Source organism: Carassius gibelio, chromosome A9 (genome assembly GCF_023724105.1).
Source record: "Carassius gibelio isolate Cgi1373 ecotype wild population from Czech Republic chromosome A9, carGib1.2-hapl.c, whole genome shotgun sequence".
Lineage (NCBI taxonomy): Eukaryota > Metazoa > Chordata > Actinopteri > Cypriniformes > Cyprinidae > Carassius > Carassius gibelio.
In genome coordinates, this window is record NC_068379.1 from 4924740 (window position 1) to 4996828 (window position 72089).

The 72089-nt window shown below is 37.7% G+C and overlaps 1 protein-coding gene across 1 annotated transcript; it reads left to right on the forward strand.

Annotated features, from left to right (window-relative positions):
* The first annotated feature begins 7130 nt into the window (after positions 1-7130).
* Positions 7131-53897, forward strand: LOC128020354 (nectin-3-like). Its single transcript, XM_052607185.1, has 4 exons — positions 7131-7296; positions 43418-43759; positions 44072-44374; positions 53788-53897. The coding sequence occupies exons 1-4, from the start codon at positions 7212-7214 to the stop codon at positions 53895-53897; spliced, it is 840 nt and encodes a 279-aa protein (XP_052463145.1). The 5' UTR covers positions 7131-7211.
* Positions 53898-72089: the final 18192 nt, after the last annotated feature.

A 72089-nucleotide genomic window follows, 5' to 3' on the forward strand; every position in this document is an offset into this window, starting at 1 on the left:
CCGCAGCATCGAAGTAACCTATGAAAGGGAAACGCCAATTGATTACGTTTTAAGGGAGGCAGGGGTTTTAGGCAGGATTTGATACATGATGTCTAGATATTAATGTTAGGGGACAATGTGAGAGTGTACGTTTTATTGACCAAGATGGCGGCGCGAACACATCGCGAGGCTCAGCTTCTCTCCAGTTTTTGCAATTTTGCAGTTTTATTCCTGCTCATCTCGGGTCTGTTCGTATTGAACAGCTTTGCTTTAACATCATACACCCGACAGGAGCTTTTGGATATCGGTGAGGACTTTACCAGCAGTTTTATCACCAATCTTCGAGATCGCTAGAACACCCGAGGCTTCGCACTCTACCCGGCCGGGCGGAAGTGCTCGCAGGCAGCGTCGAGATCGTAAACAAAGGCGGGGGAAGCGCGGAGGTCTAAGAGCTAAGCTAAAGCTAACACCGCTCCGGCTCTCTTTACCCAGCATTTTCCTCGCTAATGTGCGGTCACTGGTGAACAAAATGGATGAGTTACGACTCCGCATCACCCACAGTAAGAGACTTCTGGACTGCAATGTCATGATTTTCACAGAAACATGGCTACACAGCGACGTACCCAACAATGCTATTGAGCTAGCCAGACGCTACACGCTCCTGGCAGATAGAACGGCAGATGACTCTGGCAAGACAAGAGGTGGTGGATTGTGTATTTATGTCAACAAAGCTTGGTGTACGAACACTGTCATTGTTGGGAGACACTGCTCAGCTAACCTAGAGTTTCTCATGGTTAAATGTAGACCTTTTTATCTGCCACGGTAGTTCACTTCCACCATAATAACCGCAGTCTATATTCCACCGGATGATAATGCCAAGCTTGCTTTGAACGAACTTCATGCAGCCATTAGTAAACAACAGACTGCTCACCCGGAGGCTGCTTTTATTGTCGCGGGTGATTTTAATCACTGCAAATTAAAAACAGTACTCCCCAAATTTCACCAGCATGTTTCCTGCCACACCAGAGGAGACAAAACTTTGGATCATGTTTATACAAACATTAATGGAGCTTACATCGCGAGCCCCCTCCCCCACCTCGGACAGTCTGATCACCTTTCTTTGTTTCTCACCCCTAAGTATTCACCCCTCATTAACCGTGTGAAGCCATCAGTGAGGACCATCAAATTGTGGCCAACTGGAGCTGACTCTTTACTTCAAGACAGGTTTCAACACACTGACTGGAGTATGTTTGCTTCACAGGCTGCCTGTGGCTCTCACACGGACATTGATATCTACACCTCCTCTGTACTGGATCACATCAACTCCACCATTGACAGTGTAACAACAGAAAAACAGATAACAACATACCCTAATCAGAAGCCATGGATGAACAAGGAGGTGTGACTTCTGCTGAAAGCCCGCAACACCGCCTTCAGGTCAGACGACGCTCAGGCCTACAGTAAATCCAGGGCTAACCTGAAAAGGGGCATCAAAAATGCCAAGTACTGCCACAAGCTGAATGTAGAGGAACACTTTTCCAACTCTGACCCCCGACGCATGTGGCAGGGCATCCAGATCATCAGTGACTACAAGTCAAACAACTCCACTCCAACGGTCATGGACGTCTCCTTCCTTAACGAGCTAAATTACTTTTATGCTCGCTTCAACAGCGACAGCAGGGAGACGGCCACCAAAATCTCAGCCTCTTCAGACCACCAACCTCTCAAACTCACCTCCACAGATGTCCACACTGCACTGAGCCGGATCAACGCACGCAAGGCTGCTGGCCCTGATGGCATTCCTGGACGTGTGCTTAGGGCATGTGCAGACCAGCTTGCAGGGGTCTTCACAGACATTTTCAACCTGTCTCTCATCCAAGCAACTGTGCCTACATGTTTTAAGTCCACATCCATTGTGCCAGTACCGAAACACTCCTCCCCAATGTGCCTCAATGACTATCGCCCCGTAGCACTCACACCCATCATTATGAAGTGCTTCGAGCGACTGGTCCTAGCACACCTCAAAGACTGCCTCCCACCCACACTGGACCCACACCAATTTGCCTACCGCAGAAATAGGAGCACAGAGGATGCAGTATGCACAGTGCTGCACTCTGCACTCACACACCTTGACCATAACAACACGTATGTTAGGATGTTGTTTGTTGACTTCAGTTCAGCATTTAACACCGTCATTCCCTCCAAGCTGACCACAAATTTGGAGACCTGGACATTAACCTGGACATGGGGAAGTCGTGGCCTAATGGTTAGAGGGCAGGACTCCCAATCGAAGGGTTGTGGGTTCTAGTCTCGGGCCGGACGGAATTGTAGGTGGGGGGAGTGCATGTACAGTTCTCTCTCCACCTTCAATACCACGACTTAGGTGCCCTCGATGCAAGGCATCGAACCCCCCACTGCTCCCCGGGCGCTGCAGCATAAATGGCTGCCCACTGCTCCGGGTGTGTGCTCACAGTGTATGTGTGTGTTCACTGCTCTGTGTGTGTGTGCATTTCGGATGGGTTAAATGCAGAGCACAAATTCTGAGTATGGGTCACCATACTTGGCTGAATGTCACTTCACTTTCACTTTTCACTTTCACTCCCTCTGCAACTGGATTATGGACTTTCTGACCAACAGGCCTCAGCATGTTCGGTCAGGCCACAACCACTCCACCACCATCACACTTAACACTGGCGTACCACAGGGCTGTGTGTTGAGCCCATTCCTCTACTCCCTTTACACCCACGACTGCAAGCCTGTGCATGGATCCAACTCCATCATTAAGTTTGCAGATGACACCACGGTGATTGGCCTCATCAGTGACAACGATGAGACTGCCTACAGGGAAGAGGTACAGCACCTGGCCACATGGTGTGCTGACAATAACCTGCTCCTTAACACCAATAAGACCAAGGAGCTCATTGTGGACTTCAGGAAGAAGAAAGGAAGCACGCATGACCCCATCCACATTAACGGGATGGTTGTTGAACGTGTCTCCAGCTTCAAGTTCCTGGGAACCACCATCTCGGAGGAACTGTCCTGGGCCACAAACACCTCCAGCCTGGTCAAGAAGGCTCACCAGCGCTTTTTCTTCCTCAGGACACTGAAGAAGAACCAGCTGTCTTCATCCATCCTGGTGAACTTTTACCGGTGTGCGATCGAGAGCATCCTGACCAGTTGCATCACAGTCTGGTATGGGAACTGCTCAGTGGCTGACCGCAAGGCACTGCAGAGGGTGGTGAAAACTGCCCAACGAATCACAGGGACACCACTTCCTGCTCTTGAGGACATCCAGAGGAAACGCTGTCTACGTCGAGCTCGCAGCATTCTCAAGGACTCCTCTCACCCTGACCACGAACTGTTTAACCTCCTCCCCTCCTGGAGGAGTTTCAGGAGCCTCCGGACAAGGACCACAAGATTCAGGAACAGCTTTTTCCCTAAAGCTGTCTCCTTGCTGAACTCTGCCCTCTGACACCCCTCAACACCCCCCACACCACACATAGACTCCTCCCCCTCTTCAACACTCTGATTTATTTATTTACTCACAACAAGCAAAAAGTAACTTGTTATTACTTACACTACTGCCTGTTCATCCAGGAACACTGTATAATCCATTTGCACATTGAAATATTTTTTATATGCACTTTACTGTCCATTGCAATACTGTAAATTATGTTCATAGTTCTGCCAATAGTGTACATACACTTTTACATAGCCCATCTGTATAGTATGTTCATAGTACACCTATCTGTATATCGTGCTTATAGTATTTAATATCTGTAAATTATGTCCATAATACTTACCTGTATAGTTATTGTACATATTATAGACCTTTATTCTGTACTTACTGCTTATTGCACTTCTGGTTAGATGCTAACTGCATTTCGTTGCCTTGTACCTACATGTGCAGTGACAATAAAGTTGAATCTAATCTAATCTAATCTAATCTAATCTAATCTATTAGGAAAACGTATTATCTGACCCACACTCCGGAACAGAAGAGGGGACGGTATTGTACCAATAAGCTGGATGCCAACCACCGTTAAACTGGAAAGAAGAAGACTATGAAGGCTTGCTGTGAGAGACAACGGTGAGAATCTTATTTTTTTCCGAAATAATTATTTAAGTCATTTTCATACAGTGGTATTGTTTTTGGAGTTAATAATTTATTAAAACTAAGGCGTAAAGTAAGCAACATATAAGCAAAAGGTCTAAAGACGCTATGCCCAGGTATCACAGGCTCAATCTGTCTGTGACCTACATAATATAGCATATTTGTGATTTTGCTGTAAACATGTTTTATAATGCATAAATAACAGGGGAGCTCCATTAAGTACACGACTCAATAGTGGATTTACATAAACCATATATACTTCTTGAAGACTATTACTAAAATGTCTATTTATCATCTGACTGGATAATGTTTGATAATAATTGTAGATGAGCACATTTAACAGACATGAAACAGGTGTCTGAGTGATGTGTGTGTGATATTGTGTAGAATTCACTTTTGTCAACACTGCTATAGATGAGTGTAAGTATACAAACAAATCTATGTAAAATAACTAAACATAAGTTATCTATTTTATTTGTCCATTTGCAATATTGATAATTTAAGGAACATTTCTGTTGCAAAAAAAGTGAGTTACATCAGTTATTAACTCAACATTTAAATGCAGGATATCACAGATAAATCACAGAGGAGACTGACTCTTGTCTGGATTTTACAGGGGCAGATGAGACACGTGTGTTTATCTGCTGAAGGGACACTGATGAAGGAATGCTGCCATCAAAGGATTTGTGTAAGTACACTACAAAAATAAATGAAACATTTTAAATCTTAAGTGGTATTTTATTTTAATTAATGTAATTTTAAACAACTATTTTTTTCAACTATTTCTTTTTTGGTTCTTTATTTCTGTGCATTTTCTGCAGATCTTTTGTGGTGGAGCAGGACCTGCAAGGAAAGGTGAAAAATAGGGAAAACCTGAAACAAAAGAATAATGTAATGACTTTTTGTATTGTGTATGTGTATTTTTGTAGGGCATGAAAGTGTCTGCAGTCTGGTGTGTGCACTGAGGATGGAAAAGACCACAGGATCATCCTGGAAATGATCGAGAGTCACAGATGAGACGCTCCATCACTCCAGCTCTTACTGTCTCATCAGGACCAGATGCTGCTGTGGTGTCTTCATCCTCAGTGACCCCAGAGCCAGTGAGAGCATCTAGAGAAAGACTACAAGACACTGAGGATGTGATTTTGGTAAAGTTGGTTCAGCTGGTTAATGTTTAAACACAATGAAGGCTGACTTTCAGAAGCTTCAAAAGCATCAACAAAAAATGTGATGGAGCTTTTATCTGAAGTGATTGACAGTGCTCTTATTACAGGGGCCTACAATCCCCTGATCAACCTGGAGAAGAGAGCATTGCTCAAGGACACACTGGTGTTCCTGTGGCTCAAGTGGTAGAGCATTGCGTTAGCAGTGCAAGGTTGTGGGTTCGAATACCAGGAAACAAATGTTAGGTAAAAACATTAGTCTGAATGCACTGTAAGTCACTTTGAATAAATGTATAATTTATTTATAAATTTAGACCACTTCAGTGGTTTAGCCCACTACAAAAGTAATAAATCAATGCATGTACTTGAAAATTCTGTGTAAATGTTTTTCAGGTAGTCGTGCTCATGGGGTGCAGGCACACGAAAGTTTGCAGCAGACCCAGCAGTCAGATTGTCCTGCACGTGTTCCCCTGATCTAGCTTCAAGGTTGTGTGGCTCAGAGAGCCGACATCATGGTCTTCCTCATCCTGTTGCTCAACGACATCCCTGTTGAGAAGAGTGAGATTGTGAAGTGCAGCAGTAGAACTGTATCAGCTGTGTTCAGATCACAGGAGGATGTTGGGTTCACCATCTGTAATTACATGTTTGTTAGAACAATAAGTTTGAATGAAGCTTTGTATCATATGTTGTTGACTTGTATATGTGTACACTTATTGTGATGCTAACTTTTATACATTATTTTAATAATTTAGACATGTTTTTTGTTGTCAGTAAATAACATATAAATATTTTATCCATTCATGTATTAATTGTCTGACTGAAAATGGATGTATTCACATCGACTGCATTTATTTAACTAGTATATATTCATGTATAGCTATGTATGTCACAAATGAAAATAAATTTTTTGCTTCTTTTACTAAAATGTCATTTAAATTTTTTTATATATATAAATATTGTTTGGCATTTATCATTATTATTGCATGGTAAGTGTTGGGGTGGGCAAAAGATGCAATTCATTATGGGGTAATGTTAATTTTCGAGTAGTAATACTTACATTTTCGAGTCTTCTCCAAAGGTGAGATCTTCGAGCAGCTGATCGAAGTACCCTTTGTGCAGATATTGCAGAGTCGCTGTGAGGTGTTTGTGCACCTGACCCTTTTTTTATTATTATTATTGCCAAATTATTTAATAAAAGATCATGGTAAGAGGTTGTATCTATCAATAAACAATCATAATGCCATTAAACAGTAAATAAACAAAAAATCCTGTTTTCATCATAGTATGAGATACTATACAAGAAAAACATTTTTCACGTAAATAAATTGAAAAAATATTCAATAGATAATGATTTTGGGTTTTCAAATTATAAAAAAAAATGCTTTAAGGATAACACTTGACCACATTAGTGGAGTTAAAAATATATATAAATATAAATATATAAATCAACAGTATTGGCTATACTACAATCACAAAATAAAAAGGCAGCCGTTTCTGCAACATGTTCTTCATTATCAAGATAATTACAAATACAATAATTAAACCTGTCACTTATGTCTTTTACGTTTTTGTGCTTGTTTTAACTGTGTAGGTCACATGATAAACATGGATGATGATATACAATTTGCATTCATACTTCATACATACGCATTTACGCTGTAGAGTATATACTCTTTTAGCGCTCGTTAAGTTAGTACTTATTGAAATTAAGTGTATGCGGTTTCGAACATAGACATATAAATTATTTATATGTCTATGGTTTCGAACGCATCCCGACAAAGTCTCGTTTTGACATCTCGCGTGATTCTGTGTGATTTGAACAACTTCAAGTTACGCCCCCCGTCTGGCAGTCTGCCGACAGACGTCTAGGTATTTATATGCTTGTGTAGGTTTCAGAACAACGGATGCTACGAAATAATCTTCATCGTAATTATGGGTATTGTAGCTAAACCATAATGATGCTTTCTTGTTGGAAAATATTTTCAGTGACATGGCTGTTTCTTCTGATGTTGTTTTTCTTAATCTGCCTCACAATATCAGGTCAGTCCCTAAATTTAATCGAGTTGGGGGGTTGGCAGTCAAAACGAGGTCTGGAGGTAGAACACATAACATTAGGGATGTAACCTAGGCAGTGTCGTCATGTACTCATTATATTTGAGGGGGAACAAGTTGTTAATTTTGGGGGGGGAGGGTTTATTTTCATGTGACAGATAGCATCCACTACAGCACGTTATTCATTTTTTCCTTTTTATTCGAAACATTCCCAAACACATTAAGTGAATTATCATGAAATATATTGCTTCTAACCTTATTATGTTGGTCTAGTCTATAGTTGGCGATGGTCAAAGTTACATAACACTATAATCTATTAACTATGCATAAAAAACGGTCTGTTTACTTAATTTGTTTACTTTTACGAGTTTATATTTAATGTGAATTCTAGTCTATAGTTGGCGATGGTTAAAGTTACATAACACTATAATCTATTAACTATGCATAAAAAACGGTCTGTTTACTTAATTTGTTTACTTTTACGAGTTTATATTTAATGTGAATTCTAGTCTATAGTTGGCGATGGTTAAAGTTACATAACACTATAATCTATTAACTATGCATAAAAAAACGGTCTGTTTACTTAATTTGTTTACTTTTACGAGTTTATATTTAATGTGAATTTAACATTGAAAAGTTCGCAGGTTAGGCAAGTAATCAATGATTAGTACTCCGTAAATATAACTCAATAGCCTAAATATAAACCCCCTAAAATTATTTTTATATATGAGATGTGCGTCCAGTGTGGAAGCACGAGTGGTTGCTGTGGTGTTAGTAACCATCTGTGTTAAATGTGCTTCTTGTAGCAATAACAGGGCCCAATGATTTCTGCAATACAGAAAAAAGGGACAAAATTCTGGAATCCATTCATTTAAATGTATTTACTGTGTAAAGATGGCACATGAATGGCACATACTCGTTATGTAGCATTTTGTACAAAAAGGCTTTGTTTTATGTTGCAATTAAAGACAAATTAATACATTAAGTTGTTTTTATAAATTTAATTAATTAGGTTTTTGATTAACCATTAAAGGTCCCATGACATGGATAATTTTCTTTGTTTAAATGCTTTTTTAATGTTTCTTGATGTGTACTTATATTGTTAGTATGATTTTAACTTTTAGAACTCAAAAGATTTTAGAAATAAAAGGCATTTTTATATCCTGATTTTAACCCTCTGGCTTGAATGCTTTGTCTGAAGGGGCGTGTCTGCTGTTTATTTGGCTGACATCTTTGCATAGGGCTGAGTACCAAACTTCGATGCCTTTATGGTATCGAACGAAAAACTTCAATACTATAAGTATAGAAAAATTATTTATCGGTATTTATTCGACGTATTTATTTATTTATTTTTTGCCAAGCGGCTGTGTCTGTGTGAGCTTGTAGCATACATGCATGTAAGGACCTAAATTCGCCGTGAATGGCTGTCGACCACCACGTGACTTGACGGGGAGGATTTTTGAAGATACTGGTAGTCACACAACACAAGTGTAGTTGTTTTTTCTCAAAACGTTTCCATATTACAATGTCAAAAAGGTCTAAAGTGTGGCTACACTTTATAAAAGTGGATGCCAAGTCAACAAACTGCAACATATGCGATAAGATTATTGCAAACAAAGCTGGCTTGCCCTCCCTCCCTGTTTAGTTTGGTCTACTCCATTGCGTATCTTGAAACACGCCCCCTATCACGTTGTCTAAAAAACAGAGATTTGTCCGGTACAGGGAATTTCTCCAAGCAGCAGGCCACTGTATACATTCACTTAAAACATAACCGACTGTGTTTACGAGAATAATTGCAGAGACAATTATTTTGATATAATTGTGTGTATGTGTTCATTCAGAAGCTACGAAACGCGAAAGATGGATTCATTATCTGTACACGCATTGTCTGAAATGCAGTGCATGCTTTGAATGAATGAGTGCAAGCTCCGAACGCGCACTAATTGTTTAAATGCTTGAATCAGCAATATTTAGAAACGAGTGCAAACGATCAGCTACGATCCGTTTCAACCCTTCAAGCGAGTGAACAACGCGAATCAAGTTAGGAATGTTACATCACTATTCACGATAGCCCATCGGACTGGAAAACACAATAGCCCCCGGACGTGGGGCTAGCGATTTTGCAAGCCCTGCAGCTCAGATCTATACAGTTTGTGAAATACTGGTTTCCACACTGGTTTCGTTAAACAAAATAAATGATTATTTTAAAAGATTGACTCAAAAGAATCATCGGTTCACCAATCGGATCATGAACTTGTATTACCGAGCCAAAGATGATCTGTTATTGAACATCTCGAATGAATAAAGACTTGAAGTTCATCTGTAAAGCACATAAAGCTATCGTTTGAGTTCATAAACTTAAATTTCATGCATGATTTGTATGGATCTGCTAACTGAATGCAAAGTGTGAGTTCTAGAATAATGTTTGTGTCTTGATGAGCATGTATTGCTCACTAGGAGTCGCTAAATGAACAGCTGCTGTTCTTTTTTTTTTTTTACGGAGGATCAGTTGCCATATTGGTTAAAATCCCCAAACTGTTTACTTAAATATTAAATTAATACATGACATCAAAACAGGAGCGTTTGCGTTATGATGTGGTGGGCTGCTGTGGGCCAGAAAGTCCAGGGCCACTTTTTGGTCCCAGTACGCCCCTGAATTGCGCACCCCTATCCAAAAAGCAGAACCAGTTGTATTAATAATGTTATCCTGAGTGTGAAGTGTTAACAGAATTTGTTTTAATTAAGGTGAAAAATAAAAGTTTTGTGTTTAATGTATTTGTGTTGATGTTGAAATGGATTTTAAAACATGGTATCGAAAAAAGTATCGTTAGGAACCGGTACAGAAACTGAGGTATCAAAATTGGCAGCGAATCGAAAGATTTTGAAAAATACCCAGCACCATCTTTGCATTTGAAATACTTTTACTTTAATACAGTATTATTATTATTATATTTTTTTTACAGCTGTTGAGATTAACAAATTGTGTAAGTGTTGATTATATAATTATTTTTTTGATCTTTTCCCATCACATGAAAGGCTGCAGTAAATGATTTAGAAAGAAAGTGTGACGAATCGTGTAACAGAGAGACACAGGAGATAGTAGATCCAATCGCAGGTATTTATTAAGGATAAGGGTAATCCAAATCTTGGTCGAACAAGCAGTGGTCAAAGCCAAACAGACAGTCCAAAAATAAACAAACAAATAAACAAGAAGGGAACAGGAAAGGGAACTCGGAAGATGAGAGGTTAGGGTCAATCTTGGGAGACGAGAAGATGAAGGGGACAAGAAGGCTGATAACACGAAGGGTAAGGACTCCATACAAACAACAGGAAAAGACTGGAATATATAGGGAGGCTAATGACAATAGAGTGCCTGCACCTGGTGCAATTAACAGGAGTGCAATTACTGTGAAGACAGGACCAGACTAGAGGAATTCTAGTGCCTACGGTGAAGTGCCTAAGGGGAAGTGAGCCCACTAGTGGAAACCCAGGGAAACAGAGACTAGACAGCGTGACATTACCCCCTCCTCCACGGAGCAGCTGCCAGATGCTCCACCCAAACCCAAGGGAAAACCAAAGACACAAAGAGGGAAGTGGAGCGGCAGTGGATCTTGGGGAGGGACGTAGGGCCAGATAAAATGGTAAAACAGAGACAAGAGGACCAGGTAGAATGGGGAAACAGAGACAAGACGACCAGGTAAAATGGGGAAACAGAGACAAGAGAAGTGCAACACAAAACAAGGAGTCCTGGAGGTTGGTGGACCGGCGGAGGATCAGGGGGAAGGACGGAGGGCCAGATCCTTAGAGGGAAACAGAACAAAAGACACAGACAAGAAACCCAGGAGGGAGGTGGACTGGCGGAGGATCAGGGGAAGGGACGGAGGGCCAGGTCCATAGGAGGAAACTGAAAGAAAGACACAGAGAGCAGAACAACATAAAATCACATGACGCCCACCGGGGTAGAGCAGAAGACCACCATAACCGTGTGGTTGGGACGGACGCCCCCCAGGGTGGAGCAGAAGACCACCACAACCGTGTGGTCAGGGCGGAAGCCCCCCAGGGCGGAACAGAAGACCACCACATCCATGTGGTCGAACCACACGCCCCCCAGGGCGAAGCAGAAGACCACCACATCCTTGTGGTCGAGGCAGAAGGACCCCAGGGCAGAGCAGAAGACCACCACAACAGTGTGGTCAGGACGGACGCCCCCCAGGGCGGAACAAAAGACCACCACAACCGTGTGGTCAGGGCGTAAGCCCCCCACGGCGGAACAGAAGACCACCACATCCGTGTGGTCGAACCAGACGCCCCCCAGGGCGGAGCAGAAGACCACCACATCCGTGTGGTCGAGACCAGAGACCTCCAAGGCGGAGCAGAAGACCACCACAACCCTGTGGTCGGGACGGAAGACCCCCAGGGCGGTGCGGAAGACCACCACATCCGTGCGGCCGGACAAACAGGAGGACAGGTCTGGTTGGGCAAGTCTGAAACATAGAACATGAACATGTTAAGGGTAGCCTCCTCGGCCACAACAGGATCAGTTGGGTGCTCAGAGAGTTCGACTGAGACGTGACGAGCCTCTGGAAGTTCCGCAGAGGCAAGGAGAGACTCTGGTAGTTCAGCAGAGACGTGGAGAGGCTCTGATAGTTCAGAGACGTGCAGAGGCTCTGATAGTTCAGCAGAAACGTGGAACGGCTCTAGCAGTTCAGCAGAGACATGGAGAGGCTCTGGCAGTTCCACAGAGAAGTGACGAGACTCTGGTAATCCCATGGGGTTTATACTGGATTCCAGAAGATCAATGGTGACTGGACTCTGCTCATGAAGATCATTGGTGACTTGTATTTGTTCATGAAGATCACTGGTGACTTTAATTCTCCCGTGAAGAACCCCGGTGACTTGACTCGGTCCTTGAAGATCCCCAGTGACTTGACTTTGTCCTTGAAGATCACCATTGACTTGACTCTGTCCTCGAAGATCACCAGTGACTTGACTCTGTCCTTGAAGATCACCAGTGACTTGACTCTGTCCTTGAAGATCACCAGTGACCTGACTTTACTCTAGAAGGTCAACGGTAGCTAATCCCGACTCTGGAAGGTCAGTGGTGACTAACCCTGACTCTGGAAGGTCAACGGTGACTAACCCGGACTCTAGAGGGTCCATGAGCACCTGACTCAACTCTGGAGGGCCCAAGAGCACCTGACTCGACTCTGGAGGGTCAACCGGAAACTGACTCAACTCTGGAAATTCAACTGGCACCTGACTCGACTCTGGAAGGTCAACAGGAACTACCCCCTGACTCTGGAAGGTCAACGGTGACTAACCCTGACTCTGGAGGGTCCACGAGCACCTGACTCGACTCTGGAAAGTCAACGGGCACTTGACTCAACTCTGGAAGATCAACAGGAATCTGATTTGATTCTGGAGGATCAACTGGAACGTGACTCGACTCTGGATAGTCAACTGGAAACTCACTCAACTCTGGAGGGTCAACGGTTACTAATCCTGACTCTGGAGGGACTACGAGCACCTGACTCGACTCTGGAAGGTCAACAGGAACCTGACTTGACTCTGGAGTAGTGCTGCAACGATGCGTCAACATCATCAATTACGTCGACTACAAAAATTTGTCGAAGTGCATAAAGTGTCGCCGCGTTACACTGTTTGTTTACATCTCGCGTAATGGCATACTGGGAATGGAGAAAGTTGCATTCTATCACAAAATACAGAGACCACTGTTATCAAAAGTGTGGGAATACTTAAAAAAGAGGACAAACGTGATATGTGAACGGCCCATTAAAAGACAACAGTCACAAACCACGAGCTACCCCGAATCAGCTCCAGATCTCTGGAAACCATGCTAAACCATAGCAGAACCCTGACTACATTTTATGGTTTGTGATTCTAAAGAACGTTTCATGACGTCTCAGACAACTGTAAATTTGTGGCTACTGTGGTTTAATTATAAACGCTATCATAAACTCATATTTACCATAGTAAAATAATTTTCTTTGCCTCTTTATTTTTTTATACTGTAAAAACTTGAAATATTATATTAGAAGTTGTAGGCTACTTATATATTTTTTGTAAAGTTATCCAAAGGATTCATTAGCTAATTAAAAAAAGAACATTAGATTCATTATTTATTGTAATAAAAATAATTGTTAGACTAGTCGATTAATCGAAAAAATAATCATTAGATTAGTTGACAGAAAAAATAATCGTTAGTTGCAGCTCTACTCTGGAGGGTCAATTGTGGCTGTCATCCGGTACAGAGGCGATGGATAAGCAGCCATCTTGTGCCATAACGCTGGACTGGCAGCCATCTTGGGTCGTGGCGCTGGACCTGCGGTCATTTTGGTCAGTGGCGCAGGGCTGGCGGCCATCTTGCATCGTGGCGCTGGGCTGGCGGCCACCTTGTGCTGTGATGCTGGGCTGGCGGCCATCTTGGGCAGTGGCGCTGGACTGATGACCACCTTGTGCTGTGACGCTAGACTGGCGGCCATCTTGGGCAGTGGCGCTGGACTGGCGGCCATCCTACCGGAAGAGACCGGACTGGCCGGGGTATCCCACGGAAGCCGATGCTGCAAGTAGCACACAAACTCCCAGAACCCGAATGTGTCCAATTGATCCAGTTCCTTCTGAGGAACCGGGTCATCCAGTCCAGTATTAAAATAGTCCTTAAGGGCAGCATCATTGTACCCCATGCCCTCGGCCAGGGACCAGAACACCAGTGCCATGGCACCCACATCATTGTTCTCTTGGCGAAAGGTGTTTAACTTAAAGTATTTAGCCCTCCGCTCCACCATACTGGCTGGGGAGGAGACATGAAAGGACATACCCTGGATCTGTTGGATGGATTCCATCTGTGACGAATCGTGTACCAGAGAGACAAAGGAGATAGTAGATCCAATCGCAGGTATTTATTAAGTATAAGGGTAATCCAAATCTTGGTCGAACAAGCAGAGGTCAAAGCCAAATAGACAGTTCAAAAATAAACAAACAAATAAACAAGGAGGGAACAGGAAAGGGAATTCGAAAGACGAGAGGTCAGGGTCAAACTCGGGAGACAAGAAGATGAAGGGGAATCTCGTATGACGAGAAGGCTGATAACACGAAGGGTAAGGACTCAATACAAACAACAGGAAAAGACTGGAATATATAGGGAGGCTAATGACAATAGAGGGCCTGCACCTGGTGCAATTGACAGGAGTGCAATTACTGTGAAGACAGGACCAGACTAGAGGAATTCTTGTGCCTACGGTGAAGTGCCTAAGGGGAAGTGAGCCCACTAGTGGACACCCAGGGAAACAGAGACTAGACAGCGTGACAGAAAGTCTGTGTGAACTTGAATAATTAGCTACACATCAGAAATCACTGATCACAGATCAGGCATTAATGAACACTTACTCACTGCTACTCAGTGCTGTCGAATCCATATCGTAAAAGACTTTTGTTTATGATGACATAAGGGGAAGATTACAGATCGGCCTGTCTGAGCTCTCATTTTCTGAAAGTCAGAGCAGGACACCCAGGGCTTGGTTTACACCTATCAAAATTTCTGGTCACTGGGGGACCATAGACAGGCTAGAGAAACTCATATTAATGAATGTGAAGTGAAATGTTCATGCCATGGGACTTTTAAGATGGAATGCATTTAAATAGAAAGAACAGTATATCCCCATATACTGTATATACCCCTAATAATGTAATTTTTATGTTACACTTGTTAAATTTCATGATTTCAATTAATTTGACATGCTTTTTTATTAAGTTAATATAACCATACAAAACTGAATTCAGTAAAATTAAAACTGAAAAAAGGGATTTGGAACTTAACTTGGGAACAATTAAAATGGATTTCATATGGCCCTTCAAATGAAAATTACATGCATCTGAATCTGTATTTTCAATTCAATTTCAATTTAGGTTTGTTTGTATAGCGCTTTTTACGATACAAATCATTACAAAGCAACTTTACAGAAAATTAAGTCTCTACAATATTTAGTAGTAGTTCATAAGTGGTGACTGTCGGTTTATGTGCATATGACAGGATATTTTAGTTTATTTATTTTATTAATACAAGATGTAGTCAGGCAGACGATGAAGATTATTAACAGCAATTATTATATGATGCAATCACACTTGTAGCAATATTTGTTAGTTCTGTTGGTTGATTCAGGGTTAGCATCATCTGGGGTCCTCTGAGGGTCAGCATCATCTCTTCTCAGGTGTTCTGGATCCAGACCGGAGCTTGTGTAAATCCCAGTTACATCCCGTGGCAAAACAGAGAACCAAATAGAGAGATCATTACAGTGTTTGAACCCCAAACATTATCAGGAAGGCTATTCCAGAGTTTGGGAGCCAAATGTGAAAAAGCTCTACCTCCTTTAGTGGCTTTGCTATTGCTATCCTAGGAATTACCAAAAGTCCAGCGTTTTGTGACCTTATGGAGCGTGATGGATTGTAGCGTAGTATAAGGCTAGTTAGGTACGCAGGAGCTAAACCATTTAGGGTGTTATAGGTAAGTAATGATAATTTGTAACTGATACGGAATTTAATAGGTAGCCAATTCAGAGACTGTAAAATTGGGGTAATATGATCATATTTTCTTGACCTGGTAAGGACTCTAGCTGCTGCATTTTGGACTACCTGTAGCTTGTTTATTGAAGAAGCAGGACAACCACCTAGAAGTGCATTACAGTAGTCCAGTCTAGAGGTCATGAATGCATGAACTAGCTTTTCTGCATCAGAAACAGACAACATATTCCGTAGCTTGGCAATGGTTCTAAGATGGAAGAATGCAGTTTTTGTAACGTGGGAAATATGATTTTCAAAAGACAAGTTGCTGTCTAATATAACACCCAGATTTTTGACTGTAGAAGAATCAACAGAACATCCGTCTAGTTGCAGATTGTAATCTACAAGATTCTGTGTAGTGTTTTTTGGTCCAATAATTAATATCTCTGTCTTATCTGAATTTATTTGGAGAAAATTATTGGTCATCCAATCTTTTACATTTTTAACACACTCTGTTAGCTTAGATAATTTAGAGGTTTCATCTGGTCTCGTTGAGATATATAGTAGGAGTGTAACGGTACGCAAAATTCACGGTTTGGTACGTACCTCGATTTTAAAGTCACGGTTCGGTTCATTTTCAGTACAGTAAGGGAAAGAAATAAAAACATTAAACTGCAGTTTGTTTATTATTATAAACTTTTCTTAACAATTTGTTTACACTTTTTTTTAAATACTTTTAAATAAAATATATATAAAATAAAAAAAGAATAAGAAATAAAATACTGCTGCAAAGTTCCCCACTAAATAAAATACTCTCAGTCTCAAACCAATATCATATAATAAAATATAATGAAAAATATAAATAAATAACTATGATTACAGTGCAGCATTACAAATCCCAGCTTGTAGGCCTTCTCATATTTAAAATATATATATATAACTTTTCCAAAGTATAAAGTGCAGCAACAACAGTTTCAGTTTTTAGACTTGCTCAGAATTCGTTATAGCGTTGGACCGATCGGAATTAAGAGCAAAGGTCTGTTTAAATGCCGACGGGAGCTGCGTTTGAATTACAATAATTTTTTTTCCTAGTTGTAGTGATGTTCACACTCGCCTTTTGAAAACCTTAGGCCGGTGACACATTGGCATATTGCATCTGTCAAACATAGTCTATTTTGCCGTCAATACTGTTGACGGTGTCCTTTATCAGTAGGCTTTATATTTATGCTCAACATGAAGTATAGATATTGTGAAGTATCGCCACGTCAGGCACGATTCTGGTGTGTAAAGACACAGAAAACGCGAAGCAACTGTAGCCGCACTGGGTTGTACATAATTATTAACTCAAATGATATATAGGGAATTTGAATAATCAGGAATATGGTTAATTTATATCTCATATGAAAGTAACATTAAAATGTTGAAGATGAAAAATAGCTCAATTGCATATATCAATAACTCATTACAGGGCACTGTAATTTACTCATTAATATGTCAATATTCCATTCTTCATATCAATTATGGTGATATCTCTTACTGTAAATTACTGCAAATCAAACAGTGGTTTGTCCAGCAAACGGCCGTGAGATTAACTTATCAATTTTTTAATAGAGTTATCACTTTTTATAATTCAAGGAAAAATATTCTCTGGCCATGAAAACATTATCCTATCATTATGATGAATTTAGTTGCTCAAAGTAAACAGCGTGTAGCTAAAGATCAGACACTTCATTGACTCGTAATGTGAGCGGTTCAGAGGCAATCGTGAATATATATTGGTTTTTAATAATTGAACTAATAATACATCAAACTACAAATCACACAGAGTAAATACGCGTACGACAATACAGACAGTAAACTTTGTACAAGACATAACGGAATCCAAATGAGGGAGAGAGAGAGCGAGAGAATGAATGAGAGAGAAAGGGCGAGAGGGAGGTGAGAGAGCGCACGTGATCACAGAATGAGCTCAGTTATGCAAACTCACAGACAGTAACCTTTGAAAGACAACAACGATTCAAATCATAGACAAACTTTAAGCAGCATTTAAATCTCTATAGAAAAAGATACTCACTGCGTGAGCGTCGTCTTTTGAGACCAGCATGCGGGTTCTCTCGTGTTTTTCTGGTGCTGCTGCGGAATCGCGCTGTATTTGAAAGGTCCAACAAAGCAGTGTTTCAGAATTCACCTTCATCGTGTGGAGAGGCGAATAGGCGAATAAACTTAGTAATGAAAAGAATCAGAAATCAGCAGTGATATTCCAGCAAGTTCGTAATTCGTAATTCCAGATTAATACATTTTACACACCTTTTATACAGGTGGATAGTTGGGTCACAACATGACAATTACAAAAACACCAAACAATACATATATAACTGATAGAAACACAAAGTTACATTCAAATGCAGAATTACATACATTTAACGTTTGATTAACACACGATAAAACTGCAGATACTCCAATTTATATGGGGAAACATCTACTGCACAAAAAAAAGTAATACTCTATACATTTAGACTACATTTTAGTACATTTTACCATTCTCTTCCCTAAGAGTTAGCTTCCCTGTCCTGTTTGTTAGGTCATAAAGTTTTTCGACCTGGTCAGGAGTAGGGTTACAGAATCATGACTCTATTTGAGAACATTAAAATAAGGAGAAACATTTCCAATTTACAAGTCAGCAAATTATACTTTTCACATAACAAGGATTAACCATTTTATGCAATGCACAAACATATTCAAAATACATATTTATTAATAAAATGACGAAGGTAAAGAACTTTAAGAAAGGTTTGTTTGTGTGTGTGCTTGTGTGTGTGTGTGTGTTGTGGAATGTGTTTCGTTTCTCCTTTGAGGCTGCTCACGGGTATCCCTGGACAGTCTCAATAGGTGTAATAACTGTCACCCACGGCAGGATGTTACCGACTTCACGGCGCCCCAAATGGTGAATTATGTTGTAAAACGAAGGTCCTTGTTTACTCACGGTCTGGTCTTTGAGTGCAGAATGTGTTAGAGTCAGGATTCATTAATATGGAACAGATGGCTGAAATACCATCAGCTCATTAGTGTTACACAACCGTCACGCAACTGACACGCAGCAAAAACGCCAGGCTCATGCCACACAGCCAGGTGTCACTGGCCTTAGAATCAGCTGCAGGGCCGGATTTGCGCTGAACGTGGAGACTTGCGTCACTTAATATGTTCGTTTGGAAACACGAAAATGTTCCAAACACAAAATATTGCATTCGGTCATTCGATACACATGTGCATCGTACCAAAAGTACTGTACCGAAATGGTCCGGTACGAATACACGTACCTTTACACCCCTACTGAGTATCATCAGCATAACAGTGGAAGCTAATTCTGTATTTTCTAATAATATTATCAAGGGGTAACATGTATATTGAAAATAGAAGGGGACCTAGGACGGATCCTTGTGGCACTCCATATTTTACTGATGATAAATGACATGACTCCCCATTTAAGTAAACACAATGGTAGGGATCGGACAGGCAGGATCTAAACCATCTTAGAGCCTGCCCTTTAATACCTGTATAGTTTTGTAATCGATCTATGGGTATGTCATGATCTATGGTGTTGAACGCAGCACTAAGATCAAGTAAAACTAGAAATGAGATGCAGCCTTGAGCTGACGCAAGAAGCAGGTCATTTGTAATTTTATCAAGTGCAGTTTCTGTGCTATGGTGGGGCCTGAAACCTGACTGAAATTCTTCATACAGATCATTTTTGTGCAGGAAGGTGCTCAATTGAGCAGATACAACTTATTTCCAAAATTTCAGACATAAATGGAAGATTTGAAATAGGCCTATAATTTGCCAGTTCACTAGGATCTAGTTTTGGTTTCTTAATAAGAGGCTTAATAACCGCCAGCTTGAATGGTTTTGGGATGTGACCTAAAGATAACGACGAGTTAATTATATTGAGAAGCGGTTCCTTGGCTACAGGTAACAACTCTTTCAGTAATTTAGTGGGTACAGGATCTAATAAACATGTTGTTGGTTTAGATACAGTGATAAGTTTATTTAGCTCGTCCTGTCCTGTATTTGTAAAGCACTGCAGTTTATCTTTGGGTGCGATGGATGAAACTGAAGTGTTAGATGCTGTAGAATCTACACTATTCGCTATTGTATTTCTAATGTTATCTATTTTATCAGTGAAGAAATTCATAAAGTCATTACTATTTAACGTTGGTGGAATATTTAAATCAGGTGGTGTCTGGTAATTTGTTAATTTAGCCGCTGTGCTAAATAAAAACCTTGGATTGTTTTGGTTATTTTCTATGAGTTTGTGGGTATGCTCTGCCCTAGCAGTTTTTAGAGCCTGTCAATAGCTGGACATATTGTGTTTCCATGCAATTCTAAAAACTTCCAAGTTAGTTTTTCTCCATTTGCGTTCAAGACTACGAGTTACTTTCTTGAGAGATTGAGTATTAGTGTTATACCAAGGCACAGTATGTTTTTCTCTAACCTTTTTCAATTTGATGGGGGCAACAGCTTCTAATGTATTAGAGAAAATAGTGCCCATGTTGCCAGTCCTTTCGTCTAGTTCATATGTATTTATGGGTACACATAGCAGTTGAGATAAATCAGAAAGGTTAGTTCTGCCCAGACGGTAACGCTGAGACATATAGTTAATATCAGTGATACGCAGCATGCCGATACAAGGAAATGGTCTGTAACATCATCACTTTGAGGTACGATATCTATATAGGTAAGATCTATTCCATGCAATATAATTAAATCTAGTGTATGATTAAAATAATGAGTGGGCCCAAAAGAGTTTATTAAGTCAGTAAACGTAAGTAATGCATCATTTGAATTATCAACGTTAATATTAAAATCTCCCATTATTAGCGCCTTATCAACTGTAACCAGAAGGTCTGAGAGAAAATCTGCTAATTCTTTTTGGAATTCTGTATACGGTCCTGGTGGTCCTTACACAGTAGCCAGAGCAAGAGACACAATAGATTTATTTTGCATGTCTGACAGTGTAACATTAAGCAGAAGTATTTCAAATGAGTTAAACCTGTATCCTGTTTTCTGAGTAACATTGAAAATATCACTGTATATTGTTGCGACACCTCGGCCACGACCAGTCTAACAGGGCTCATGCTTACAACAGTAGTTTGGTGGAGTAGATTCATTTAGACCGCCAGGGGTTCTCTATAGATAGATAGATAGATAGATAGATAGATAGATAGATAGCGAGGACCCTCTTGGAATTGCTCCGTTTATTATTAGGGCTCAAGCCTGGAGCGAGAGCCCTATTGTTTTCCTTAGGATTATTTGTTATTATTATTATTAGGGCTCAAGCCTGGAGGGCGAGAGCCCTATTGTTTTCCTCAGGATTTTTTTTTTTTCTTTTTCTTTATTCTTCAAATTTTTTTCTAAGGTTTCGGGGGCTTTTGGGGTCCTTAACATGCTCAAAAACTCTTGAAAATTGGCACACACTTTGGAACCTGCGGCCATTAGGGCCGGGCAGAGTCTGATACACGGGCGTAACACAGGGGCTCTACAGCACCCCCTGTAGTACTGAGGGCCATATATCATGCATACTTGCACGTATACATATGAAACTTGGTACATAACTCATCAAACCAAACAACTTTCACACTGCATGTCATAAGCTCCGCCCAACAGGAAGTTGGTTATTTAGGGTTTTATGAAAAACACATGCTCTGGAATTTGACAGTGTTTCAGAATTCACCTTCATCGTGTGGAGAGGCGAATAGGCGAATAAACTTAGTAATGAAAAGAATCAGAAATCAGCAGTGATATTCCAGCAAGTTCGTAATTCGTAATTCCAGATTAATACATTTTACACACCTTTTATACAGGTGGATAGTTGGGTCACAACATGACAATTACAAAAACACCAAACAATACATATATAACTGATAGAAACACAAAGTTACATTCAAATGCAGAATTACACACATTTAACGTTTGATTAACACACGATAAAACTGCAGATACTCCAATTTATATGGGGAAACATCTACTGCACAAAAAAAAGTAATACTCTATACATTTAGACTACATTTTAGTACATTTTACCATTCTCTTCCCTAAGAGTTAGCTTCCCTGTCCTGTTTGTTAGGTCATAAAGTTTTTCGACCTGGTCAGGAGTAGGGTTACAGAATCATGACTCTATTTGAGAACATTAAAATAAGGAGAAACATTTCCAATTTACAAGTCAGCAAATTATACTTTTCACATAACAAGGATTAACCATTTTATGCAATGCACAAACATATTCAAAATACATATTTATTAATAAAATGACGAAGGTAAAGAACTTTAAGAAAGGTTTGTTTGTGTGTGTGCTTGTGTGTGTGTGTGTGTTGTGGAATGTGTTTCGTTTCTCCTTTGAGGCTGCTCACGGGTATCCCTGGACAGTCTCAATAGGTGTAATAACTGTCACCCACGGCAGGATGTTACCGACTTCACGGCGCCCCAAATGGTGAATTATGTTGTAAAACGAAGGTCCTTGTTTACTCACGGTCTGGTCTTTGAGTGCAGAATGTGTTAGAGTCAGGATTCATTAATATGGAACAGATGGCTGAAATACCATCAGCTCATTAGTGTTACACAACCGTCACGCAACTGACACGCAGCAAAAACGCCAGGCTCATGCCACACAGCCAGGTGTCACTGGCCTTAGAATCAGCTGCAGGGCCGGATTTGCGCTGAACGTGGAGACTTGCGTCACTTAATATGTTCGTTTGGAAACACGAAAATGTTCCAAACACAAAATATTGCATTCGGTCATTCGATACACATGTGCATCGTACCAAAAGTACTGTACCGAAATGGTCCGGTACGAATACACGTACCTTTACACCCCTACTGAGTATCATCAGCATAACAGTGGAAGCTAATTCTGTATTTTCTAATAATATTATCAAGGGGTAACATGTATATTGAAAATAGAAGGGGACCTAGGACGGATCCTTGTGGCACTCCATATTTTACTGATGATAAATGACATGACTCCCCATTTAAGTAAACACAATGGTAGGGATCGGACAGGCAGGATCTAAACCATCTTAGAGCCTGCCCTTTAATACCTGTATAGTTTTGTAATCGATCTATGGGTATGTCATGATCTATGGTGTTGAACGCAGCACTAAGATCAAGTAAAACTAGAAATGAGATGCAGCCTTGAGCTGACGCAAGAAGCAGGTCATTTGTAATTTTATCAAGTGCAGTTTCTGTGCTATGGTGGGGCCTGAAACCTGACTGAAATTCTTCATACAGATCATTTTTGTGCAGGAAGGTGCTCAATTGAGCAGATACAACTTATTTCCAAAATTTCAGACATAAATGGAAGATTTGAAATAGGCCTATAATTTGCCAGTTCACTAGGATCTAGTTTTGGTTTCTTAATAAGAGGCTTAATAACCGCCAGCTTGAATGGTTTTGGGATGTGACCTAAAGATAACGACGAGTTAATTATATTGAGAAGCGGTTCCTTGGCTACAGGTAACAACTCTTTCAGTAATTTAGTGGGTACAGGATCTAATAAACATGTTGTTGGTTTAGATACAGTGATAAGTTTATTTAGCTCGTCCTGTCCTGTATTTGTAAAGCACTGCAGTTTATCTTTGGGTGCGATGGATGAAACTGAAGTGTTAGATGCTGTAGAATCTACACTATTCGCTATTGTATTTCTAATGTTATCTATTTTATCAGTGAAGAAATTCATAAAGTCATTACTATTTAACGTTGGTGGAATATTTAAATCAGGTGGTGTCTGGTAATTTGTTAATTTAGCCGCTGTGCTAAATAAAAACCTTGGATTGTTTTGGTTATTTTCTATGAGTTTGTGGGTATGCTCTGCCCTAGCAGTTTTTAGAGCCTGTCAATAGCTGGACATATTGTGTTTCCATGCAATTCTAAAAACTTCCAAGTTAGTTTTTCTCCATTTGCGTTCAAGACTACGAGTTACTTTCTTGAGAGATTGAGTATTAGTGTTATACCAAGGCACAGTATGTTTTTCTCTAACCTTTTTCAATTTGATGGGGGCAACAGCTTCTAATGTATTAGAGAAAATAGTGCCCATGTTGCCAGTCCTTTCGTCTAGTTCATATGTATTTATGGGTACACATAGCAGTTGAGATAAATCAGAAAGGTTAGTTCTGCCCAGACGGTAACGCTGAGACATATAGTTAATATCAGTGATACGCAGCATGCCGATACAAGGAAATGGTCTGTAACATCATCACTTTGAGGTACGATATCTATATAGGTAAGATCTATTCCATGCAATATAATTAAATCTAGTGTATGATTAAAATAATGAGTGGGCCCAAAAGAGTTTATTAAGTCAGTAAACGTAAGTAATGCATCATTTGAATTATCAACGTTAATATTAAAATCTCCCATTATTAGCGCCTTATCAACTGTAACCAGAAGGTCTGAGAGAAAATCTGCTAATTCTTTTTGGAATTCTGTATACGGTCCTGGTGGTCCTTACACAGTAGCCAGAGCAAGAGACACAATAGATTTATTTTGCATGTCTGACAGTGTAACATTAAGCAGAAGTATTTCAAATGAGTTAAACCTGTATCCTGTTTTCTGAGTAACATTGAAAATATCACTGTATATTGTTGCGACACCTCGGCCACGACCAGTCTAACAGGGCTCATGCTTACAACAGTAGTTTGGTGGAGTAGATTCATTTAGACCGCCAGGGGTTCTCTATAGATAGATAGATAGATAGATAGATAGATAGATAGCGAGGACCCTCTTGGAATTGCTCCGTTTATTATTAGGGCTCAAGCCTGGAGCGAGAGCCCTATTGTTTTCCTTAGGATTATTTGTTATTATTATTATTAGGGCTCAAGCCTGGAGGGCGAGAGCCCTATTGTTTTCCTCAGGATTTTTTTTTTTTTCTTTTTCTTTATTCTTCAAATTTTTTTCTAAGGTTTCGGGGGCTTTTGGGGTCCTTAACATGCTCAAAAACTCTTGAAAATTGGCACACACTTTGGAACCTGCGGCCATTAGGGCCGGGCAGAGTCTGATACACGGGCGTAACACAGGGGCTCTACAGCACCCCCTGTAGTACTGAGGGCCATATATCATGCATACTTGCACGTATACATATGAAACTTGGTACATAACTCATCAAACCAAACAACTTTCACACTGCATGTCATAAGCTCCGCCCAACAGGAAGTTGGTTATTTAGGGTTTTATGAAAAACACATGCTCTGGAATTTGATATACTCCTCTGAGGAACTCCACCCGTTCACCACAAAACTCGGTGAACACGATCTCAAGACATTGGGGATGCTAAATTGCGAAGAGATTTTTGATATCTCGAACGGTTTGCCCGTGGCGAGGCGTTGAAATTATGGCGAGAAATGATAAACAGGAAATGTATAATAACATCCACATACATTTGCTGAATTTGATCAAACTTAATTGGTTTGTTCGTTGTATGATACCGATCGTATGGATTTTTGTGAAAATTATTTTTTTAATTAATGCATACTCCTCACAGGGGAAGTACACTATACACACCAAACTTTGTCTACATGAAGAAAAAACATTGAGGAACTTAAATTGCGAATGGATTTTGGATAGCTTGAACGGTTTTGTCGTGGTGATTTTTTGAAATAACAGTAAAAAGTAAAACATTAATCATCTTGTATTTTTAAATTGCAGCTTCCAAACCTTTACAAAACATTTTTCATTTAGAAAACCAGTGATTCTGAGGAAATATGCATAGTTTCATGACTTTGCAGCTCTGTATGATTAAAAGAAAATTAAAAAACTGTCAGACATCTGATCTCACTCTGTCACTCTGTGTGAGGAATGTATGTGTGCTGACTGAGTGTGTGTGTGTAAGTGTGAGTGGGGGAGGGGTGTGAGCTGAGTGGCAGACAGACAGAGAGAGAGAGAGAGAGAGAGAGACTTAAACATCTCTTTAATCACCAGAAAAATCATCTCTTAAATTGTTATTTTTTTTGTTGTTGTTGCTAATTGTGCTGTTTGCATTACAGTTTAAGAAATCTCTTAGTCCTTATCCTTTTCTGACAGTTTCAGGGATTAAAAAAAAATTCTAAAAATACTTGTGCTGCAAATAATAATTTCAAACTCACTTGATACTGACCTCTGACACCCTTTGACATGTCATTTATTTTAATTTACATAATCTCATGGGTGTAACAGTAAAACTGTTCAGCTCACAGATGTAGACTAAGCTGTGATGCAAGCAGTACTATTTCACAAATGCTTATAGGTTAATGAAATCATAACAAAAACTTTTAAATTATTTAAGGATTGGATAACACTTTAAAATAATGTCTCAATTGTTAACATTAGTAAATGCATTGGTAACACTTCATAATAGCTGCACTCCTTAACTAAGCATTAGTAAATAGTCAGTTCATGCTTTATATAGCCTTCTCCCAAAATTAATATTTTAGTAAGCATTTTATAAATACAGCTATAATTAAATTGTTCATGGTTTATATGCACATTTATTTTGAGGAGATTAAAGGCTGTAATCCTCCTAAAAAATATAATAATAATAATAAAAAATAAACAAACACAGAACTCAGAAATATTTATTTCAAGATGCAATGAAAGAAAACTGTACACTTGAATTTTTATATACATATATATATATATATATATATATATATATATATATATATATACATATATATATATATATATATATATATATATATATATATATATATATATACAATTGCATAAGTTTATTTATTTATATTTTTTATCAAGTGTCCAGCTAATAATAATATGCATTTTATTTAGTTTTAGCTACAGACACCAAACTTGGTACATAAATTGTTCTTATCAAGACGGACAACTTTCTAATTCACAGTCATAAGCTACAACCAACAGGTCCGCTATTTTGATTTGAATATAGATTTTTGAGCATATTCTTTTGTGATTTAATGCATACTCAGAGGAAAAGTTCACTATACACACCAAACTTTGTCTACATGTTGCAAAAACATTGAGGAACTTAAATTGCGAACAGATTTTGGTTAGCTTGAACGGTTTTGTTGTGGTGATTTTTTGAAATGACAGTAAAAAGGGAATCATTAATTGGCTTTTATTTTTTAATTGCAGCTTCCAAACATTTCAAAGCATTTTTTCATACAGAGATCAAATCATTCTGAGGAAATATGCATAGTTTCACAACTTTACAACACTGTATGGACAACAGAAAATTAAAAAACTGTCAGACTTCTCAACTGACATGATCTCACTCTGGCCACCCTGTCTGTGTGAGGGAAGGGAGGGGGAGAGGGAGGGGGAGTGTGAGGGGGTTGGTGACTGACTGCATTTTTGGTGACTGACAGTGTGTGTGGATTGTAGGGAGGGGAGGGGCTATCTGGCAGAGAGAGAGAGAGACAGAGAGAGAGAGAGAGAGAGACCTTATCATCTCTTTAATCATCAGGGGGGGAAAAAATCAGTATTTTAAATGTTTATTGTTTTTGTTGTTGCTAATGGTGGTGTTTTTTTCCCTTTCATTACAACTAAAGAAATATCTTAGGCCTTATCCTTTTCTGACAGTTTTAGGGATTTAAAAACATCCTAAGAATCCTTATTTGTGCTGCAAATAATAATTTCAAACTCATTTGATACTGACCTATGACATCCTGTGACATGACATGACATTTATCTGAATTTAAGAGTTATGCATCTACATCCGTCTGCATGGACTCTTGTCTGTAGGTGTTCTAAACTTGCTTACTCCTATTATCAATGGCAATGGCATTGGAAAGCCAGTACATTATATATAATGTATAAATGATAAAAAGATCCTTAAAAAATTGAATAGAACTTTATTGATTGAACTTTATAGATGTGCTCAAAAACAAAACATGTATAGCTTTATTTATTAACTGCTTAATAATGCCTATTAAAGAAGTGCTATTATGTTGTTTCACACTTTCAACTTTAGTTAGTCTGTAATGTTGCTGTTTCAGCATAAAAAAGTTCTGCAAAGATTCAAAGCTCAAAGTCCAAATAGGAGAAATTGTATTTAACAAAAATCACATTTTAAAAACTACAACGAACAACTTGTTTGGACTACAACAAATATTTTCCAGGACTTGTGATATCACATATACGGACGAATGGGATGTAAATTGGTTGAGCTGCACTAGAGAAGGCAATGAGTGTGATATATCAAAGTTGACCATGAAGACTGGAAAAGAAAAAAACTCCTTATATTTAGGTGTGAAGAATTATTAGGCATTTTTCCTTTACTGATAAAATGAGCCAAAAACAAAGGTTTAACTCAGACTGAAAATTTAAAATTATTAAATCCCCATGAGAAATATTCAAAATAAGTACAGTACAGTAATTGCAGAGTTAAGACATGACCACTGGACAGCAAAATGCTTACTGGGTCACAGGGGTCAGAAAAAAACAAGTGGAGAATAACAGAAACTAAGGAAATAATTAAGAATTAAAGTGAAGAATTAGGTGTAAAACTATCAGGGAGCATTTAGTCTACAGTCCCACCATTTTTCAGAGCTGCAACTTTCCTGAAGTCTCCAGAATTACAAGGTGTCAGGTTCTGAGAGACTTAAAAGATCCCAAGAATGACTTAATTAGAATAGCATGAAGTATTGTGAAATACTATATATTAAGACTTTATATATAGGCTTTATGAAGAGATGGGTTCTGAGTGACTCTTGTACGACGCTTTGAGGAATATATCTTCCAGAATCTGGCATTAGATTTAGGAGCTTATTTTTATTCCATCTCCTATCCTGAAAAGTCGGTCTTGCAGAATTGACTAAAAATTAATCTTCACATTAATTCTTAATTCTTTTGCAATTCTTTTTGTCATTTTTTCACCGTTTTTTTTTTTTTCTTCTTCTGCCCCCTTGACCCAGTCACCTTTTTTTGTTCAATGGTCAAGTCTTAACCTAATTATTGATAATTATCTTAAAATAATTATTGTTCATGTTAACATAGTTAATGTTTATGAATTAGATATTATTGTAATGTGTAACTAAAGTTATATAGATTGTTCTGTGAATGTGATTTCAAAGTCTAGATGATTCGGATTAACCCTTTAACTGCCGTATCCCTTAAAACCTGACTGCCAGGGGGCTATTGTAAATGCATGTGCCCGCTGGGCACAATTTACCTGATGCCACAGGGGTGGCGTTGCACTGATGGCTTGAGCCCGCCATCGCTGCTTGCAGCTATATTTATTATTATTATTATTATTTTTCTTCAAGGTTTCGGGGGCTTTTGGGGCCCTTAACATGCTTAAAAAGTCTTGAAAATTGGCACACACATTGGAACCTGCAGCGCCCCCTGGAATACTGAGGGCCATATATCATACATACTTGCACGTAGACGCACGAAACTCGGTACACATGTAGATCTCATCAAACCAAACAACTTTCGTACTGCATGTCATAGGCTCCGCCCAACAGGAAGTTGGATATTTAGGGTTTAGTATTCATATTTTTCATCAAAGTTGCGGGGGCTTTTGGGGTCCTTAACATACTCAAAAACTCTTGAAAATTTGCGCACACTTTGGAATCTGTGGCCTTTAGGAGCCTGCAGAGGCTGGGACCCGGGCGTGGCACAGGGGCTTTACGGTGCCCCCTGGATCACAGTCAGAAATGTTGATGCATAGCTCACACATACTTGCACGTATTAATATGAAACTCAGTACACATATAGATCTCATCGTGCTGAACAACTTTCGTATTGCATGTCATAGGCTCCGCCCAACAGGAAGTCAGCTATTTAGAGTTATGTAAAAAGCGCATGCTCTGAAATTTGAAATACTTGTCATAGGGTTTTTTGCCGATTGACACCAAACTCGGTCAACATGATCTCAAGACATTGGGGATGAAAAATTGCCAGGGGATTTTTGATATCTCGAACGGTTTGCTCGTAGCGAGGCGTTGAATTTATGGCGAGAATTGAGAAACAGGAAGTGTCTAATACCATCCACATACATTTCCTAATTGTAATCAAACTTCATCAGATTATTCATTGTATGATGTCGATCGCATATATGTGACTATTAGGAGTCAAAGTTATAGCGCCACCAACTGGCAGCAGGAAGTGTGTGATTTTCAAAATGCTTTGAATTCAGCATTTATTTTTACTCAATTTGCTTCAAACTTCATCAGAATAATGTTAAAACACAGTCGATATAAATCTGCTGGGGGGATATTGATATCTAAAAATATTGTTGCCGTGGCAACATGTCAAACTGGAATACTTCTCAGGTGATTTTGAGGCATATAGCATACTTCGAATTTCATCAAACTCAGAACACATATCAGTATTAGTGACAGCTAGACACTGGCAAAAGTTCATAAGAGGGCGTGGAAGAGGCACTCTATAGCGCCACCTTTTGTCAAAAGTGGGGGGGTTAGTTTTAGCTACAGACACCAAACTCAGTACAAAAATTGTTCTTATCAAGACGGACAACTTTCTAATTCACAGTCATCAGCTACGACCAACAGGAAGTCGGCTATTTTGATTTGAATGTGGATTGTTTTTTACATTTAGCTGTGAATTAATGCATACTGCTCAGAAGAGAGTAACACTATAAACACCAAACTTTGTCTACATGTTGAAAAAACATTGAGGAACTTAAATTGTGAATGGGTTTTGGATAGCTTGGATGGTTTTGTCGTGGTGATTTTTTTAAATGACAGTCAAAATGGAATTATTAATTTTCCTGCATTTTTAAATTCCAAACACTTCAAAACCTTTTTTCATACAGAAAAAAAAGTTATTCTGAGTAAATATGCATAGTTTCATGGCTTTACAACACTGTATGGATAACAGAAAATTAAAAAAGTGTCAGACATCTCATCTCACTCTGTCCATCTGTTTGAATGTGTGTGCTTAGACTTCCATTGTCTGAGAGAAATAGCGCCCCTAGGTGCAATTCCCGGACTAAAAAAGGGAGGAGACTCTCTTTTGGTTTCACTTTTAAATCGGTTAAAATACAAATAAATACTTGGATTGAATTCACACTGACAAGCTAAACCAACATATATGATTATTACCAGGTCAGGGCTCATTAATAATTGATGTGTGGTCAGTGATACCTGAGAAACACAAGAGATGAATCACCACTCTGAGCAAGAGCGTGTGGAATGATGAGCTCAGAAAAAACGAGTTTATTCTTGTTTTATAGCTATTAAAAATAAATTATTGCAGCGATATCACACAATTCACCAATTAGAACACACCAAGACCTAAATTAAGATGTTTTTGAACTGTTTGTGTGAAAATGAAATATTTGCGGCTGCCTATCTGAAATCACTGCCTCAGATCAGCGCGCACAGTGTCACAAGTTCAAAACATAAATGCACACAAAACACCCATTATAACACAACACGAGCTAAATACAGGTGTTTGTGACCCGTTTATGTTTGCAAGACTATTTGAAAGCGCGACTGGCAGAATAACATATATCTCTTGAGCTGCAGGATTCTGCCTTTCGTCATAGGAACGAACACATCACGGACAAGATTATTTCAAAATACATAATAGCTTGGCAAATATAAACAAAAACAGCCACGTGAAGATAAACTGTTGAGAAATAAATCTGAAGTGGATCTACTGGATTTTAATATTAAGTGACCGCATATACCAGCTGCTTCTGTCTTCAATTTTAATCTATATAAAAAATTTAACTCATTAATCTTGGCTGCTTTTTTAATGTGTGTACGTATTTATTTATTATTTTGCTCTAACAAGACTTAATCTATATTTAATTAAACAATTACATTTTATTTTAAATTTGATTTGTCCATTTCTGCATCTAAACGCCTAAAAACCTAAAACATGCTCTATTATACTATTGTTAGCAATTTCTTTATCTTCCAATTTATCTGGTGTACACACTTTTATTTTCATAATAAACTTGTTTGTTAGATTATACACCGTTACAGTGGTCTATAATAAATATTAACAGGTTTTATTCAAGCTGTTTAGAATGATTGCCGTAGGCTAATTTTTTAAAATGTAAATCCATACAGCTATAAATAGCTTGTTCTTGGTTTATAAGCATATTTATTAAAAAGGAGAGTAAAGGGTCAGTTATCTTTATATTATAAAAATAAAAAAATAAAAATAAACAAACAACAACACAGATTGATACAGAACTCAGAAATGTTATTGTGGATTTATGATAAACTCAGCCTGTAAATGAATTCATACTCCTCCAAGAAGACACAAGTAGTTCACACCAAACTGTTTTAACATGAAGCCATATACTGAAGATGTTCAATTTCGAATGGGTTTAGGATACCTTAAATGGTGTGGCCATAGCGATTTATTAAAGTAACATAAAAAAATACAATAGTTATTTTACTATATCTTTAAAATTTTTAATTCCAACTCTTCATAATTTTTTTATATACGTAGAAGTCATCATTTGAAGGAAGCACAGTAAGTACTTGATTCAAGAAAATGATTCATAGCTTTATCATTTTCAAGAGCCAGCATAAAATTAAAACTATCATAACATATAAATCAAGCTTGCAATTCTTAGTACCAATAATGGCCACCAGATGGAGCTATAGGATTACTTTTACATTTTTTTTGTAGAAACAAGTATGATTTAAATCATTTATAGAAGTCTTTCAAAGAAAAATAACATGTATTTTATGTATTTTACTGATAAAATGACCCTCACTTAATTAGAATAACAAGCTGAAGTATTGTGAACTGTATATTAAGAATAATTCTTTATATGCTTTATGGACAGATACGTTTTGAGTGACTCTTGAAGGATTAGCACCACATCCTCTTTTACCACTGTTTAAAGAATGTATCTTACAGAACAGGTGCGAATTAATTTTGGAAAGCTTGAATGGTTTTGTCGTGGTGATTTTTTGAAATAACAGTAAAAAAGTAACCAGTAAATGTCTTTTATTTTTTTAAGTGCAGCTTCTAAACACTTCAACACTTCAAAAAAATTTACACATAGGAAATATGTGAAATATGCATAGTTTCATGACTATACAACACTATATGGATGATAGAAAATTAAAAAACTATCATACATCTGATGTCACTCTGTCCCTCTGTCACTGTGGGTAATGTGTGTGTGTGTGTGTGTGTGTTTGTGTGTGTGTTAAGTGAATTAGGTGTGAAACTATTAGGGAGCATTTAGTCTCCAGCGCCAACATTTTACAGAACTGCCACTTTCCTGGAGTCTCAGAATTACAATGTGTCAGGTTCTGAGAGATCTAAGATTCCAAAAAATGATTTAATTAGAATACCATGAAGTATTGTGAAATACTATATATTAAGACTTTATATATAGGCTTTATGAACAGATTATAGTGACTCGTGAAGGACCAGCACCACCTCCTCTTGTCCGATGGTTTGAGGAATATATTTTCCTGAATCCGGGATTAAGATTTAGGAGCTCATTTTTATTCCACCTCCTTTCCTGAAAGTCTGTCTTGCAGAATTGACTAAAAATTAATCTTCACATTAATTCCTAATTATTTTGCAATTATTTTTGTCAGTTCTTCTTGACCTGTTTTTTTTTCTTCTTCTTTTCTGACCTCATGACCCAGTCAGCATTTTTGTACAATGGTCAAGTCTTAACTTATCCATTTCTGTATTGCATTTGTGTTTGATATTTCTCATGGGTATTTCATAATTTTCGACTTTGAGTTAAAACAGTTTGAGTTAAAACTCTTTTTAGCGCATTTCATCTGTAAAAGAAAACATGCCTAATAATTCTGCACACATGAATATAAGGAGTTTTTCTCTTCCAGCTTTCCTGGACTATTGTATAGCACTCATAAATTATTAAATAAAAAATAATGGTGGTTATTAAAGGTGTTGTAGGGAAAAAAAATATTTTTTTACATATTTATTAAACCTGTCATTATGTCCTGACAGTAGAATATGAGACAGATAATCTGTGAAAAAAATCAAGCTCCTCTGGCTCCTCCCAGTGCTCCTATTGCCATTTGCAGAAAGTCATGCGCTCCCGGTAAAAAACAACCAATCAGAGCTGCGGTCCGTAACTTCGTTTGTGTTCAAAATGAACATAATAAGCGAGTACACCATGAATCCATTTTCCAAACCGTGTTTTTAGCTTGTCCTGAATCACTAGGGTACACCTATAATAAGTGTTTATATTCTGACTATTTTAGATTGCTTCAGGCGTACCGCGGCAGAGTAACCCAATACCTTTGTGATTCCTCATAGACATAAACAGAGAGAAGTAGCTCCGGCTACAATGTTCTTCCGCAAGACGCGAGCAGTTCTGTTTATTAACCATTAACTGCCATATCCTTTAAAACCTCACTGCCAGAGGGATATTGTGAATGCCTGTGCCCGCTGGGCACAGTTTACCTGAGGCCACCTGGGTGGCGATGGCATTGGTGGCTTGAGCCCGCCATCGCTGCTTGCAGCTATATTTAGGGCCCGAGCACTGCAGTGCGAGGACCCTATTGGAATTGCTCCGTTTATTATTAGGGCCCGAGCACTGCAGTGCCAGGACCCTATTGGAATTGCTCCGTTTATTATTCTTTAGGGCTGAAGCCCAAAGGGGCGAAGAGCCCTATTGTTCTTCTAAGGATTATTCTTCTTCTTATTATTATTTTTTTTATTTTTTATTAAACCTTCCGGGGGTTTTTGGGGGCCTTAACATGCTCAAAAACTCTTGAAAATTGGCACACACATTGGAATCTGCGGCCATCAGGACGCTGCAGAGGCTGGGACCCGGGCGTGGCACAAGGGCTCTACAGCGCCCCCTGGAACACAGTCAGAAATCTTGAACCATAGCTCACACACACTTGCATGTATTTATATGAAACTCGGTACACTTATAGATCTCATTGAGCCGAACAACTTTCACACTTTATGTCATAGGCTCCGCCCAACAGGAAGTCAGCTATTCAGGGCTGTTTAAAAAAAGCATGCTCTGGAATTTGAAATACTCCTCTGAGGTTTTCAACCCGTTCGCCACGAAACTCTGTGAACATGATATCAAGACATTGGTTTGCCCGTGGCGAGGCGTGGAAATTATGGAAATTATGGCTAGAAATGAGAAACAGGAAATGTCTAATAACATCCACATACATTTCCTGAATTTGATCAAACTTCATTGGTTTGTTCGTTGTATGATACCGATCGTATATATGTGACTATTAAGAGTCAACATTATAGCGCCACCAACTGGCAGCAGGAAGTTTGTCATTTTCCAAATGCTTTGAATTCAGCATCTTATTTTTACTCTATTTACTTAAAACTTCATCAGAATAATGACAAAACATGGACCATGTACATCTGTTGTGGGGATATTGATATCTGATATATTGTTGCCATGGCAACGTGTCAAACTTGAATGTTCTGTTATGGTGAGTTTGAGGCAGACAACAAGCTCAGATTTACATGAAACTCAAAACACATATCAGTATTAGTGATAGCTAGACAATGGCAAAAGCTTTTAAAATTGCGTTAAGGAGGCACTCTATAGCGCCACCTTTTGTCAAAAGTGGGGGGGTTAGTTTTAGCTACAGACACCAAACTTGGTACATAAATTGTTCTTTTCAAGACGGACAACTTTCTAATTCACAGTCATCAGCTACGACCAACAGGAAGTTGGCTATTTTGATTTGAATATTTAAATTGAGCTCTGATTTAATGCATACTCCTCACAGGAAATGTTCACTATACTCACCAAACTTTGTCTAAAAACATTGAGGAACTTAAATTGCAAACGGATTTTGGTTAGCTTGAACGGTTTGGTCGTGGTGATTTTTTTAAATGACAGTAAAAAGGGAATCATTAATTGTCTTGTATTTTTAAATTGCAGCTTCCAAACACTTAAAAAAAAAATTCATACAGAGATCAAATCATTCTGAGGACATATGCATAGTTTCAAGACTTTACAACACTGTATGATTAAAAGAAAATTAAAAAACTGTCAGACATCTCAACTCACTCTGTCCCTCTGTTTGAGGAATGTATGTGTGCTGACTGAGTGTGTGTGTGTGTGTGTGTGTCTGTGAGTGGGGGATGGGAATGAGCTGAGTGGCAGACACAATGAGAGAGAGAGAGAGAGAGAGAGAGAGAGACTTAATCATCTCTTTAATCACCAGAAAAAAAAGTATTTTAAATTGTTATTTTTTGTTGCTGTTGCTAACATTGCTGTTTTCATTACAGCTTAAGAAATCTCTTAGGCGTTATCCTTTTCTGACAGTTTCAGGAATTAAAAACAAAATTCTAAAAATACTTATTTGTGTTGCAAATAATAATTTCAAACTCATTTGATACTGACCTATTCCATCCTGTGACATGACATTTATCTTAATTTACATAATCTCATGGATGTAACAGTAAAACTGTTCAGCTCACAGATGAAGACTAAGCTGTGATGCAAGCAGTACTATTTCACAAATGCTTGTAAGTCATTAAAGGATTTTATAACACTGTAAAATAATGTCTTATTTGTTAACATTAGTAAATGCATTGGTAACACTTTATAATAACTGCACTCATTAGTAAATAGTCAGTTCATGCTTTATAAAGTCTTGTCCCAACTTAAATGGTCATTAATAAGGAGCTTATAAATACAGCTATAAATAGCTTGATCTTGGTTTATAAGCACATTTATTAAAAAGGAGAGTAAAGGGTCAGTTATCTTCCTATGAAAAATAAAAAAATGAAAATAAACAAACAACAACACAGATTGATACAGAACTCAGAAATTTTATTGTGGATTTATGATCAAATCAGCCTGTAAATGAATCATACTCCTCCAAGAAGACACAAGTAGTTCACACCAAACTGTTTTAACATGAAGCCATATACTGAAGATGTTAAATTGCGAATGGGTTTAAGATACCTTAAATGGTGTGGCCATACCGATTTATTAAAGTAACATAAAAAAATACAATAGTTATTTTACTATATCTTTAACATTCTTCATTCCAACTCTTCATAATTTGTTATGTACGTAGAAGTCATAATTTGAAAGAAGCACAGTAAGTTTCATAGCTTTATCATGTCCAGGAGCCACCATAAGATTAAAACTATCATAACATATAAATCAAGCTTGCAATTCTTAGTACCAATAATGGCCACCAGATGGAGCTATAGGATTACTTTTAAATAATTATTGTAGAACCAAGTATGATTTAAATCATTTATAGAAATCTTTCAAAGAAAAATATGTATTTTACTGATAAAATGACCCTCACTTAATTAGAATAATATGCTGAAGTATTGTGAAATACTGTGTATTAAGAATAATTCTTTATAGGCTTTATGGACAGATAAGTTTGGAGTGACTCTTGAAGGATCAGCACCACATCCTCTTTTACCACTGTTTAAAGAATTTATCTTCCAGAACAGGTGCGGATGAATTTTGGATGGTGATTTTTTGAAATAACAGTAAAAAAGGAACCAGTAAATGTCTTTTATTTTTTTAAGTGCAGCTTCTAAACACTTCAACAAAATGTACACATAGAAGACAAGTCATTCTGAGGAAATATGCATAGTTTCATGACTATACAACACTATATGGATGATAGAAAATTAAAAAACTACCATACATCTGATGTCACTCTGTCACTCTTTCACTGTGGGTAATGTGTGTGTGTGTGTGTGTGTGTGTTTGTGTGTTAAGTGTGTGTGCTGAGTTTGTGTGAATGTGTGGGAGAGGGGATGGGCTTGGTGTCAGAGAGAGAGAGAGAGAGAGGGAGGGAGACTTAATCATCTCTTTAATCACCAGCAGAAAAAAATAAGCAATTTTGTGTTGTTGTTGTTGTTGTTGTTTCATCATTACAGCTTAAGAAATATCTTAGGCCTCAACATCAACTGTTGCTGCTTTATATAGCCTAAGCATCATTAGTAAGCATTTTATAAATACAGCTATAATTAAATTGTTCATGGTTTATATGCACATTTATTTTGAGGAGATTAAAGGCTGTAATCTTCCTAAAAAAAAAATAATAATAAAAAAATAAATAAATAAACAAACACAGAACTCAGAAACATTTATTTCAAGATGCAATAAAAGAAAACTGTACACTATATGTATATATATATATATATATATATATATATATATATATATATATATATATATATATATATATACAATTGCATAAGTTTATATTAATTTTTTTTATCAAGTGTACAGCTAATAATAATAATAATAATAATAATAATAATGCATTTTATTTAAGGCGCCTTTCAAACCACTCAAGGTCACCGTACAACAAGTAACAACAGTAACAATATTAAAACAAAAAATAACAGCAAATAACAATGTCAATAAAAAAACGCAATAATATTAGAATAGCACAACATATTGTGGAATACTATATTAAGACTTTATATATAGGCTTTATGAACAGATAGGTTTAGAGAGATACTTGAAGTACTAGCATCACCTCCTCTTGTACGACGGTTTGAGGAATATATCTTCCAGATAGTACCGCCGCTCCCTATATGCAGAATACGCAGTCTTCATAGGGCACCAACTCCCAGAGGGGGCACCATCCCAGTAGCTCAAAAAAAATAAAACATGCGCCATTCTCCCATCCGCACTCGCGACCGCTCTGACATTTGAGGATGAATGTTCGTAATTGATGGATGGACATCTATGCCCGGGTAAAAGACATCAGCAATCCGGCACAGAGAAAAGAAAAATAAAGTAAAAAACAAAACAAAAACAGGCATAAATTTGGCTTGACATTGGACATTTGAGAGTCTCAAATTTAGGGACCGTCTCTAAAGTTACATGTGATATTGTTATACACTTTTCTAACATCAGTAGCATTTGAAGAGAATTACTTACAGTCATAAAAACAACTGTAATTGTTCATCTACGTGACAGCTATACAGCACAATTAAATTGAATGTTTGATGTTTATTAAAACAAACTGTAAGTCATATGTAAATTATGCTACTTTTTCACATGGACTCGAAAGCAAATTTGAAGCTCAATAGCATTTGAGAAGAAAGACTTGCAGTCATAAAACAATTTTAATGTGTTAATTTAGGTGTCAGCTACAATGCACACCTTATACATTTATATATATATATTAAAATAAAGTGTTAGTAAAGTTATATATATTGTTCTGTGTATGTGATTTCAAAGTCTAGATGGGTCGGATTAACCCTTTAACTGCCGTATCCCTTAAAACTTGATTGCCAGAGGGTTACTGTAAATGCTTATGCCTGCTGGGCACAGTTTTCCCGATGCCACCGGGGTGGCGTTGCACTGACGGCTTGAGCCCGCCATCGCTGCTTGCAGCTATATTTAGGGCTCAAGCCTGGAGGGCGAGAGCCCTATTGTTTTCCTTAGGATTATTTGTTATTATTATTATTATTATTATTATTATTATTAGGGCCCGAGCACCGATGGTGTGAGGACCCTCTTGGAATTGCTCCGTTTATTATTATTAGGGCTCAAGCCTGGAGGGCGAGAGCCCTATTGTTTTCCTTAGGATTATTATTATTATTATTTTTTTCTTTATTCTTCTAATTTTTTTCCAAGGTTTCGGGGGCTTTTGGGGTCCTTAACATACTCAAAAACTCTTGAAAATTGGCACACACCTTGGAACCTGCGGCCATTAGGGCCGGGCAGAGTCTGATACACGGGCGTGGCACAGGGGCTCTACAGCGCCCCCTGTAGTACTGAGGGCCATATATCATGCATACTTGCACGTATACATATGAAACTTGGTACATATATATAACTCATCAAACCAAACAACTTTCACACTGCATGTCATAAGCTCCGCCCAACAGGAAGTTGGCTATTTAGGGTTTTATGAAAAACACATGCTCTGGAATTTGATATACTCCTCTGAGGAACTCCACCCGTTCACCACAAAACTCGGTGAACACGATCTCAAGACATTGGGGATGCTAAATTGCGAAGAGATTTTTGATATCTCGAACGGTTTGCCCGTGGCGAGGCGTTGAAATTATGGCGAGAAATGAGAAACAGGAAATGTCTAATAACATCCACATACATTTCCTGAATTTGATCAAACTTAATTTGTTTGTTCGTTGTATGATACCGATCGTATATATGTGACTATTAGGAGTCAAAGTTATAGCGCCACCAACTGGCAGCAGGAAGTGAATCATTTTCAAAACGCTTTGAATTCAGCATCTTATTTTTACTTGATTTGCTTCAAACTTCATCAGAATAATGACAAAACACGGCCGAAGAAAATCTGTTGTGGGGATATTGATATCTAATATAGTGTTGCCATGGCAACGTGTCAAACTTGAATGTTCTGTTCTGGTGATTTTTAGGCAGACAACAAGCTCAGATTTACATGAAACTCGAAACAGATATCAGTATTAAAGATAGCTAAACCATGGCAAAAGCTTTGAAAAGGGCGTGGAAGAGGCACTCTATAGCGCCACCTTTTGTCAAAAGTGGGGGGGTTAGTTTTAGCTACAGACACCAAACTTGGTACATAAATTGTTCTTATCAAGACGGACAACTTTCTAATTCATAGTTATAAGCTACGATCAACAGGAAGTCGGCTATTTTGATTTGAATGTGTATTTTTGAGATTTTACAGTTGTAAAATTAATGAATACTCCTCACAGGGGAAGTACACTATACACACAAAACTTTGTCTACATGAAGAAAAAACATCGAGGAACTTAAATTGCGAACAGATTTTGGTTAGCTTGAACGGTTTTGTCGTGGTGATTTTTTGAAATGACAGTAAAAAGTGAAACATTAATCGTCTTCTATTTTTAAATTGCAGCTTCCAAACCTTTAAAAAACATTTTTCATTTAGAAAACCAGTGATTCTGAGGAAATATGCATAGTTTCATGACTTTACAGCACTGTATGATTAAAAGAAAATTAAAAAACTGTCAGACATCTGATCTCACTCTGTCACTCTGTGTGCTGACTCTGTGTGTGTGTGTGAGTGTGAGTGGGGGAGGGGTGTGAGCTGAGTGGCAGACAGACAGAGAGAGAGAGAGAGAGAGAGAGAGAGAGAGAGAGACTTAAACATCTCTTTAATCACCAGAAAAAAAACTGTATTTTAAATAGTTATTTTTTTGTTGTTGTTGCTAATTGTGCTGTTATCATTACATCTTAAGAAATATCTTAGGCCTTATCCTTTTCTGACAGTTTCAGGGATTAAAAAAAATCCTAAAAAACCTTATTTGTGCTGCAAATAATAATTTCAAACTCATTTGATACTGACCTCTGTCACCCTGTGACATGACATTTATTTGAATTTACATAATCTCAAGGATGTAACAGTAAAACTGTTCAGCTCACAGATGAAGACTAAGCTTTAATGCAAGCAGAACTATTTCACAAATGCTTATAGGTTAATGAAATCATAACAAAACACTTTTAAATTATTTAAGGTCAAGTACATATACTTCGGCCGTCTGCATTATGTCATTTTCGTCATCCACTTGCAGGCAATTTTTTGAGACCGCGTGAATGATGCGCATACACGAGGTGAATGATGAGACAGCAGGTACTGCGTGTCGAGCTTGTCCGCCTTTGAAAGTTGTGAAGACGCGGCTGTGCGTGCGGCGAGATAGAACAGAACACAGACTGTGAAGTACACCCGGGGCTTATAAAGCAGCCTTCTTAATGCACACCTGTTGAGTTTTGTTCTCATCATTTATGTTATATTATGTTGCCTACTATAATTTTTTCTTTCATGTTAGATTATGATACTGACTGTTGTATACACAAAAATGTGCAAGAGTTCATTGTGCGCATGTGTGAAAAGACGGGACTCTTATTTTGACTTGAGTCAAGTGGATCTATAGAAAAACTTTTTCCATTGAAGCTGTTGCTGGATTTTCATTTTAAATTTGACGATTATTCGAAAAAAAAAAAAAAAAAGTTCCATCTCTGAGCTCCAAGTTGGTCCAGCATTCCAACTAATGCACATACTTTAAGGGAAAACAGTCTAAAAGATTTAATGTCACCACTCTTGATCTTTGGGCCATCCATCAGTTCTGAAATTCTTTGTAGCGCAAGTTGATGTGGATGACCATAAAGTGCAGTTAGGGGCTTCATAGTATTGGTGTATGGTTACCTGGTTATCAGAGCAGTTCTGGAGATGTTGTTCATGTGTTCACGTCTTATTTAGTGAGACAGCAGACGCTGAAATTACCGCAAGCGTCATGTGCGCTTCAGTGTGTGTTAATAAAGGAAGTCGCGCTTCTGCTCCATTCAGACACACGCAGAACATGCAGGATTCATATTTAAATAGACTGTTCCGGCTTAATATTTACAGATATTAGTCCATCACGTGAGATCACGTGGTTTGCTGGCTGCTGTCAGCGACTACTGAGATGGGCCCCCTTGAGGGGGATCCCGATGCATGTTACTGCATTGACGATCAAAGGGGCGCTCACAAAGTGTCGTTGCATTTTATTCGTCAGTAGGGGAAGTCGTGGCCTAATGGTTAGAGGGTTGGACTCCCAATCGAAGGGTTGTGAGTTCTAGTCTCGGGCCGGATGGAATTGTGGGTGGGGGAGTGCATGTACAGTTCTCTCTCCACCTTCAATACCACGACTTAGGTGCCCTTGAGCAAGGCATCGAACCCCCAACTGCTCCCCGGGCGCCGCAGCATAAATGGCTGCCCACTGCTCCGGGTGTGTGCTCACAGTGTGTGTTCACTGCTCTGTGTGTGTGCATTTCGGATGGGTTAAATGCAAAACACAAATTCTGAGTATGGGTCACCATATTTGGCTGAATGTCACTTCACTTTCACTTCACTTTTCTTAACCAGTCGTTGCCTTGGGGCCCCAAGCAATTGCTTGGTTTGCCTGCCTTGCCGTTCGAGGGGCGAAAAAGTCTTTGCGACTCCAAAAGTCTCCCTTTGGTTAAACAACAGACACTAGAGCCCTGCATTTCAGCCCGAGTCCGATGATCTAAGCACTTTTTTAGGCCACTCGAGCCGGGATTTGGGCCAATTTTCACGTCATAGTTCAGACTCGGACTGGGCCTCCCGCCTGTTTTAGACTTCTCCTTACTTTTATATTTTAGACATCCATTAATTAGTGATGAAACAATATTGGTATGCTGGTGGAAATAACACGAAACCATGCTACCCAACCTTGACCGTCAAGAGTGGCTGAATGGTGTTTAATTTCGCGCATTAATTAATTAATTTGAGAAGGCTATATTGATCAAGCATAGGCTCACTGTCTGCCACTGGGTGCTTGGTCATTACTTTAAAAAAAAAAAAAAACTAAAAACTTATTTAACAAACAAAAAATGCTCCAAATGCTCCCTCTTTTTATAAATTAATTAAACTAAACGAAACATAATCACTTTGCTATTACATAGAAAAATGAACTATTTTAACAGTAGTATAAGCTGTTTAGGGAGTGTTTAGCTGTCCAAATCAGATACTAGAGCATACCTTCATTCAGACACAGTGGAAGATGCATACAAACTAGATGTAAATAAACTGTATTTTGGGATTAATGATGGTGGCCTGAACCATTAAATACAACCCATTTTAAAGACTTTTAAGACAGAATATCTACATGTAAAATTTAAATCCATGCATTGTTTGTATTTTTTCAGGTGTAAAGGTAATTGGTCAGGATACAACAGTCTTATATGGAGAAAACATCACTTTGTCTTGTCAGCTGACTGACACTGATGACCAACTAACTCGAATTATATGGAAGAAAAAGACACAAGAAGACCCTGAGGAGAAGTTTTTCTTTTCCATTCGCCCTGGTGACAAAACTGAACACTCAAATGGATTGGGGGAAAGAGTCCAATACATAGGGAAATTTGCAGAGAAAAATGGATCAATTCAGCTGCTCAGAATGAGGCTTCTGGATGAAGGGATCTACACATGTATCTTCAACTTACTTAATAGTGGGCCATTTGAGACAAACATCAAGGCCACAGTTTTTGGTATGATGGCTTGTTTATGTAATTCTGTTACATAATGCCTACATGTACCTCTGTTTTGAATCCCAACCAGTGATGGAACTTAGTTATTTAAAATATTTCACGCTTTCTTAAAATAATTTCCTCCTAAAAACTGGTTACATAAGTGTAATTTGGAAAAGTGAAATGACAAATGTGTTTAGTAGCTTTGTCACCAAGAGTAGGCTGGGCTACTTTAGTCATAGTTCACACTGAATGATGCATTGAATTTTTATATTTATATATATATATATATATATTTATTTATTTATTTATTTATATCCATTTCAAATGCAGCTCTTCCTGTGGGTAACGTGAAAGGGGAGGCACCTGTTGCAGGAGATTTAGAGGTGATGTTGGCATCATGCTTTGCCTCTAATGCACGGCCTGAAGCAGAAGTGATGTGGAGATTAGGAGATCTGGAAAACACTCTGAGGACTGAAACCAATCAGACAGTGAACTCCAATGGGACCGTTACAGTTGTGTCCTACCTACTGGGTGTCCCACTCAAACATTTAAACAAGAAGAACGCCCAGTGTGTGGTGAAACACAGAACCCTGGGAGAGGAACTTGTGCTGAACTACACAATAAACATCCACTGTAAGTAAACACATTTGGTCGTACTTTATGTGGTCTGTCAACCAAAAACATATATTATCAAAACTTAAAGGGATAGTTCACAATAATTGGAAAATGGAACAGATCTTCAGCAGCAAGGTAAGATTGTCATCCTTCAAAAAAAAGGGGCTCCTGCCAATTCTCTAAGGGGGGGGGGGGATGTCTGCTCGATTACAGTTCTTCTCAAATATTAAAACACATTTCACAAACGTTTCCTCCATGTTTCCCAATGTCTAAACACAACACCCTTTTCTAAACCTACATAAACACAACCACACCTTCTCACTTCAAAACTCAAACTTTCACACCAAAAGAGCAGCTCGAAGCTTTCAAAAATGTAAACACTATACACATCATTACACACTACAGCAAAACAATTGAAAACGCAATGCTCAATTTGTGAGAAGGTTCTTTGTTTCATAACTGCCAATGCATATTTTTAGAAACTTTACAGTAATGGATGTTCTTAGATCTCTGCAGAGGATTAGGCATTTAGATTTGTGAGTTTCATATTAAGAGTATAAATCTATAGTAAATTCTGCATGTACACTACTGTAACACAACTCAATGCAAAAACAGAAGCTATTGAACACAACAGTAGTCTTGAAAACATGATCAGGGTGTGAAGTTTTTTTTAAATTAACTTTATTCACACCACAATCACTGTGCGGCATCATGTCGCTGAGCTGCATCGGGCCACATCACCTCATCCACATCGCAGGCTATATTGTCTCTTGCCAGGCACCTTGGGAAAAATGCCCTGGAATGGCGAATCCATCCTTGTAAGGACTCCACTGGGATGTCAACACAGGCCAGCTCCATTGCCTTTTGGAGGTTCTCTCTAGTGTATGGCTGTCTGTCATAAACCTTCCATCTCCACAATGAGAAGAACTCCTCTATAGAGTTCAGGAAAGGGTAAGTTTGAGTAAGGTGGCAGACAGACGTTTAAAAAGTGGTTACTGTTGGTGGTGAACCACTCTCTGATTTGGTTTGTTTTGTGGAAGCGTACATTGTCCCAAATGATCACATAAATGTGATGTGCAGGCCCAGGATGGTGTTGTTGGCGGTCCAGGAGGATGTCTTTTAGCTCCTCTAGGAAGGTGAGGAGACATTGTGTGTTGTAAGACCCAAGGACAGCATGCCTGTGGACAAGCCCCTCCAAACCCATGGCCGCACAAAGAGTAATATTACCCCCCCGTTGGCCAGGAACCTCAGTGATGGCTGTTTGGCCAATGATGTTACGGCCTCTTTGCCTTCGTTTCTGCAGGTTGAAGCCAGCCTCATCCAGTAAGAGGTACTCATGAGGTCTGGCCATCGCGTCTACTGTAATATCCTCTGTGAAAATGTGAAAGTGCACAGGTGTTCAGAACAACAGTCAATCAGGTAGCACAGTATTGTCCAGAAGCAGAGGTGGAAAGAGTACAAAAATATTCTACTCAAGTAAAAGTACCATTACATGAATGGAATTTTACTTAAGTACAAGTAAAAGTACCAGTCTAAAAATCTACTCAAGTAAAAGTAAAAAGTAGTTTGTTTAAAATATACATTTTAAGAGTGATGGGGAGGCAAAAATGGGACCAAGGGTGTTAGACTCAGTTCCTGGAGGGCCACAGTCCTGCACAGTTTAGATATAACCCTAATTAAACAAACCTGATCCAGCTAATTTAATCATTTAGGCTTATTTGAAAACTACATGATATGTGTGCTGGAGCAGGGTTAGAACTAAACTCTGCAGGGCTATATGGCCCTCCAGTAACTGAGTTTGACACCCCTGGCACAGGCCTATTAATCTCAAACTAGTTGTTTTTAATTAAATAAATCAGTTATTTAGAATAATAAGACATTTGGGCTGTTACCAGGCAAATCAGTATCAACAAACTCATCTTTTCAATGCAGACGAAATGCAGAAGCTTCATTGGAAGTGGCATTTAGATGTATTTACACACTGTTTAGTGCAGGACAAGAATGCATTTAACCTGCAGTTACAAATGCATGAATAATGTTTTGATATACAAGGCATAAAATGTTGAATACTCATTTGAAATGAAAATAAATTAATTAAAAAAAAAAAAATCAGTGTACTTTAAATGTGAAATTAAAATGGGCAGTATGTGTCAGCAAGTCAAGATATATATATAAAATCATGATTTTTGGAGGAAAAGACGGCATTTGTGTGATTTTGAAATGAAATGATAAAAATATGTACATTTTCTGCCCCTATATCTTCAATTTTGTGATCATTCTAAATGCGCTTTACAAGACTGAATCACACAGTGAAAGAACGCACTGTAAATGCGCGCGCACATTGTTAAAACAACAATGACAGCAACAGACGATATATATCGCACACTCCGCACCACTAATAACGCACCTGGTTTGTCCGTCTGCATCTTTCTTGTGATTTTAGCGCCAGTTTGCCCTCCTGCCCAGTATTTACTGACGTAGTTTCCAGGGAGCGATTTTTTTTTTTACTCAGTAATTAATGTGTTTTAAAATATACTTAAGTAAAAGTACAATTACAGATTTTAAAAATTACTTTAAAAAGTAGAAGTACACAAAAAAGCTACTCAATTACAGTAACGCGAGTAAATGTAATTCGTTACTTTCCACCTCTGTCCAGAAGTAATGTAGGCCACTGAGCAACACAGTATGTCCACTAACTGTACTGTGAACATGGATGTATACTTACTTGCACAAACTCGTAACGTGGGTCTTTGTGTCGCGCAGAGTTGCACTCAAAGGGAACCCTATAGACCTGTTTCATCAGCATCTTTTGGCGCCGAAGAACTCTGTCTATTTTGGCCAAGCTGACATTAGTGCTCTCAAAGTTGACATTATCAGCAATGACTTTGTCTCGGATCTCCCGGAGTCTGATGAGGTCGTTCTCACGAACCATATCCACAATGAGGGTTTCTTGTGCTGCTGTAAATATGGCAACCCTCCCACCTCTATGTGGCTTTCTTTCAACTCTAAAGAAAGAAACATGTGTTGTCAATTGACATGTTTTACAATACAGTAACAACTGATTTGAAACCAATAGACTACTTTCACAGGCTTGTAAACTTGTATTGTGACAAAGAAAGCAATAGAGTACAATACCTGTTGTGTTGCCTGAATGCCCTGATAATGGTGGCCACAGTGAACCTACTCGGGTTTGGAAGGACTCATAGTCCTGCTTCAGCCATTGTCATGCCATGGACAATGACATGGTCAATGACTGTTGCTCGCATCTCATCCGTAATGATGGTGCGAGGTTGTCTTGCTCTCCCTCCTGGACCTTCTCCTCTCCCTTGTTGGCCTGCTCCTCTTCCTCCTCTGATTTGAACTCCTCTTTCTCGTTGGCCTGATCCTCTTCTTTCATGGCCAGGTCTTCTCCCTCCTCTGACTCGAATTCCTCTTCCCCTGACTCTGCATTCATCCATTGTGTTTGTTTGGAATCTTCAGCAAACTGTGCACTCTGAACTTGTTTTTATACATGTGGTCACAGCATTAGCAACAAGTGTCTTTAATTTTGAGTCGTTGTGTGTAATTAATGACGCCAGGTGTGTTCATTGTGTTCAAATATTGCTGACTGTGGCAAGCATTTTGCATCACATGATCTTTCATTTGAGAATATGAGCAGAGTTCTTTTGCAACTTGTGTTTAAGCAAAAAAAAAAGTTAAGATTTATGAGAACGGAGGATTGTGTTTTGTGAATTGTGTCTTCATGTGAAATGTGTTTATGATATTGGAAAATGATGGCTAGATTTAGTAAATGTGTTTAGACAACTGGTCATTTGGTTTAGAGGATTGGCTTTTGTGTTTTAGCATTTGAGAAAAACTGTAATAAGGGTAGATCGCCCATTCAATTAATAAATTAATGGCTAGTTAAAGATGTAAAGGGAACTGAACTACTATAGTATTAATTAAAAATAAACTGACATTAGGAATCAAGCTCCTTCTCTCCTTATGTTTCTATATGTGTGTTAACAATTCAGCATTAAATGAAGACTGACCCCAGGATGTGGTTTTCCAAAAAAACGTTTTACTTCGATTTCAGTTTAATAAGAAATAATTGAAGTTGCATTAATCACTGTTTAAAGAACTCACTTATATTACACTGCTCATTTATATCACATTCCTCACTTAGATTACACTGCTCCCTACTATCCATATGCATCTTTGCTCTTTCGTGTTTTTTCACCTTCTCCGAGAGATGATGCATTTCGGTGACACCTGTAGTTGTCCATGCGATGTCCGTCACGCGCTCACAATGGAACAAAATGCAGCTGTAAATTAGCAGAATACCACATTCTCGAAAAACCTCGTTTATACCTAGAGATGTTCCGATACCTCTTCCCGATACCGATTCCGATACCTGGGCTCAGGGTATCGGCCGATACCGAGTACTGATCCGATACCTGGGTGTGTATCTGAAAATACAGCTGTATATACTACTAGCCCTGTGTAAATTGCTAGAATTATTTTATGGTGTGCTTCAGACCTATCCCTTAATAAAACATGAACAAATACATGGTGAACTACTGTATTTATTACAGTATTTTTATTATCTGACATGAATTTGACAGTAATATTATTTATTTTCTTAAGCGAAAAAGAACTTCAAATGCAGCCAAAAATCTAACACCGCAAACTAAAAAAGGTATTTAGTTTTACAATATAACTGTATAAAAAAAACTGCAATATATAAAATAAAAATATAAAGGAATATAAAAAAATTATATATTAATCAGTTAATCTCTTTACAACAAAACAAGTAAAAAACAAGCAACCGTCTAGGCATAATTATTATTATTAATAGAGACATATTATTATTAGAGACATAGCTAAATCTACTGTAGGCTACAACAGTAGCTTAATTTACTCACGATAAACCGAACATTTATTTTGATGGGTTACCATGAAGATCTTTGAGTGTCTGTGTGTATGATATGACCGTTTTCTCAAATAAACGGTAAATTCTCATGAAGTGACGGTTCATGCGTTCATGTCCTCATATAGTGACACATGGCAGAGATTACAAAACAGCGAGCTCCCGCGCATCTGCGCCCGTCACCCACAGAGATGTAGAATCTGCAGGAGTAATATTTAAATAGTATTTTGCAGTTTATTATTCACAGACACTAGTATATATTCGGCTACAGTCTGGAGCCCTGCGCTAAAACGGAAGTGACTGAACGCAGCTGCGGGTAACGAATACTCGGGAGTCGGTATCATCACATTTTTTAATTTTCAGCACCTAATTGGTAGTGAAGGGCCAGTACTTGTGGCATCCCTAGTCATCGTTTTACTGTCTGGTTGGTCCAGTCTGAAATACAGCTAAACAGCGGACATACTGCTAACCACTGATCTATAATATAGAAGCGTCTGTTGGCAGTTTAGAACGCGATGAGCGATCCAGTCATATATAGATCAGTGCTGCTAACGCGTTTTCATTTCTTCTTCGCTGCTCTAAATGGGTTGCTTGTGGCAACACAGCACAACTTCCTGTGTTTGCAATGCATTCTGAGCAGTGAAGAAAAACCGTGCAGTGGTTAGGCAAAGCTGGCGGTCATAATTAGGTCTTGTTTAAGAAAATGCTATTGGATCGGTATATGGGTTCATGTACTTGCCGATGCCAGAATTTTTGTGGTATCGGAGTTATTTCCGATACTAGTATCGGAATTGGAACAACTCTATTTATACAACTTCCCACCCTTTGTAGATACTTGTTTGATGTTTAAATTTGGTTTTGGTGGTCCTAAGTCTTTAATTGGCAATTAATCCTTATTGCTACGACGAATTAATTGTATTTCTTTCAATGACACGATAGAATGGGCTAGTTGCATATCTCCGCCAAAAAAAAAAAAAGTTTTATGAAATATTTACCTCATGAGACGTGGGCTGCGATTTATCTTCAGAAGTATCCATTTCTCAATTGTACACCTACATCAGTCTGTTTCATCGTTATTTTCACAACATATTTTATTATTTTACACAGTAAAAAATACATGACTTATTTTAATATCTGTTTAATCTGATAATTAATGCAAAAAAATATAGCTGGTTATAGCTGCTTATAGACAGATAATGATTTATGCTGCAGATCTTTCACAAAACAAATAAACATAGATACAAACACACATGAATGCAAACAGCAATCTTTTATTTAATGCAAACCTACCATAATTATGTTACGTTTAATTGTACAGTTAGTTGTAAATTATGTTATCAAATAAAGTAAATAAGACATGCTTTATCAGAAATCTCTGTGCGTCTTGTTTGACAGTCAGAAACATTGATCTTACATAACAGTCAGAACAAAACCAGCTCTTCGAAAGTGAAAAGTATTGCATATTTAAGTGGTTTGTGTTTGAAAGAAAAGTCCCTGTTGACCTGACCTGACGCTGATCCGCATAATCAACAGAAGAATAAAGCAATTTCCGCGTTATATCTTGATGGATTACGCAAAAATGTAGGGAGGATGTTTCCCCATGTTTTTGATATACCACTATCCACTGTTAAATTTGAAAATCATTAATTATATACATCTAGCCAAGTTTCGTATGTAAGTTTACCTTACAGTCAATGCGACCGTGGCAAGACCGGAAGTGAGTATGCACACACTCGCATCGCTGAAGCTCACCGGCGCCATCTTTTGCACCTAGCCCGTTAATTTGCGCTGAGGTAACGTTCGCTGTGATGTCACTGTTCCCACCAGTCCTTGCTTAAGTTAAGGTTATGCACGATGACGAAAGCATGTTAGGGCTAGCCCTCTCGGAACTCATTGAGATTGCATTGCAGTGCCTGCAGTAAAAAAAAAAAAAAAAAAAGATCTTTGAATGGAAGTCTGTGAGAGCACTCGGGGCAATTCTCAATTTGACAGAAATCACCCCAAAAAGGGGCGGTACTACACAAAACTGATTGGACTATTTAGAGGCAGCACAAACAGTCTAGAATAGTGAAAGCTAGTGTAACACTGTGGTTGAATGTAAAATAAAAAAATCCCTCCCTTTTTTTTGGTGGTGCGTCGCCCTAATGGAGAAATCACCACTGTTCAATATATCTTAATCCACTGTCTCTGAGACCAGACCATTATACCTGGTAACAAATGTGCTACAAACAACACAACAATACCCAACGGAAAGCCAATGATAGTGTAACCACATGATGACCTGATGGGTTCTCCATGGCAGAGGTCCTATGATACATTACAGTTCCTGTTGATAGCATCTGAGGCACAATGTAAATGCATCTGACTAAAGATAAACATAATCTTTCAGTATGTAACAACTGTAACTGTAACTGAAATATGTGTCGACAATATATTTCATTTATTTATTCAACTTTATGAAAAAGTATACAAAAAAATCTCCATGTATAAATATGTTTTTGTAACACTTTTTTTAAATCCATGTTTAACCTTTATATTTACTATGATATCAACAGATTTTAAGGTGGATATACATGTACATGATATTTATGTCCAAAATTGCATTGCACATAAATAGTTATATATTACAATCCCCCGATTTGATTTCCAAATCTAATGTTTTCAAAAGATCCAGAGTCTTTAAAATTGCATCTATAACAGTTTAGCAGCAAAGTAAAAGTGATAATGTCATGATATAATGTAATGTTTCTTTCTTTGGCCTAAGTTGCACATCCCTACCACACACTCATTCAACACTCTTAGTGGATCTATTAACATCCCCTGCAACCCGCTCTCCCCACTCCTGCACTTTAGGTCTGTGAAAAATATATATGTCAGGTCTTCCAGAAACAGAGAAGGAGGAAATAACCAGGCCAAGATGGTGTCTAAAATCCTGTGCTGACCAGCTGGCCTCTATCTACACAAATAATCAACAGACCACTGGAGCTGTGTAAAGTCCCTTCCTGCTTAAAAATGCTTCACAATCATCCCCATCCAAAATAAACCCAATATTAGTGTAAAGCTCCTGAAGTTTGCAGATGCCACCACACTTAACAGCCTCATCCAGGATGGAGGTGAGCCTGCTTACAGGAAGGCGGTTAAAGAGCTGGCTGTCTGGTGCAGTTTTAACAACCTGGAGCTGGACACACTCAAAACAGTGGAGATGATTGCGTACTTCTAGAGAAACCCCCCTGTACTCCTCCCACTCACCATCATGAACTGCACTGCGGCAACAGTGGAGTTATTCAGAGTCCTGGGCACCACCATGTCTCAGGAACTTAAGTGGGATTTCCACAGACTCCTTTGTTAAAAAGGCCCAGCAGAGGTTTTACTCCCTTCGCCAGCTGAGGAATTTCAAGCTGTCACAGAAGCTGCTGATACAGTTTACTCTGCAGTCATTGAATCTGTTCTGTGCATTTCTGTAAGTGTCTTGTTCAGCACGAATCTGAAAATCTGCAGCAAACAGATCTTAGAAGTGGATAGTTTGGACTGCTGAGCGAATCACTGGCACTACCCTCCACACTCTTCAAGAACCGCCCTCATCCAGAGTGAATAAAAGAGCTGAGCAAAGTAATTCTGGACCCCTCACAACCAGACCACTTCCTCTTTGAACTGTTGCTGTCTGGTCGGCAAGGCTGCAAGTTAAAGCCAAAGGTGGTTAAACTAAAATACTGACACAAAAAGGTGATCCTTTTTTAAACTCAGTGAATCAGTTTTTTTCTGACATTATGGGGTTATATTTTTCACGGGATGTTATAAGTTACAATGGGTATATACAGCTGGATACAACAAAACTGTCTTCATTTCACGCTGCAAATCAAAATTTGATTTTAAAGGGAGTGATTTTTTTCTATACCTGTAACAATGAGTCAGAGATTTTCGGATCCATTTGCAGTATATTTAATAAGAGAATGGTTATACAGGCATAGATCGGAGAACAGCGTCAAGTATGTCAGGGGATATCCAAAATCAGAAACCATAACAAGCAGAGATCGAGGTAGAGAAAGGCGGTATACACAATCCAAAATCAGACACGGGAAGAACAAACAAAGGGAAACCACTCGAGAATGCTAGATGGGGCTAAACAATACTTTGCCATGATTGAGAGTCCAAACAGTTTATATAGGAGAGTGGTAATGGGGAACACCTGGTTGTGATTAGCCCTAAGAACGGGATTATGGAAAATGGAGTTGGGAATGGAAATAGAAGATGCCAGAGTACTGAGTGAGCTGATGATCGTGACAATACCCACTGTACTTGGTAATTAATTTTGAGAATGTATATTTTTCCATATTACTGACACGGCATAAAAGCACAACTATTCTTAAAACTGTGCACTTACTGGCACTCTGTAACCCACAGTTTAAAAATGATGGCTTAGAAGGCCCGTTTTAGAAGATCTGTTTCTTCCTATGAACCATTACTTTAAAGTTTCAGTTTCACATACAGTATATAGTGTTTAATGTTTAATTTATTTTCCTAGATCCTCCAGAGTCAGTGATGATAATTCCTGACAGTCCAACAAATGCTAAAGAATTCATATGTACAGTGGATAGTAACCCAGAACCAAACGACTACATCTGGACTAGGTAATAAAAGCATGTTCTTTTGGAGGGATGAATATAACAGATTGTGACTAATGAAGTTACTTAACGTTACCACTGATGGTTCTGTTATAAAACTGCAAATAACATCAGTTTAAATAAACCTTTGTTTGGAGAAGCCAGCCCAGAATGCTTTCATCAGTTTACTTTGACTTTACAGGAGCTTACCATTTTTAACACCTTCACAAAGCTGACAACATTTCTGATGAATATATACAGAATTTTAAGGGACAAATTGTTTTGTATATTGTGACTAAACTATCAAGTTCAAAGGTTCTAGGATTTTACTACCATATTGGGACATATCTCTGTGTAAAATGGTTTATCAAGTGGGGACAAAAAATTATTTTATTCAAAGTTTGATGATTGAATTTTGAGAAGTGAGCAAAACTGCAACATGGAGATTTATATGACTTAATGTTTACAATAAGACCAGTAATATGTATTTAGAAAATAAATAGAGTAAATTTTGCTTTCATTCTGACTTTGTTCTTGAAGAGGCATCTGTCAAGTGCAAAGACCTTATAGATAGATGTATGAAGGTTTTGTATATCTAGGAGAGAAAGACAGATAGATGGAAGGTTGAGGTGTTTGTTGGTGGTTGTTTACTAGTTGATTTTTCTAGATGTTATCTAACTATTTTTATTGTTTTACAGATATTTTGCCACTGAACATCATATTTGCGGTCATATAGTACAAAAACATTGATATTTAATATGTCTCTATTTTAACAGAAGAAATGGAAGTGCTCCTAATTATAAAGACAACAGGCTTCTTGTCCCAGAACTGTCCCCCGACTTTAATGGCTTGTACATCTGTTTTGCTAAAAACAAATATGGAGGTTCATCAGGTTCTCTGTATGTCAGTGTTCATAATGGTGAGTCTATATTGAGTGTATTGTGTTTTTATACGTAGTTTGCACCAAAGTTAAGGCTGTCATCTGTTGGGGGGAGAGCTTTTAGTATCTTTGCCTCTAAGCTTTGGAACAATCAAACAAGACTTTTAGTTTTGAAAACCGTTATTATAATGTTTCTGATATGTAACTCTGCAATGATTTTCTTTAATATATCTGAATGTCTGCTTCCTTTTTTTCTGACCTGTTGTTATTTGCATTAGTTCTGATATTACAGTGCTTTTCTGTAGTAATTGTTTTGCTCTATAATTTCTTTCTACTCATGTAAAGTAGACCTTGAGGTCTTGAAAGGCACTGAATAAATAAAGTATAATAATAATAATAATAATAATAATTATTATTATTATTAATTCTGGACTGGAAATCAGAGATAAATCAAATAAACCCATGTCTGTATAAAAAGATTTTCAGCCTTTTCAGAATAACAGTAACACTGAAGTGTCTCTCTCTGTCCTTCTTTCCTAGAATCCAGCACCGTCTGTTGGAGTCTGTTTGGTTTTTTGGTCTGCTGTGCTGTTCTTGCTGCTGTTGTTGGTGTGATATTCAAATTCAAGCCGTGAGTTTGATCATTTGATTTGTCTCAGTGTGAGGTGAGGGTTTAGAGCTTCTGTATATTTTAGTTTGTTTTGGGTTTTAGTTTAAACTTAGTACAAAGTGACATTTTCCAGTGATAAGCTGTTTGTTTGACACAATCATAAAACATTGACGTTTAAAGTGCAGATATGATGAGTTGGATTTTAAACCATTCGGAATGGTAAATACAGTCATTTGTATTTGCAGTATTGTTAATGTGCAATATTTTTTTGCTATTTATTGCAAGGTCAATATACTATAACACAAATTATATATATGTAAATTCACAATTTTAGATTTGTGGAAACATGTAATCTCAGTCTGTTAAAATGGTCCATAATTTATAAACACCTATATTGCAGGGTTCCTCAAATATGGACCTGGTGTCCTGCAGATTTTAGCTCAAAACTCACCCTTCTGTAATTTTCTAGTGACAGTAGCTGCATTTACATGGACACTACTAATCCGATCGTAATAGGACTAGAAGCACAATCAGAATAAAAAAGTCACATGTAAACACGTTAGTCGGATTGAATTGGCCTGATCCGACTAAAATTTTTATCGGATTGTAAGGGGTGGAAAATCCCTTTTGTAATCCAAGCGAGAGGACATGTAAACACTTGATCGGATTGAAAACCGAAACTGGGAAGTACTGCGCATGCGCAGTGACGTAGAAACAGCTTAATGACGTATGGCGCGCGGAACGAGCTGTTCTTCCTGGTGACTAAAGTGTCATAAATAAGTGTCCTGTCATAATAAATCTCCCCTTTCACTCATCATATGTGAAGTGGAACACGACCACGTTTCACCAGTCCTTATTTAAGACTCTCATCAACAGACAACTAGTCTTGGGTGTGGGAAGAGACACTTTTACACCTTTTTTTTATTTTAAGAAACATTAAGCAGCACAACAGTTCATGTGCTGGTCGTCACCTAATTAGGACCCGAAGTAAATAAATATCATGTGTGCTTTTTTAAAACAGCATACAGACAGCACCGGGAAACTCTGTATATTCATGCATTGTGCGCATGTCAAAAGAGTAAATCCGATCAGAAGCTTGTGACATGTAAACGCGCATATCAGCCCGATAACTTTATTCAGCGTTAATGTAAACACTACATTCGGATTTGTCAATCAGAATAAATTCAACATGATGGAAGAAAAAAGTGTCCATGTAAACGCACCTAATGAAGACCTTCTCAAAGGGAAAGACATATCCTATTGAGGTTGCATCTTTCCTAGTCCAGTCATTCTGAGGTTTCAAGGATAGAGTCCTACTCAGCATTAAACGCTGGAATGAAATGCTCCAGTAAGTGTGCATAGCTATATGTCATAAATGTTTTTGCCTAGCAGACATGACATGAAAATCATTTGAAAATTACAATTTTAAGAATAATTTTAAGAATTATATACAGGGATGTGTAGTAACGAAATACATGTAACGCCATTGCGTATTTAAAATACAAAATAAGAGTAACTGTATAATTACATTTTAAATAAGGGGTAATCAGATTACGGTTACATCTGAAAAGTATTTTAGATTAACAAAGTGATTACTTTTTTACGTCTAACGTGTAATTTTAATGTAATTTCTTAATTTAAAACCATTACGCCAACTGATTCTCCATTGAAACAAAAAAACTGCGTGCAGCAGCCTTTTCAGCAACTGCTAGTGAGTGTGCATACATGCTCTTCATGACACATACATTCTCCTAGAATTCACACTTTGCATTCAGTTAACAGATCCATGTGAATCATGCATGAAATAAACGTTTATAAAGTCAAACAATAGCTTTATTTTCTTTACAGATGAACTTGAAGTTTCAAGTTCAAAATGTTCAAGAATCTTTGGCTCAGTATTGCAAGTTCATGATCCGATTCGTGAATACACTAACTAGACATCCAAAACGCTGCTTTTACCGCCACTCCTACCGCCGCCGCGGTGGTGTAAAGTGCATTTGCAGCCTTTGACCGCTGAGTGGCGCTTTAACCACAAGTTATCAAACAAGTGCATCAAAGCACATTTTCGCAAATAGACGTCAGTTTTGCCTCGCTGATGTGTTACATTTGACTGCTTCAGTCACGGAAAATGAAAGAAAAACACTAGTTTAAATATTTAATATATTTAATATTTAATACTCACAGAAGAAAGTTTGGTATTTATGAAGTTATATGCATTTCTTAGAACAAGAAAGAGAGAGTCTTTGCTTATATTTTCTAAGCTACATGGTATTAAACCATATTTTAGATTGGACACATTTAAAAGGTGTGCAGTATTATTTATATTATTTTAATTATGCGTTATATTATTCGAAATAAATTGTGGTTTACTTTGCATCCGAGCATTAAAAGTGGTAGCCTATTTTAGGGGGGTAGGCTACATGGATTAATATGCAAAATGTCAATATTTTAATATATTATGCCTATATTTTAATTTATATTTTAAATATAAATATATTTTTCCTTTAATAAAACAACATGCATTTTTGTTATTCGTTACCTGCCCTTTATTTTGACATAACCTATTGGGAAAAAGACATTTGTCTGTAAACTGATTAAGAAATTGTTGCATGTTTAAATGTGAAGCAGTGTATAATTTGGTTCCCATTATTTAGGCCTAATTTGCCTAAAACAAGAAACGAATAAAATTAAAACGGCAAGATTAAATCTTTGAAACTCTAAAGAATTAATAAAACGTCCTCACAATTAAACGCAAGTTCTCTCATTATAATCAACAACATTCACACGATGTAAAAAAAAAAAAAAAGCTTTAATAATTGATAACTAAAGTAATTTTAAAGGGAACCTTCTTTACTTGCTTTTAAAGTAGGGTAATATCATATGGCCTAAAAAAAATCCCAGTTTTTTTTTTTTTTTTTTTTTGAAAAAAAAATATGATTAATGTTTTAAACCGATTTTTAAATCAATATTCAAATGACGAAGAAATTTTACAAAACAAGTTTTAATATAGTTCTTTATCATTCATTTAGCAGTCAAATTTATAACTGCAACAAGATGATTAATTTAATACTAGCCCATCATGCATTTAACCATCCACTGTTCAGATTAAAACTGGCAGCTCAGCAGTGAGTCAGTGTCATGGATGGAGGACCTGTTAATATTTTTTCTAGTTTATATTTCCATCTCGTTATGCCGCTGGTTTAGATTTTTTTTTTTTTTTCTTATAGAACTTATTTGTAAATAGAGCAGTCACTGTCTGTGTCTACACCGGATGCCAGAGTTGTCATCTGTGTCCCACAGTGAAAAGTGTGTCTAAACTCGATGACATCACACTATAGTGTCAAATCATCTGAACGCAGTGTCAGAACATTTCATCATAAACAGAACGAGCATCAGTTCACTGATGGGGATCGTGTCCAGTGTATCCATCACTGTGTTCTGTTTTGTATTTTGTTCGATCGTTCCACTCCAGACCGGTGTAGACCTGGCATGCGTTTTTTTATTGTTTTGTTTTTTTACAGCCCTGCTTGTTTTAACATTTTTATTAAATATCTGTATTGACTGCATGGTCATATTATCGAATTATGTACTGCCATGCGACCTACAAAAGTAAAGCTTTTAAATAAAGCTTGTAATGAACTTGTAAATAAAGATAGCATCAGTTAAGTAAATTTTACAAACAAATACTATTTTGTCTTTTTACTTCAAAATATCATGTTTAATTCAATAAGCTACTTGAGGTTTCATTTTTATTTATTTTACTTAAATACACAAGTAAATTCAAATGGAACTGACTAGGTAGAAATGAAAGTTAAAACTCAAGTATATTTTACTAGGAACCGTTTGTTATGTTTACAAGGATTCTTTAAGTAAATATCAAAGTTATGATGCCATATTTCCCATCAAGCAATGGGGCAAGAATAATTAAAAATGTACACTGTTTTATGGTTGTTTTTGTTGTTAGTTGTTTATTTTAGTTGTTAGTTGTTGTTTGTTTTAGTAACATACTGTTTTGTGACACCTGGAGTTTATTTTCTATTCAAAATGACCCATTGATACTCAAACACTATTCACTGATTGCTACCGTCATTGTGTGTGGTGTACCAAGTATTGAGGTCTCTGTGTTCAGGTGGCTATTCATTTTATTGAGTGGGCATATCATCTTAAAATGATAACAGCCTGTCTACATGCTTACTTGCATGTTTGCAAGTGAACCAAATGCTTTAATAGCACAGTGATTTACCAGTGTTACCTTGTTAAAGTAAATTGCATAAACTCACAGATTTTATTAAATTCAATGTTTAAGTTGTACTTAAAATATATGAGTGCAAAATTTGCAAAAGAAAAATACAGTTGTACGCTTTTTTTCAGTAATAAGCATTAGGCTACACAATGTAAAATTCAGAAACAAAGAGTCACCAAAATTAACTGGGAATTTCCAAGTAAACCTAACTTAAAAATGTCTAATTAAACCTACTAATAATTATGTTTAGGCTTTTACTTAGCAAATGTTTGTAAATTTACTACAATTTTCTGAGTGAAAAAACTTAGCAAGCTTTTTTCAAGTAAATCCTACTCCACATTTTTTACAGTGTGTTATACTTTCTGCATGAGCAATCCGGACGCGTACACGGCAAGCGCGGACGCAGACTTCTTCAATCTATACTTCTGAATGCGCAGGCTGATGGCCAGCTCTGCAATTGCCCAGAATTATTGCACATCTCACTGTCTTTATATTCTTTTACTGACGGATTGCACAGGTTTGAGTAGCAATGAGCTTCTTCACTCTGCCTGGCTGCACATGTGCAATTTTGCTTTTGAAGCCAACTGACCAGGCGCACCTGTCCGCGCGGTCGTCTGCTAGAGTCTCTGACGATTTTTACTTCACGCCTACCTAACGGTCCATAGCGGACTCGCGGACACAGAAAGTTTGACAGAGGGTTTAAGATGCAGGCTTGCATGACCTGACGCGCTACATTTCAGAAAATGTGCGTTCACAAATGTAGCCTATTTTGACCCAAATGTGAAAAGCACTATTGAATTGAATAATATGAGGTTCTCTCTTGAGATATTTGCCACATTTCTTCAATTAAGGACTGTTACATAGTGTATGGTGTTTCCATTTATCTGAACTTCTTCAAGTGAGTTGCAGGGCAAAAAAACATGAAAATCCAGCACTTCTCCTTCAATACTGATACTGCGACTATTGACAGTTTGTTTTTGTTCATTCGCTGGCATTTTTTGAATTTCTTTTTATTCTCCCTTAAAAAACAAATGTGTCCATTCTGATGCGCAATTTTACCTTACAGGCAATTTACCTAATGGCTGCACTGCCGCGGCGGTAAGCCCCAGAAAGGCTGGCCACCTACTGTAGATGATTCTTTTGATTCAATCTTTTAAAATTCCTAGTTAATTATTGTTCCTGTAGCTCAGTTGGTAGAGCATTGCATTACCAGCGCAAGGTTGTGGGTTCAATTCCCAGGGAACACGTTAGGTAAAAAAATTTTAGCCTGAATGCACTGTAAGTCACTCTGGATAAAAGCATCTGCTAATTGCTTTAATTTAAAAAAAATTTATTTGCATAGCACTTTTTACGCTAACTTTAAAGTTGCTTTGCAACGATTTGTAGCGTAAAAAGTGCTATGCAAATAAACTTGAATTGAATTAAATTATTTTAAAAATTAAATTAAAATTAATGTATTTAGCAGACGCTTTTATCCAAAGCGACTTACAGTCATTTGCACTTATTTCTAAAGTCTTGCAGATTCAAGCGTTTTAAACCATTTGCGCACATTCGGAGCTTGGGCACACTCATTCAAAGCACGCAATGAGATCAGCGTTTCATACAATGTGCTTAAACAGAATTGATAAAGCTTTCGCATATCCTTGCTTCTGAATGAATACATACACACATAATTATGCCTGCAAGTATTCTTGTAAACACAGTCACTTATGTCTGAAGTGAATGTGGAGAAAGAAATCTCCTGTGCATTATTATATTGGATCTGTGCACTCGTTCTTAAATTGGCAGCAGCCTTTAATATGTTCCTTTGTGTTACAAAGCTTGAGTATTTCAAAGTATTCTAAAGTATTTAGATTAAGTAACTAAACCTGAGTAATCTAATGAAATAACATTACTGATTACTTTTTAAAGCTTTTATTCTGTAATCTGTAATGAAATACATTTTAAAAGTAACCTTCCCAGCCTTGACAAAGGATTGTGGGTGATTGAAGGTTGAGATACCAGATGAATCCTTCAAACAGACCAAATGAAGGACAAGAAACAAAAATTGTCTTCCAAAGATCCTTAAAATTGAGACATCTTTGATCTTTCGACGCAGCTTTATGATGTGGCAGCCAAGATATGCAGCCTTACAAGGATGTGTGCTTTCTTTTGAGAAGCACCCCTTGATAAGCGTCTTTTTAGGATTTGAGGAGCCCTGCTATATTACTTAACATACACTTTTTGTATAAAAAGTATGAAATGTTTTAGAACCACTGAACTAGATTATAAACATTATATGAAATGTATCTTAATTTAAGGGAATGGATTCCAGTATCGCTGCATTCCAATAACGAAGAAGACCAGGTGAGTGTGTATTTTATGTATATTTATATTTCTAACCATTCCATGTTTTGTGTACTTTTTCTTATATTTAGATTTTTTTTCCCCCTCCATATTTTGAAATTTGATTTTTAATGTGCAGTTATGAAGAGTGGGATTTTAAACCACTGAGATTGGTCATCACAGTCTATGTAGTAAAGTAATAATGAGCTTTTACGTAATTTAATAAATTATATATTAACAAATGATATTGTTTTTTGTTGTTGTTTACTTAAATATAATGAAATATGTAATATTTTTATGGAATTTGTGTTATATTTCTAAAAAATAATTTGATGAATAGAAAGTTAATAACAGCATTTATTTGAAATGGATTTTTTATTTGTTGTCAATTTTGATCAATTTAAAGTATCATAGATGAATAAAAGTATTTATAAAAAATAAAAATAAAACATCTTATTCATGGTTATATGGGCTAAATGTGCCTAAACTTTTCCCTCAGGACACTGGAGGACCGCTGTGATAATCAGGAGGAAAATGGTAATTGAGTCTCTCCTGTGCCATTTTAAACCTGTACAACCCATTTTGATTCATGTAAATGTATAGTGGGTATTGAAAAGAATCCCTTAAAATATTCACAGATGGTTGATTTGAAGCCTGAAATTAGGATACAGTTTTTGTTTTATCCAGCTGTATTTACTCAGTATAATTTAATAACATCAATAACATCCGAGTGAAAGATATAAATCCAACATGTCATATATATATATATATATATATATATATATATATATATACACACTCACCAAAATGATTATTAGGAACACCATACTAATACTGTATTTGACCTCCTTTCGGTTTCAGAACTGCCTTAATTCTACGTGGCATTGATTCAACAAGGTGCTGAAAGCATTCTTTAGAAATGTTGGCCCATATTGATAGGATAGGATGGAGATTTGTGGGATGCACATCCAGGGCACGAAGCTCACGTTCCACCACATCCCAAAGATGCTCTATTGGGTTGAGATCTGGTGACTGTGGGGGCCATTTTAGTACAGTGAACTCATTGTCATGTTCAAGAAACCAATTTGAAATTATTCAAGCTTTGTGACATGGTGCATTATCCTGCTGGAAGTAGCCATCAGAGGATGGGTACATGGTGTTCATAAAGGGATGGACATGGTCAGAAACAATGCTCAGGTAGGCCGTGGCATTTAAACGATGCCCAATTGGCACTAAGGGGCCTAAAGTGTGCCAAGAAAACATCCCCCACACCATTACACCACCACCAGCAGCCTGTACAGTGGTAACAAGGCATGATGGATCCATGTTCTCCTTCTGTTTACGCCAAATTCTGACCATCTGAATGTCTCAACAGAAATCGAGACTCATCAGACCAGGCAACGTGAGCTATTGCAAATGGTAGCCTCTTTTTCCTATTTGTAGTGGAGATGAGTGGTACACAGTGGGGTCTTCTGCAATCATGCCACGCTCAAAATTGCTTAAATCACCTTTCTTTCCCATTCTGACATTCAGTTTAGAGTTCTGGAGATTGTCTTGACCAGGACCACACCCCTAAATGCATTGAAGCAACTGCCATGTGATTGGTTGATTAGATAATTGCATTAATGAGAAATTGAACAGGTGTTCCTAATAATCCTTTAGGTGAGTGTATATATATACAAAAAATAAAAAATAAAAAACAGAATCACTGAGAAGAAGGATCACCCCTATTTTATTGAACTACATTTTTCTTTAATTAAAGCCTTTAGTGGGCTGGTATTTGTCTCTGTATCTATTAACTTTGAACATCTAGATCGGGGTCTCCCTCTATCTTAGACATTTCCACAACACACTGTACTCGTAAAGCCAGCAGCAGTGTGGGGGCAACCCCACACACCCCTTTCATAAACTTTTCACCAAATTTTAAATTACAAGAAAATACAACAGGATTTGTTAACTCTCCTTATAGAAAATGAAAAGAAAAGAATTTGCATCAGGTGTGGTTTGTGTTTTTATTTTATTTTTTATCATTTATGAAGCCACTTTAATATGTATCGCATAAAAAAAAACATATTAATTTTTATATTGCAATCCTGTCTATCAATTTCAACAAAAAAAAATTCTGTCAACAACAGACGTGGTATCCAGCAATCCATTGCTTCTGTCATATTTCTCATTGACACGGCCCCCAACTCGGAAACTCAGAGCCTAAAGTAAATTCTGAGTTTCCCACTCATAATTACGACCTTGTGGCGGCGTTCATGCAGGGGCGGATTTAGACATTTTGGGGCCCAAAGCAAACACAGACATGGGGCCCTCTACATCTCTTGTTTCCCTCCTTTTGTCAATCCTTATTTAAAAAAAAAAAAAAAAAAGCCCTACTTGTTACTTCTCTTCAGCAGTCTTCACACAGCAATGATGTATAGACATCTGGAGTTGTATCTGTAAGAAAAAAAGAAGAAAAATAAAAAGGAAAAATTCTATCCTTGCTCTGAACTGGGCCTCTCTGCACTATTGAGCAGCGCTCTTTGTCAGTGAGATGTTTTGGCCAGAGTACTTGGTCATCTTCAAGTTCAATTGTAACACATTGGTCAGAATAGCCGTGTTTCCACTATCGAGCTAAGACCAGGCGTGCTAGTGCGTGCCAGGGCCAGTCGCGTTTCCACTGTCACTACCGGGGCTTGATCGTGCCTCGCCGGGGCTTCCTCGGGGCCAACGGCCAGGGTTTTTTGGCCCGACGAAAACCTTGGGCCAAAGCGGGCCAGTTGGGGCTAGAGGAGGAGTTATGAACAAAGGCGGAGTTTCTCAGCGTCTGGAGAGCGTCAGCGCGGATCATTTCTGAAAGATAACAGCTTTAACAGCAGCATTAACGACGTTTTAAAATAAGTTGAGCTCAAAACTCAATCTTAGTTTGCAGCAAGTGTTTGAAATAATTTGATCCTATGTGGATTATAATCACTAAACAAGGCAGAAATATTTATAAGCGATGTAAAAGACTATGCACGCTAAACATTAACGTTACACAATAAACATGTTAAAAATGACCGCTTGGATAAATCAGACGTCAGCTTCTTATTCTCTATAATAATTGTGTATTTATTAAGTAACATTTTATCTGTCATCTCGTTTCAAGAGTTTAGCTCCACATTGCATATCATCAAAATATAATAATGATTTTTGTTCGGGAGCTTTTATAAAAATAGCGAGTCTGCGCCGAGGATCATTTCAGAAAGATAACAGCTTTAACACCAGCATTAAACACTTTTTTTAAATAAGTTGAGCTCAAAACTCTCTTTCAGTCAGCGAGTGTTTGAAATAACTTGATCCAATGTGGATTATAATCACCATACAAGGCAGAAATATTTATAAGCGATGAAAAAGATATGCACGCTAAACATATTACCATAGTAAACATGGTAAAATATGACCGCTTGAAGAAATCAGACGTCAGCTTCTTATTCTCTATCACAATCGTGTATTTATTAAGTAACTTATATTATCTGTCACAAGCCTCGTCTCGAGAGTTAATCTCACGTTGCCTATCATAAAAGAATATAGCCTAATAATGTTTTTTGTTCGAGAGCTTTTATTAAAATAGAGATATTATCATTCATTCTAAACATGACGGCTATACTGTGGCTAATAAACAGAAACAGACTCGACTGAATAAGCAGGCTATTTTCATAAGCGTTAAAAATAAATAAATAAAATATAAATAAGTGTATTTATGTGTGATAAATTTTGAGTCCTGATAAATTAAATCAATTCTATAGTTGAAACATCGATGCTTTTGAATTTGAATATATAACAAAGCATGCAAACAAACGGCCTCTTTTATCATGTTTGTTTTGTGATCGCGCATGTTCCAGGGACTTATTTCTTAGTTTTCTGATAACTTCTCTTTGATGGTGAAATGATGAAGTTGCATGACGTTGTTCTGAGAGGCGTGTAAAGGGCGTGTTTTACGTGCAGCGGTGCTTCAAGCTCCACTGTGGAAACCTTGCGCTATTCTGGCCTTGGTGCTACTGGCCCGGGGCTATGAGCCCCGCCCGGCCCACTTTAAGCCCTGGCTCGCACTGGGCCGACAGTGGAAATGCAGCTAGTGACTGCTAGTACTCATTAGTTGTTCATTGGAAATGGAATTGTCGTCTTTTTCGTCATAGACGTCGTCATCATTATTATCACTGTCACTGAAAGTGAACGCGGAAGTTTTGTTACCTGCAGCTGCAGTTGAAGGATCCTCCTCATCCTGTAAAATTGCCGTGCATGTAACGTTAGCAGCTTTATCGCTTGAGCAGCCTGGGCTAGCACTGTCGGCGCCGGTGGCAACGGGTAGCTCCTCCACGCTAGCAGCAATGTTAACAGCCATGATGGTGTTAGCGTTGTTGTCATTGCCAGCGGGGCCGGGCATCACAAAAAAGTTTGTTACCTTCGGCAATTTTGCTAAAAACTTTTTTGCTTTCCTCCTGTTTCTTACTTTTTTCAGCACCGCTTGGGTAGCTTCGCTTCATTTTTACTGTCAACACTCTCTCTCTGTACACTCTGTCTATCACTGTCAATCACTTCTTCTACGTCAGTTTTTTTGGCACATTACAGCCTTGTCACTTTCGCAGATGCGCAGTAATTGAAATAATGGAATAGTCCAATGTAGTGAGGTGGGGGGGGGGGCCTCCTGTCTGCGACACTAATGATTTGATGACATTTTTCGCAAATGGAGTTTTAGAAATATATATTTTGCATGAAGTAAAAAAAAAAAAAATCTTTAAGCAAGTTAATGGGGCATTTTGGGGGCCCCTAGGTAGCTCGGGGCCCAAGGCAATTGCCGACCTTTGCCTAATGGTAAAGTCCGCCCCTGCGTTCATGTGCATTTAACTCGTAAATATGATGTATCCGACATGACTTGAATGCACCATTACATGATTAAAACTGATCTTGATCATTAATTACATTAGTTAACGTATAAATAACATGAATAATAATAATAATTTCCACAGCATTTATTAATCTTAGTTCATGTTAATTTCAGCACAATACTTATGTGTAACACTAATGAGCTGATGGTATTTCAGCCATTTGTTCCATATTAATGAATCCTGACTCTAACACATCCTGCCTTGAGTGACAGTTATTACCCCATTAAAAAAATTCCATAGCCCCCCCAACACACACACACACACACACACACACACACAAACAAACCTTTTTTAAGGTTCTGTATCTTCAACATTTTATTAATATGTATTTTGAATGTTTGTGTATTGCATAAAATGGTTAATCCTTGTTATGCGAGGATTATAATTTTATTAGCTTATAAATTGGAAATGTTTCTCCTCATTTTAACTTTCTCAAATAGAGTCATGTTTTTGTAACTCTACTCCTGACCAGGTCTTAAAGCTTTATGATCCTACTGGGAAACAGGACAGGAATCAAAGCTGACTCTTAGAAAGAGAATAGTAAAATCTACTCAAATGTATTCTAAACGTATTAAGTACTGCTTTTTGATTCATTAGATGGGTCCTCATATAAATTGGAGAATCTGCAGTTTTAAACGTGTGCTAATCAAACGTTAAATGTGTGTAATTCTGCATTTGAATGTAACTTCGTGTTTCTATCAGTTATATATGTACTGTTTGGTGTTTTTGGAATTTTCATGTTGTGACCCAACTATTCCCCTGTGTAAAATGTGTGTAAAATCTATTAATCTTGAATTACGAACTTGCTAGAATATCACTGATGAAATCTGATAAGCCCTAAATCATTAGGGTGGGTGTTTCTACAGAGACAAAGGAACTTTTTCCCGCTGCAGATCGCGGACGTTCATTGGTTGTTCACGCGAACAGAGGTGTGAACTATCTCAAGCCATAAGAGCTGACCGAACAAGGTCCGTCTCTCTCTTCCTTCTCTCACACGCTGCTAACCGGCTGCGACCCTCGTCGCTCCCGCTCGTGCTTCTGCGCGGCCTTGGGCAGCACAGGGACTGAGAGGACAGTCATTCTCATGGCTCCTCCGGAAGCTTTCGTTTTCGTTGTTTTGTTTTCTTTTCTTTACTAAGTTTATTCGCCTCTCCACACGAGGAAGACGAATTCTGAAACACTGCCTTGTTAAACCTTTCAAATACCACGCGATCCCGCAGCAGCCCGAAAGATGAATGAACACCCCTTGCCACAAAGGACCACGCTGCTCCACGCTCACGCCAAGCTCCAGCGCAGCTCACACGCGCGTCACACGGTCTCCAGCTCACGCACACTGGGCCATGCAAGTATCGTTTTCTATGGAGATTTAAATGCTGCTTTAAAGTTGGTCTATGATTTGATTCGTTTGGTGTCTTTTAAGTTTACTGTCTGAGTTTACATAACCGAGCTCATTCTGTGACCACGCTGTCTCTCACTCACCTCCTCCCTCTCTCATTCATTCTCTCTCTCTCTCTCTCTCTCTCTCTCTCTCTCTTTTTCTCCCTCATTTGGATTCCGTTATGTCTTGTACAAAGTTTACTGTCTGTATTGTTGTACGCGTATTTACTCTGTGTGATTTGTAGTTTGATGTATTATTAGTTCAATTATTAAAAACCCATATATTAATGATTGCCTCCACACCGCTCAAATTACGAGTCAATGAAGTGTCTGATGAAGCTTTATTTTGAGTTTATTTATTTTTTATTATAATGTTTTCATGGCCAGAGAATATTTTTCCTTGAATTATAAGAAGTGATAACTTTATTGAAAATTGATAAGTTAATCTGACGGCCGTTTGCTGTAGAAACCACTGTTTGATTTGCAGTAATTTACAGTAAGAGATATCACTATAATTGATATGAAGAATGGAATATTGACATATTAATGAGTAAATTACAGTGCCCTGTAATGATTTACTGATGAATGCAATTGAGCTATTTTTCATAATCAATAAAATTTAGTGTAACTGTCATATGAGATATATATTAATCATATTCCTGATTAATTATTAAAATTCCCTATATATCATTTGAGTTCATTATTATGTACAACCCATTGTTGTTACATATGCATTATTAAAATTTGTTGTTAAAAAGTTGTGTTTGTAAACATTAATGCACTGTGAACTAACATGAACAATTAATGACTCGATTTTTATTAACATTAACAAAGATTAATAAATTGTGTAATAAATGTATTGTTCATTGTTTGTTCATGTTAGTTAATATATTAATGTCAATAAATGACATCTTATTGTAAAGTTTTACCATTAATGGGGATGCACTGGTTGTACTGGCGCACAAATAATAGCACCTTTTCTGCGTGCACTAAAGCTGTACCGGTCCGCGTCCAGAACACGAGTAGACCGTGAAGAGATGTTCAGATCAACTTCTCACGTTTTGGATGAGAAACGAAACGGACTAAACTGACAAAACTGTTTTTTTTTTTTTAGTTTTTTTTTGTAGAAAGTAGAAGTTGCATACACATTTGAAAAGCCAGAAGTAAACGTCAGTTCTGCATTAGGATGATTATTTTTATTTTACCTTGAAATTACATAGACTTAATTTGCTTAAAGATAATTTTAAAAAATCGGAAATTGGTATTGGAATCGGCCAGTTTGCTTGTAAAAAAAAATTGGTATCAGAATCGGCCATGAAAAATCATGATCGTGCATCCCTAACCATTAATATTTATTCATCATACTGCTGAACTTGACAGTATTTTCTCTCTTGTTATTACATAGGAGCTTCAAAGGTTATGGAGAAAGCCAGAATCTTGTGCCCTGCATTTATCAGTATCTTTATGTTCTTTGGGGGGGGAAGAAAAACTCAGTATACAAAGTAAAAAATGATTTGACAGTTTTTTTTTTCTTCTGTTTTTATAGATATCATGATACATCGATACCATGAGTTCTTATGGCCCATAACTGTGATATGAAAAATCTAATATCGTGACAGCCCTACTCCACACAAACAATTTTGCACATTTTTGCTGCCTGCATTGTTCTCTCTGTATGCACACATGCATTTCAAGGTCTGTTTTGGCAAAGACAAAAAAAATAAATGTTTATTACGTTTGAAATATGAATATTTATCTTACAAAAATGAATGGATTCGCTAGAGGAGGCGTTCATTCTCCCCCCAGAGCCATGATTTTGGGTGAATTAACCCTTTAAGTACAGGGGTGAACATATCAGGAAGAAACAGTACAGGTGTGGGGCCAATTAACAACCAGTGAGACTAATGAATTACAAAGGAAACAGATTAACCAGGAAACTAATGGAGGGGAACAGAAATACAGCAAAAACCAAATACAGAGTTTGATGTTTGTTTTTGTGGGATGTCCACACTGAACGTAGGTGGCCAGGTGTAAGAATTTGTGATGTGTGTAATTGGAGGAATGGGATTCTTGTTTAAAACTCTTTCTTTTGAGAGACAATAACTATTTATGATGCACTTTCAGCTTTATAAAATTACAGACTGTATACATTCACATATATCTGCATTACAAACTGAATGAAATGTAGTTTTCAAAATAAGGGCACTTTAATAGTAAAATTTGCTAATTAAAAATGAAATATATTTTGAACAACAGAAGATCTGTTTATCTATAAACCTAAATCGATAATGGTGGTCCGTTTGTTTGCATTTCACAGGAACGGAGAGTTTCTGTTATAGAGACATTGAAAGCTGTTTGCAGTCAGCACTCCATCTTGAAGCAGATGTCTCCAATGACCAGATGTGCCTTTGTCTAGAGAATAGTGACTGGAAAAAAACAAAAGTTTTTAAGGACTGGTAAGAACATGACTGAGAGAAAAACCACCTGTTTTCAGCTAACATGAAGGGTGATCAAAAACTAGATCTCACAGAAGACTAGAGAAACTCCCCTAAATATAAGGTATCAAATTAAACTGAAAGTAGATTTTGATGACGTGGAAAGTACCTTTTCATTATAAACAGTGACTGATATTATATTTCAAGCCTCAAAAGTCCCTTAAAAAAATAGCATCATGTACAACTTTCATTCTCTTGACATTTCCAGATCTTGAAAGTCTAGCCATGGAAAGCTAGGGAAATTCTCTAAGAACATTCAGTTAGGTTGCATAGCTGTTTGCGTCTGTGTAGCTTTAGCACATGACTAATATGGAATGTAAGCAAAACACAATCTGCATGGTTCAGTGTCCTATTTTGCAGCCCAATTCTGCTTGTTAGAAAGATTAGGGAGATTAGGGAGTAACATTATCACTCTTAGTGATCCAGGCACCTGAATCAGCTCTTTAAATTGCTAAAAATGTGTTTCAGGAGTTCACGCTTACATATTATTAGCTGAGGTATGGTATGCTTATTTGGCGTGCTGTCCGGGGAAGGGCTCCGAGCTCGGGAATGGCCCGAACCTAGAGTACCCCCCCTTCCCCGTCTAATTATAAAGTGAACTCAAAGTGAGGAGATGAGGTGGAGAAGGGATGCTGATAAACCGTCAATGGATAGAGGGAAGTTAGCGATATTTATACTATGGTATTGATTACTTGATTATTGATTGTGTTGATTAAGCTAAGTATCTGACGCACTCCTCCCGAATCTTGTTAATAAAACATAATTTAAATTAAGAGAAGACTGTCATGCATCATCAAGAGGCAGAGCGTTACATCCTCAACAGATGTCTGTTAAACAGTTGGGTGGGGGTTGGAATGTGGTTTAGGATTGTGGTATCCGTTAACAGGTAAACATTGGCTTTGGAATAACTGCTATTTTTTCTCTTCTGCTATTCACTTTCTTTTTTGTCTTTCATGGGTTTTGTTTATTTCCCATTCTGTATGTCTTAAAGGGGTCATATGATGTTGCTAAAAAGAACATTATTTTGTGTATTCGTTGAAATGTGTTTTGCGGTTTAAGGGGAAAAAAAATACTGTACATTATTGTTTCTCCTCTATGCTCTGCCTTCCTGAAACCAGTAGATTTTCACAAGGCTAATCTTTCTGAAAAGTGAGGTGTGGACTGATTGGCCAGCTATCCAGTGCATTGTGATTGGCCGAATACCTAAAGTGTGTGACGGAAATGTGATGCCCCTTACAATACTGTGATGCTGTGTGTCCTGGTCAGAACACCAGCGCAATGAGACAAAAACAACAAAACCCATTACACATAAGGCATTTTTTGCATCCAGTGGTGACATAATTACTGATCTTAATGACTTATACTGTTTTTTACACATTG

Coding starts and splice junctions, on each gene's coding strand:
- LOC128020354 (XM_052607185.1), top strand. CDS start 7,212: ATGATGCTTTCTTGTTGGAAAATATTTTCAGTGACATGGCTGTTTCTT. Junction 43,760..44,071: donor CATCAAGGCCACAGTTTTTG/GTATGATGGCTT, acceptor TTTCAAATGCAG/CTCTTCCTGTGGGTAACGTG. Junction 44,375..53,787: donor CTACACAATAAACATCCACT/GTAAGTAAACAC, acceptor TTATTTTCCTAG/ATCCTCCAGAGTCAGTGATG.